Below are 71,162 nucleotides of genomic sequence, written 5' to 3'. Positions count from 1 at the left end.
TCTTTCTTTCTTTCTTTCTTTCTTTCTTTCTTTCTTTCTTTCTTTCTTTCTTTCTTTCTTTCTTTCTTTCTTTCGTGTTTGGTTTTTTTTTTTTTTATGAGTCAGAAATTGGGAGGGAGGATTAGAAGTTTCTCTGGGACCTGCTTTCAATTATTCTTCGTTTGGTTACATATCAATTCCTCCTCATCGTGCGACCAACCCATGGGCATTGCTTACTCCCGCGAGGCAAAAGTGATTATTTCACCCAAGGCCATCTGTACTTTGGGATCTCAGCTAATCCTTTGCTCTCAAAACATCCATTCTTGCTGCCATAGTCACTGCTTTGCCTTCAGCACATTCATGCTTATTTGGTTCCTTTCATTCCAGCTGTGTAACAATCATCTGCACAACTCCACGTTTTGATTCACTTTTTTGCGCTAATGACTCAGAACCTCCCTTGTTGCTCTAATTTCATGACGTATGAACCTCGTACGTCTGTGCTTTTAACCTTTGGGGCAGGATAATCCTCCTTTTCCCTTTCTTATCCATTCAACCTTTATTTTACTCCCATTGTTTTGTTTTCCTACTGTTCTTCGTGGTTTTCCTCTGATCATCTGTCATACTCTGTAGCTCCAGGTTCCTCATGAAGACCTCATATGCCTTTGCTACTTAGAGAAATACTTCGAATGTATAAACCCCGAGTCTCAGGCTGGCATAAGCCAGGAGTAACTTAAATAAAGAACCAATGGAGCACATAAATCTAAATGACGCAAACACTTTGATTCTTTTCAATTCCACTCTTTACTTTTCAGCTTTAAAATGTCTCGTTCTGAAGCCTCAAAAATAAAAAGCACACAAATGTTGCACTCCAAGGTCGGAGGAAGCTATTATGACCACCACGTCTGACCTCCTGAATCACACAAGCCAGAGTTTTACCCCATAACTCCTGTACCAAACTCATAAAAACCCATCCAATCTAGCTAGACTGTGGAGGAAGAATATCCGTTTTTTAACTGTTTAAATTATGTTCGACCCATCACAACATACACATAGGAAATATGTGTTTATAAACAGGGTGAATGAGCAGCTTTCTCTTATGCCTAGATCTCCAGCAAGCCTCTCCGTTCTTCTGCATTTATATTTTGACTAGCTCCATTGAAAATCTGTGATTATTTGCAAACTCTACACTAAGCTTTTGTAAATATGATTCAGCCTTCAGTTAAAAGGTCAATCTCTACTAGAGACCAGGCTTTATAAATCACTTAGGACAAGACTCAACACACTGGCTTAGTTTTTCCTCCTAGTTTAAATACACAAATTGTTATATCATGTTGTGCTGAGATGGAAGATGGTCACAAATGTCACGTCTCTCATGCATCTCTCACACTGTGTGTCACGGGCACAGTGACGGTCACAAACCGATGCTGTCTTAGCTGATCGTTTTGTTAAAAGAAAAGGAATCGTTCTTTATTGAAAGATAATTAAACCTTTTTCTTTCATGTCTGCTCCAAACAGATTGCAAAACTAGTTGGACCTAGTTTACAAAAAAGATAACCTTTTTGATGATCAAAGGGAGAGATTGGTTCCATTACTTGCATTAGTCAGAGTTCTCTGTGCTGTGGCCTTCAGAATAAAGGGAGAAATGTACTTTAGAAAGATCTGAGTAACACACTTTACTCAAAACATTTTTGTATTATATTGCTTCTTGACTGTTTCAGCTTACTCTGTATCTGTGCACTTTATTTTAAGCACTCCAGAAGTGGATGACAGGTCTGGGGGAAAAAGAATCTAGTCAGCATCTCGCAAATGCATCTTCAAATAATGCTTTAAAACTGGAAATTACATTTTGAAACGGTGTTTTGTGCATTTCCAAGGGTGAGGTATTCAAATGGCGATATGATGTAATATAATATTGTCTAATGATAAAAACATTTTCTCACATTCGTCAATATAATTTTTAAACGGAAATATTAAAATGCTCTAGGTCATCTGAAACAAGTAATGATGCGGGAGGATGCCTCATAATAAATTGGTAAAAGAATATTTCCATGATTTTTCCACACTTCAAAGAATAAACTCAGTTTATTTAGTTCAGCAGTATTTGATTCAGTCCGGCTGTTTCTCGCTCTTTCTGATATTTTATTTTAATATGATTTCCTGTTTTTTAAAAAAACGAAGCTTGTACATCCCTCTCTAACTTTCTCTTTCCTTTACCATGGTAAGGCTTTAACAGAGCAGCCATTCTGGATAACAGAACGACTTCCATGTGACAAGTTATTCAAGACTTCCCCAATTTGAAGAAAAATCATTACGTATGGAGTTTGGCATTTTTTTTTGGTCTTGGTTTAGCTAGTATTTTTAATTATGAGTTATGGGGTTTCCTATTTCATAAATATGTTATCTACTCTTCAAAGCTAAGGTTAGAAGTGATCAACGCAATGCAATCACCAGGTTCACCAATGCAAAGGAAGTATTTGTTCTCTGCCAAAATCTGCTTTTGTTTTATTTTGACTTTGGGGGGGTCAAGACTTGGCATTCAACAGCCTACAGCCATCTTTGCAAATTAGTTGCGTTTGTTATTGTACATGGAAAATTAAACCTGGACGTCCAACAGGTCAAGAGCCATAAGCTTGAATGGAGGAAAACAGCAGCACGATTATGGGAAACAACGTATCATACAAAACGTCCTCAAAGCTAAGGGTTATTTTAGAATATTGTAAGCTTATGCATCTTTCTAACAAGGTCCCAAATACGAGACGTGTGCGTGCACACTTGTGTGCCTGCTTGTGTGCGCATCTCTGTCCAACTGAGATCAGTACTTGAGTCTCAAAATAAGTACAAAAAGGAGAATTTTCCAGTTTGCATCCTCTGGCAAATGCAATTTCCCTCCCAACACACATTAAATTCATTTAGCCTAGTGCATTTTTAATAGACATTATTCATCTATTACCTTAATGAGCTTGTGGTGAAAGCATATTGCCTCCCAATTTTAACAAAAGGAGTCTAATATTGCTGCAGCTTTTTCCCCTTTTGCCTTTTAAGGCAGCAGCGTGGAGGAGGGAAGAAAAAAAGCTATAGAGACAGATAAGGTTTTTATTCTGTGTCACAACACTACATTAAGAATAAAACCTTCCACTTAAACACTTAAATGAAAACATCGAGAAACTAATTTACCATTTGTAACCACATGATTTAAGTAGGAGCAGCTTTAATTTTCTTCCCATTTTCCTCATACTCAATGTGAGCCCACATTAGATTTCACTGGCTCAAATCACAACACTTAAAGCCACTTTCATTTTCTTTTTGATTAAATAATTGAAATTCCTGTCACTGCCTGCACTTTACTAGCACACAAATTTTATGTGTAAAGATAAATACTCTTTCTTTCTCCTTTCCCTGGCTGTAGGCTTTTTTTTCCCTTTTTTTCTTTTTTTTCTTTTTTCTTTTTTTTCCCAGTTTAATCTTAAAAGCAGGCAAGGTTTAGTTTATTGATGGTTCCATAAAATGGATCAGTACTCCATTCACCTATTTCGTGGAATTATACCGCTCCCATTAAGTGATTGTTTGGAGAAATTATGGAAAGCCATCTTCTCTAATTTAGCTGTCATCGTTGTAAGGTTATTGCTATCCAATCCTAAAAGGACAGGCAGCCTAGTTACTCATGCGCTGTTCCCTCTCCCACACGCACTTCCATTAATGTCTGAAGCCTTGATTTTTATTTAAGTATTTGTTTCAATTAGGGTAACAAGTTTTATTAATGCTCCCTAATAAGTTACTCTGACAAAATTCAAGACACTTTCCATTGCAGCTCAGTGAATGGCACAGTCAATACGCAGAATCAATTGGCGCTGCCTGTAACGAGCAGAGGGTTTGAACGCGATTTCTTGCTGTCTTTGTCCCTCACGGCCTTGGGCCACAAGGGGGGACAGTCGTCACACCCCCAGGGGACAGGGAGGGCGGAGGTGGTCAAACGAGGGACTTAGATGAACCCTGGGATTCATTATCATTTCTGGCTTAGACTTTGAATCAAGAAAACCTGCACAAGCTGCTTTGGTCTAGGTCTTCTGAAGGATGGAGGGATCTAACTCTAATCAACAGGATTTAGATTTGCTTACCTTGGTGTTTCTGTGCTTTAGTTCCTTACATATGAAGCATATGTGTATATATATATATATATATGTATACACCTTGTGGGTGCTCTGTACTTTTCAGCATCAGCCTCCCAATTTATCTCAACACTTTCACGGCTACTAACTGCAGGAGATTTGGCATAAAATAATAAGTGTTGCCTGAAGACCACAGCAAAAGACCTGCAAAAGACAGTTAAGTGAATTTCGAGAGACCCCAGAGCCCCCGTTACATCCTTTACTTAAATGACACAGGCTCGAATACAACTTTCTGTGTCTCCCTTTGCAGGACCAAGGAAGCAAACAGAGGAGACAGAACCTGGCTGGATGCACGCTGGGCCCTGTGTTTTAATCCGCTTTCCTAATTTTCCCTGATCAGGAGGTGTTGCAGGGTCATGAAGGATGCAGGAGGGGAGTGAGGATGTTGCCATGATGGGACGTAGGAGGTATAGAGATAAATCGATAAGGAACTTCCATGAACGCCCAGCTTCCATAAGAAACACACGTTATGTTTCCCAGCAAGGCCCGTGTTGCCATTGCATTGCTGTCAGTTCTCTCCTAACCTGACACTTTGATTTTTCCTGGGCGATGCTTACAAAGGCCTTTACAGCGTCATGCCGGAGGAGTCGCTACCAGGAGGGGTCATGAGGTGCAGGAAGATTTCTTCCTCTTCTGCAGCAGCACAAATAAGAAGGGCAATGTGTGCTGCGTCTCGAGTGAGCTTTTCACTGGTGTGAAATAACCCACGGCACGTGGGTGTACCTGTGGCAGCCAGCCGAGCACCGCACAGGCCCTAAGAGCCACAAACCACCCAGAGGAAGGCTGTCTCTGCAGTAGTTATGAACGACGCCAGAAATTAGAGTGCGAGTCTAAATCAAGACAGATTCTAAGGCCGGCAAAGATTAGGGCAATAAATCTGCCCCAAAACCTGCCGTGCAAGCAGCTTTGCACTAAGTAGAACCGGCAGCCAGCTCGAGAGCACATCTAGTCCATCTCCCCACCCCAAGCACGTCCCGCACCCCCACCTGGGGAAGGACACCTCTGACAGCCCGGCTGCTGAGTTTTCCTCCAATTCCTGCTCCCGCCATCGCCATTATTTTTAGATGCTCTACACCAGCAATGCCAACCTACTCAAAGTTTCATTCCTCAGCGCACAGCAACATCCTCCTATTTTCTTAGATGAAAAAGCCAGGATATGCTTACAATATCTTACTGCCAACCTCATACCCCCACCCAAGCAATGATGGCTCTGTATTTCCTATAGAGTTATTTGAGAAAAAACCTGTGAGCTTCAAAGGGCGTCCAGGTCTTCTAACTCCATCTGCTGAGCTAGGGAAAGATACCGCCTTTTGCTGCCAGCCTGGCCAAGCCTGTCTCAGATACCACCAGGAAAAATTATAAAGCTGACTTTCGTTTTCATATAACACATCAGCCCATTCCACACAGTCCAGAAGCCTTCCCGACAGTGTTGAAAACGCATTTTCTGATGGGTGGGGAGGGAGGCAACAAACACAAGCTTCCAGAGGAAAATTTGCCACCAGCGTTGGCGAGCAAGTTAGGTCCAGAAGTTAGAGACCTTGCTGTGAATGAGGCAACGCAATAGGTCAGCCACGGCTTGTAATTCTGAAAGAAGGGCCAAGAAACAGAAGAAAAACATCTTTGTGGTCGTCCCTCCCTTTCCCTCTAACTATTCACCCTAGAGGACATTGTTAACATATAATAACTGGGCATGTCAGAATCAATTAGGCAACTCATAATAAAGCAGATGCTGCCATTGTGAAGACAATGCAGTGAAAGTATGGGTATAGGAAGACCCTCAGCGCAGTCCAGGCTAAGCAGATATGATGCTAATTGAATTCTTGCTGGCAATTTTTCACCCCTAAATGAACAAGAAAGAGAGGAATCTTAGAGTCTCATCTGTTTGGCTTGTGAACAGGAAAATGTTTTCAAGCCCAGTAAATGAGCAACCTAATCCACAGGGATGTTAGCAGGAGGGGTTTCTTAAAAAATATCAACGCCGCGAAACCCTGATATGTTGAATAGGAGTTGTGCTCTGTCCCCACAACACCAGCAGTGATCGGGGAGTCGGTTATTTTATTTAACCCTAAGAAAACCGAGCATTTCTGCTTGTCCAGAGGTTGGAGATCCCACACCAGGCAGCGAGCGGGCTTTTCACGCTGCCATCACCACACCAGCCCGCCGCTTGCACCAAGGCACTTCCAGAGCTTTAAGGAGGCTCTGACGGCACAAATATTTCAAACGTGAACAGAAGAAGGACCCCCGGCTCTCCCTGCCAGTGTTCGGCCTCCCCCCAGCCCCGAAAAGAGAAACCAGACCTTTCCCTGGAAGTTTAGATGCCAGTTTGCAAGTTAAGCATCACTAAACCAAAGGTGAGGACTCCCAGATTTTTATGGGGACTGAAACCCAAATTCCAGGGTTAAACCTGCTGGGTATTATTTTTTGGCTAAGAGCCTTGCTTTTTATTACTACTGGCACAAAAGAAGTCATTTCTCCACCTCACAATTATCAATGAGTAATTAAGTCTCTTCTAGTAACCCTATGCCGAGAAGGCCTTTTAAATGAATATATTTTCCATTTGATTTTGTTAGCTGCTAAATGAAGATCAGGAAAAATAGGCTAATTACAGCTATCCTAATTAAGCCCCTACAATAACCCATAATTACACCCATATTTATCACCTTTGTGCTGGACACTTTAACCTGTTGTGGTTTGTAATTAGCGTGTCTGTGTCGGGGGCTGTAACATCTTCGGCCCCTTGTCCTGCCAGAGTTTTGATTGAAAGTGTGGAAACAAATTCTGTTTGTGAAACTGTAAATGGGGTAATTCATGAGGCTTCCTTATTAGCGGCAAAGCTAGGTTAGAGACCTGGGCTGGGTTTTAGCACGCTAGGTGACTTTAAGTGTATTTTAGCAAAGAGAAATTGTGGTATTACTGCTCGAACACGGCCTTTTTGGAGAAGGGAGAGGAGGCAGAGTTTGAGCTCTGATGAATACCTATATTTTTGGCTGACCCACTCTCAGAGCCTTAGCAAGTCACTGCTATCATTTAGTGGGGGAGAAAGAAAAAAAACCACCAAACCTACTCGTGCCTCAGTTTCCCCCCCCGCCCACGTTTTGAGGAAGGGCGATGCGGTTGCACTTTCGCTGCTGGGCTGTTATACGTGGGGAGGACGGAAGATGTACAAGCTGCAAATGCTCACGGTGCCGAATGGAAAGATTTTTCCATCGGCTGAGAGCAGCTCCTTTAATGGACACGCGAACGGATTTAGAGGGAAGAAGCCTCTTCTCCCGGCTGCGCGTGGTTCTCACCTGGGTACAAGCTACAGGGTGCGGGTTTGGCACCCTGGGCTGGAGAAACAGCAGCTTTGCAGGCTCAGCTTAACAGGGGGAAAGCTGCGAGTTTAAAGCATCCCTCAGAAGCAGGACCGGCATTTCCTAAATTCAAACTACACTGACCCCAAGAGGGAAAAATCTCTTTCCCTCTGGTGCTGAAGGACTCCCAAGCCCGGACGAGCTGCTGGTTTTTCTGGGGGAAAACCCTGTTGCCAGCAGGTACCTGGAACCCCACAGCACAGCTCCGCAAGAAACCTGAGGGCTCAAAGGGTCCCGTGATGTAAAACTGCAAAGCAGGGGCGTTTGTGGCTAAAATGTTAGTATTTCACAGGCCCGGAATGTGGGGCAGTGGGATGACTTGCCTGTAAAACCATCCAGCTCACAGGCGCAAAAGTTTTGTGTCTTTTCTGGCTGGATAAACTCTCCCCTGATAGACTTCGGGAGCTAAAATACGATGAGGGGACACGTGTGTATCGCGTGCACTGCAGAACGGTTCTGCCCATCTCACCTCACCCAGCTGAAAAAAAAGCAGCGTTGGAGGTCTGTATGCACAGCGAGGTAGCAAATGTGTTCAAATAACAAATTGTTGTCTTCTAATGAAAGTGCACTCATCTCAATTAAATTGGAAGAGGGGTGTCAGTCTTTTGAGGACAAAGTTCCAGATAAGCCCCACGATCAAAGCCGCAAAGACTTCAGCAGAAACCAGTCGGTGCCACAACGTTTATTAGTTGCAAAGAAGTTCACTGTAAGACACAAAAAAGTAAAGAAAAATGAGGGGTGTGATCTTTGCACTAAACAGCACAGCCTTTATGGAAATACTCAGAGGAAGGAAAGAAGAAATTTGTTAAATCATGTCATTTTACTGTTCTGAAATAAAGGGCGCCCAGCACTTATGAGGCCATTCAGAGCTGATTTATCGCGTGAGACCACAGAGACAAAATCAAGCCATTACAATCTTTTAAAAGCTTTCTTGCAACAGACTAAAAATATCCATTGCTGACAGATGCAAGCTGTCAATAAGGAATTTAAGAACTCAGTATGAGGAGTGGAAAGAGTGCAAAGTCTTGATAAACATCTCAAATTGGGTCTTACTCAGTGGGAAACAAGTAGTTTATAGTGGTAATTGTAAAGGGCATTTTACATTGAATCAATTAAATGAAAATCTTTTAAACCCTTTTTAAAAAGAGACCTTTTTAAGTTAACAGGTGATTTTAATTGGAACCATGGGACTTGCATCACGGGAGGTGGGTTGAGTTTTTTTGTCGAGATTTTTTTTGGAAGCATTCAATATAGGGGAAAAATCGATACACTTCCATCAGCATTTGAGCTCCTAGTGTCTTGCAAGTTGAATAGTGAAACTAAGCAAGAATTACGGTTTTCTCTGGTTTTACGTGGCTTTTTCTAGCAATTAAATATGTCTGCATCATAACTCCTGAATTGTGAAAGGTACAGGAGAATTTATCAATACTGAGTTACCTTAGGATAATTCTTTTTGGTCAAAATCCTCTGCCATAATGCCATAGACTTTTAGAGGTGATTTCCCTTTAGAGAAGATGTTAAACATCCCAGATAACGGTATCAAAGGCAGTAATTGCATGCGAGCAGGATTTTACTTTTAAATTCCTTTTCTTACCTCTTCACAACCCTAAAGGATGCGCTGCAAAATTATCAGCAGCACGCAACGCCCGCGAGCCCACGGGACTAACGCCACGAGCAAAAACCTTCCCTCCAAAGCAAACGACACTTTCAGCAATTGCCTTTGTAGAACTGGTGGATTCATTCGCTTCCCATTGCTCTGCACTTCACCAAACCTGGCACTGTCTGCCCTGCAAAGCTGCAAGGTGGGGTCCAGATGCACCAGCTCCCTGCCTGGGGGGATGGCAGGGAGACCCAAGGGAGGCAATAACACGCGGTCCCCACGTAAAGACACGGAACCGGTTCCCTCGACGGGGCCGCGGAGGCAGATATGAAGTGGGTTAACCTGTGGATCCTTTCCTCCTCACAAAGAAACTTCAGTCTTTGAGTCTCTTCTCCTACAAGTCAGAGGGCAATGTCTAGTGTATCTGATCCCAACAGGGATGGCTGAGATGCAGGTAAGAGGGGGTTTGCAGACCCGCAGGGAGGAGAAAACCGGGGTGGCAGAAAAAGCTGCAAATGCAGCACACAACCTGCCTGTGGATTTTTCACAGCCAGCCCAGTGAAAGCTCATCCCTTCCACAAAAACGACTGAGCCTCTGACGGCGCTCCCTTCGGCTAGCTTTAAACAGCTACTGCCCGTGAATTTCAACGTGTCCGTTAGAGCACCAAGAGAGGAACCAGAGCTGGAGGCTGCTCGGCAGAGAAAGGCAATGCATTGCACCAGCAGAGAGCTCCTCCGGCAGCCAGGGAAGGGGTTCGAGGAGGGACAGCTCTGGGACCAAGCATCCCAGCATCTTCCCTGCTGTTCTACCCTCCCCTCCCTTCCCCAACTGCAGGACTGAGAAAAGAGGCGAGCAAGGCTGAAGACATCAGGCATTGCCACAAGTTTATTTACTTTACACAAGTGTTCAGATCATAGGAAACATGAATGCCCCCTCCCAAAGTATCAAACCAGCCCGTATCTCCTGCTTGCTTGGCCCCATGGAGCTGAAGCCTCTTTTCCAGAAGCCAGGAGCTGGCAGGCTTCAGAGGCAGCTTCAGCAGGCACTAAACCGCCCTGGCCGACTGTCAGGGGCGGCTTTGTAGCCCTCCTGCCCTTCCCTGACCCTGCAGTGACTTTCTTGCACTCACACACACAGTATTCCCAAACCGGTGGGGAACCGAGCGGCTCCAGAAAGCTGCCAAATGCCGGCGGGGCAGGTGGGGAAACTGAGGCACGGCTGGTGAATCATTGCACGGAAGGGGAAAGGCAGCAATCCAGCCTCCGCGTCTTCGGCGTCGCTCCCGCCCTTCCTCGGCGGAATTGATGTGCTTCTGCCGTGCACTAAGTGATTAGTCTGTGGCTTCGCTGAGTGTAAAGTTATGGAGCGGGAGATCCAATCACAGGCACAACTCCGGTTGTGCTACAGACGTATTTGAAAGGGTAAGTGTTCTGCATTTTTTTTCATGCCTGCAACAATCTAGACAAATAGGCTTTTAAATTAAGCAGTGATTTGGAATATAAGTGAGTGCATTTAAGCTGCTAAGAGATGGAAAGATCCTAATGGCTGAAATATTTGTCATATCACAAATAAACTGGCTGTATCGGGAGCTACTAATATAACTAATTTTTACCAAATCCTTCACTGCTCTGTGATAGAAAATGAGGTCAGCATGGGTTGAGGCAACATAAAATGAGCAGCTGCCAGAAGGCAGCACAGAATACTGATAAAGGACTCTGCAGAAACTGTATTGCCTGCCCACAGAAAAAAGGAATCAGTTTGTTCAAATTAAGATATAGCTTTTCCAGAGCATCCGGGGTTTTAATGAAAAGGTGCCAACAAATACAGGCTTTCAATGGATCCGGAATACAAATGCATACCAAGATACTTCCTCGAAGCCTCCCTGTCCCCCTAGACCGGGGCTCACCCCATTTTTCCGCATTTGAATCGTGAGGTCTGTGTGACTTTTGAAAGGCACAGGGGTGTCAGGGAGAGCAGGAGTGTGCCTGGGATTTCTACAGTTCCGCTGGCTCCTATGGGGCTTTCCAGGTACAGGAATCAAACCCTGACTCAATCTGCCACTCACAAGTAGGAAAAGTGAAATGAAGAGGAGTTCAGAGGACTTGGCCCAAAGCCCAGTGAGATAGCGCCAGGAACAGCTCTTGCACCTCTAGACGTTCAGGAACCAAGAGCAGCTCCCCCAAATCACCTTATTTCTGCCGTGCCCCTGTGCGATGCCGTCACAGCGGTACGAGATGCTCCAAGGTGCCGCTTTTTGCTGCCGTGCTGAGGATAACACACAAGCGCTCGGTGTCGGGGATGCAGCGACGGGCTGTGTTTTGCCTGCCGTGCTTCTAAGGCTGCCTCAGACATTTGGGACCCAGTGAGATGCAGCCATACTCTGGCTAGAAGAGAAAACCAACATGATTGTTTTCATTCTCATTAACAAAAAACATACCGAGGAAACGTTGGAAGGGGAATTTCCTCCCTCCTCTACTGGCGTGAAGAGCCTGTCTATGAATAAGGAGAGGATTTTGGTTGCAATAATTGTGCCTTTTCATCTCTAAACCCCAAACGAGTGAAAAAATGGCAAGTAAATCCACTAGTCAAATTGGAAACGGAGGCAAGAAACGTCTTCCATAAGGGAAGAGACTGAGTGTATTTTGCCCCCAGACAGGGCTGGCAATATAAAGCAGATTTTCTCCCTTCTCTGACTTCCCTATCAGCAAACTGGGAGTGACTCCACCGTGGCGAAAACAGGTCAGAGAGGGGACCAGGGTGTCCAGTTATTATTTGGCACGGTCTGCTAGCGCAGGTTCGCACGTAATCCCATCTCCATGGCCACGTGAGAGGCCGAGAGCGGCTCTGCCGGGGTCGATCCGCAGAGCTCTGGAGGGGGAACGGCGACCGCTCGGGAGCACCGGAAAGTTTAAGAAAAATAAGATCAACATGGATTAGCAATACTACTTAAAGCTCGCTGCATTTCCTAAATGGAATGGTAGAAGGGTTCATATTTGATAACCATTAAATGGTTTAATGAAATAATTATAACCCAGACTCCTGAGCCCGGCCACAATCAATACCTATGAGCTCCAAGCAACAGCATGATCCAAGTTCTGCCATTTTCACAGTGCTCCCCAGCAGGCAGAGTGTGTGACTATAAATGCGACTGACAGTAAAGTTGCATTAAAACATCCCCATCAAGGGCAATAATAGATTAAAGGCTACCGAGGCACTGCAGTTGGCTGGTCAATACGCTTTATTTTCTGCATCACCCCCAATTTTGCCACCCTCCCGCATACTGTTAGTGGGAGTCGATTTGCTGTCAATGACTAGCCCTGGCAAAAGATGCATTAATGCACGCTCACAAAAGCACTGCGCATGGCATTACCACTTCACTCACTTTCAAATTACAGCCTAATGCTGTCTCCAGGCAGCTTGTGACACGTTAACACTATGTGCGATTTGTTGGTATCGGGCTAAATATTTCATGCCTAAAGATTTCATCAGAGATTTGATGACAGAAATAAACTACCGCCTGGTGGGAAATCATTCCGAATAATAGAATTAGTCATCGTTGGAAAATTGACGGAAAAGGGAAGATGATGTGGGATAGTGGGAGAAGAAGAGAAAAAGCATGAGGTGAGAAGGAGGGCTGGGCAGAGTTCTTCATAAAGCCAGAGATGGGGCAGAGATTACGAATGGGGCAATTGCACCTTGCTCCCAAATACCAGGCTTAGGTGCTCTGTTCCTGCTTTTAAATGGCAAAGAATCCCACATGATTAATAGCAAAGCTATTAATCCTGGCTTTTAATAGCAAAGCTATTAATCCTGGCTTTTTCAGGCCCCAGCACCTCGGCATTGACTGCCTCCTCCAGCGAGCGCTCCCGGCTTTCAGCCCGAACAAAACAGCCACGGAGTCAATCGGGTGATGAAAAAACAGACACTTGACCAGAGAGAGGAGACAAGTACTGAGGCTCAGCAGTGAGAAAGCTCCTGGCTTAGCTGCGTTTTGCCTTTCCAGCGAGCCCTTCTCTGATGGCAATTTCGAATCACAGCTCGGATTCGTGCCCTTTCCTTACAACCAGCTCTTGCCACCCGCTACTGAATACCCAGCTCCCGCTTTTCCTGAGCTGTATTTGTTATTTTCTTTTGTGTGTGTGAGTTCCTAAGGATTATTTGGAAGAGTTAACAGCACCTTTGCAGTTGGGGAATTAGGCTCAGGGAGTTCCCACTTCTCCAAGGTAGGAAAATCAAGCACGGCTTGTTTAATTACCCTCAAGGCTACTACAAATGATAAACCTGGCTTTACTTGCAAAACACGAGTGTTTAACCCCAATAAACTGTCTTTCAATAACACTTTCTTCTTTAATAAACTGTGAAAGCTCCTTCAAATCTCCCTTTCTTTGCATTTTGCAGTATGTGTAGGGAATAAACCGAGCCGGACCCCAGAGCACACACAGGTTTCCCTCCCTCAATAGCAAAGTACTTCGTGTTTGATAATAAAGCTGCACAAGGAACCCAGAGCTTTTTTTCTTACCGGACGCCCCGTGCAACCCCTTGGGCTGTGGTTTTCCAAAAAGCTGAATTAAGTGCTTGGAAAGTCCGGCTGGTTGTGCCCCAGCCTCGGCTCCCACCGGTTGGTAAGAGCAAAGCTGGGTCACTGACTCCACGGCAATCTCCTGCAAGCCCAAACTTCAGTTGCATACTTCTGTCCTGGTTTTATAAAGAAATAAGTACACTCTGTCTCTCACATACACAAAACCACACATAAATCCGGTGATACCCCAAAGCAGGAGCTTTTACAGGGGCAAACCAGTAACATATTCCTTGCCTATCCTACGAAGCGGCCACACCACTCTTTATCTCTGAAAAAAAGACCCCAAAACACTTCGAAAAAAGGAAAAAATACTTAATTCACCTTGGTGTAGCCCCCCAGAAAGCAGCCGGCAGGGTCCAAGCAGATTTCTGAGCTTGCAAAACAAACCCTGAAGCCAAATGCTGCTTTGTGAACAGGCTGTTTGTGTTACCCGCGAAGGAGCCGAGGGTTCCCTCTCAGCAGAGCCAAATTCAGCCTCTTCTAGTGAAATATCAAGTAAAAATCCTCCCTTAAGCCTATGGACTGAGATATTTTTCATATTTTCCTCTAAGACAGGCAGCACCGGTCACCGATAGATCTTAATTTAGCTGGACTTTACTCCCTGGACTATTCTTTAGTCTCTAAAGTGTTTGAGGGCAGCTACAAGGAGAGGTTGTCCCAGATACCAACATTTCGGACCCCTCTGCACTTCGGTGTGAAATCACGCAAAAGAAATATTCCCTCGGCATTTCAACAGCGAGCAGAAAGGCTTGGAAAAGGTTCTCTGCCCACCAGAGCTGCTCCAGAGGGAAACTGCAAGGCTGCATTCAAAAGGAAGAGTCTTTCTTTTGCAATGCTACTTTTACCAGGTTAATACAACCTCACAAACAGCTTTGGAGAAGCAAATTGGAAGGGGCTCTGCAGGGAGATGTAACCCCGGTAACTCCTGAGGTCCCCGAAATAAACTATGAATTAATTTTACCCTTTTGTGTAAGGTAGCAAACAAAGTTCACGGGGCAGCTCCTGCATAGTCCTTAGAGCCTGGAGAAAACTGCCCAGATCTTACAGAAAAGAAATCGTGGAATCACAGGGCAAAAGAGCTGAGAGACCCAAGATCAATAGCTGCTTGGTCACAAAACTTGCTGGCCAGGAAAGCCGGGCACGGGAATGGGGAGCGGCTGCGCACCCCGACACTTTGGAAGCAGACAAGACCCCTCCAAAAAAACGCAAAAATAAAAAGTTCTAGATCTTACCTGCATTCGTTTCTCTATTCTTCACCCCGGGGAGCAGCGTTCCGGGCACACACAGAGGAACCTGAGAGGGGCACAGGGGTCTGTCCTCGGCCGCAGCCGCAGCAGGGCCGGCTGCGCGAGGATCCAGTTACCCGATCTGGGAAGAATTAAAAACCACTGGTAACAGAAAAAATTAAAAAATTAATTTAAGTGTTTTAACAAAGTAAAAAATGAAAAAAAAAAGAACGCAAGTTTTTAAATAAAATGGAAAGAGGTCGAATTCAAGAACTTCTCGAGTTAGCCACGCAACCACCTAAACCCAGTTTCCCTGTTTTGCACACAGCTCTGGAGGCTTCTTTGGTGTCATAAATGTAAAAACTCGCAAATTTGACACTGTTTTGTTTCATTTACTTCACTAAAACTCCGAACGCGCTCGTGCAAGCACCGGTGTGACCGTGACCCCCGCAGCATCCCCTTCAGCCTCACACCCCCATGGCCTGGCCCTTGGTCTGTACTGGGGCTTTTTCAGAATTTACACTGTGAAAATTCAGCCCTTAGCCTGAACACACTGGAAATTTCAAATCGCAGTTCTGAGAGCCCCAGCAATGCCCTCCTGTACAAACCGTGCTGCCTTAAGCCTCTGTATCCGAAATACCACTTACTAAAAGCCATTTTCATTTAGTGTCACCCACGGCAATAAAGGAATTACACATTAATTGGAGATGCTGCTAAGATTGAAAAAAAATACCATAAACTTTTTTTTTTTTTTATTATTATTTAATTCAAAACTGGGGAGGGAAACCCAAAGCAAAGTTCCCCCTGTGTCATTCCACGGTCTCAGGTGCCGTCGTGTGGCCATAACGAGTGGGGGCACTGAATGTAAAACTGGGGGGGGGACGAATTAAAACAACAACGAAAAGCCTGAGTGCCATTCCAGGGACTCTGTTCTCCTGTGTCATAGCCCAGAATTGCAGGCGGCCCCTCGGGATATCCCGAATCTCAGGTAAAATGCCTTTAAAACACTGGTGTATAATATAATCTGAGAACTTGGTGCTTTTCATTTACTGTCACCCACAGCAATAAAAGTATTGTACACTGTGAATGGGAGATGCGGCTAAGGACGAAAGTAAAAGCCATAAATATTTTGGTGGGGATTGAATGCAAAACTGGGGAGGGGGGGGCGAATAAAAAAAATATAAATAAATCAAACCAGACACACACGTTAAAGTTCACGTGTGTCATTCCACGGTCTCTGGTGCCATCGTGTGGCCAAAATCCGGAATTGCAGCCGCCCCCCTGGGGATGCCCCAAATCTCAGTTAAAATGCATTGAAACGCTGGTAATATAAACTGAGAGCTCGGTGCTCTTAATTTTCTGTCACCTACAGCAATAAAGCGCTGGACTAGATGATCTTTTGAGGTCCCTTCCAATCCCCAACATCCCGTGATTCTGTACAGTGTGAAAGGGAGACGCAGCTAAGGACGAGATTAAAAGCCATAAACATTTGGGGGGAACTGAATGAAAAACTGGGTGGGGGGACGGCGAAAAAAAAAAAAAAAAAAAAAAAAGCCTGCGTGCCATTTCACGGTCTCTGGTGCCCTCCTGTGTCCATAACATTGGGTGGGGGGCACTGAATGCAAAACTGGGGGGGGAAGATGAATTTAAAAAAAAAAAAAGCCTGAATGCCTTTGCAGGGACTTTGCTGCCCTCCTGTGGACAAAGCCCGAATTGCAGGCGCCCCGAATCTCACTTAAAATGCATTGAAACGCCCGGGTGTCGTATAAATATGACAGCTTGGTGCTTCACACACACGCGCACAATTATGTCAGAAAGTGTAATTACTGTTTTATTATTAGGAAGTTATAATATCTCCCTGGCAACACACAGGACAGTGCAACGAGCCGGCACAGACACCGTGGGGGCACAAGGGGCCATTCCTGCCCAACTAAATCACTGTCCCACACTCAGGTCACTCGCTGTGCGGGACTGGACTGGGAAACAGCGACACTTCCTCACAGGGGCTGCTCCGGGGCCGCGTTTGGGGGGTGTGAGCAGGACAGAGACGATAACGCGGGGACGTGCCAGTTATTGTTCCACGGTGCTTGCGCAGTGTCGAGATCAGCAGAGAGAAGCCTCAAATTAACCTTAAAACGGTTTCGCTGTTTTGCACACAACTCTGGAGGCTTCTTTGTTGTCACGAATGTGAGAACTCACAAGTTCGACACAGTTTTCTTTAATTTATTTCACTAAAACTGCCTATGGCCTTGTGCAAGTGCTGGTGTGACTGTGACCCCCACAGCAGCCCCTTCTCTCCCCCTTTCAGCCTCACGCCCCCATGGCCCGACCCTCCGGCTATACCGAGGCTTTTGTTGTAATTTACAATGTAAAATCTCATGCCTTAGCCTGAACACACTGGAAAATTCAAACCATAGCTCTGACAGCCCCTGCAATGCCCTCCTGTACAAACCGTGCTGCCTTAAGCCTCTGCTTCTCTAATACCAATTACCAAAAGCCATTTTCATTTGGTGTCACCCACGGCCATAGAGGAATTACACATTCTTAGTGGGAGATGCTGCTAAGGCTGAAAATAAACGCCAGAACCATTTTTAAGGGGATTTAATTCAAAACTGGGGAGAGAAAGCCAAAGCAAAATTCCCTCTGTGGCATTTCACAGTCTGTGCTGTCCTCCTGTGGACAAAATCCGCAACTGCAGGCAGATTGGGGGGATGCCCATCCTGGGGGGGGATGCCCACCCTGGGGGGCGACGCCCATCCTTGGGGATGCCCGAATCTCACTTAAAATGCATTGAAACGCTAGAGCGTCACATAATCTGAGAGCTCGGTGCTTTTCACTTACTGTCACCTACAGCAATAAAAGTATTGTACACTGTGATGGGAGATGCTGGTAAGGACGTAATTAAACGCCATAAACATTGGGGGGGAATTGAATGAAAAACTGGGCGGGGGGGGCAAATTTAAAAAAAAAACCAAAAGCCTACGTGACATTCCAGAATGTGCTGCCCTCCTGTGGCCGATGTCCGGAATTGCAGCCAGCTCCCTCGGGAAGCCCCAAATCTCACATTGGTCACTAAAACCTCGAGTTTCTCATTTTCTTCCTGTTATCTTCTCGAAGTCTAAACAACGCCAAAATTTTTAAGAATCAAGACATCAGTGGCACAGACCACCTCCCTTTTGCCACCCCACTCACCCCAAAAAAGACCCCAAATACCTGTACGTGAACTGGAGGGCTCTGCTGTGATGAATTGCAAAGTGTTTTTAAACACTCCCAGCTGCTCCCTGTTGGTGTTTCAGGGAACTGGCACTTCAGAGGGAGCAAAAGGAGTGACAGACTGTCAGAGGATGGGTTTTTCCCTTTGGTTAAGCACCGCTGTTAAAATAAAATTTAAAAACCTCTCACGTCTTCTCCAACATTGACAAAGAAGTTAATCTGTGAAGATAGAAAAGTGTTTTAACACATGAAGCACTTCGTTAAATCATCAGTACTGAACTGCTGATTATTCTGACTAATCCATCTCCAGACAACAAGCAATATAATAATTGTGATGAGTTTTATGGCCTAGAGTCACAACTCAATGAAAATTGCTACTCTGTTGTGGCAGGTTTCACTGAGAGTAGCACTGCTGGTATGTGTAACACTCCATGCATATACAAATATATAATAAAACACTACATATAAGCATAATATTGCTTACTATTGTAGAATATGGTACCCAAAGCCCACTACCCACCCAGCAATGACTTTTTTTTTAAATAAAGAGCCACTTTTGAACTTGCCTGCCCAAAAGCAGGGGATCCTTGAGCCAATAAATGCTCTAAGGCCTAAAGGATTTGTTTGTCCACTTTTTTCAAACACCTCATATTTTTTGCAATTTAAATATACTCTTTACCATTGATTGATGGTAACTAGCTCTGAAATTTTTTCTGGAGTGTGTAGCTCTATGATCTTGGACTGAAAGCAAAGCTTGGTCTATGTTAATGTGTCCCTAACAGCCTTGACCTTCAAAACAAGGTTTAACACAATTATCTTCTATTACTTTATGGGAAGCGGTTTCATAACCAGAAATGGCTTGTGAAGCTCCTATAACCTGGAGCCTGTGGTGAGATCATACTCAGCTAGGATGTAATCTTTACCAGATTTTCACTTTATTTTTCACACTGTTCAGTACATATAAAGAAGTGAACACAGAAACATTGTGATGCCCATTAAATAGTTTTTATTCCTTAGGACATGAATTGCATTTCCACTTTTTTACAGTACTGTAAAGTGCAATGGTATTCATCTCCCCTCCTGTGCACATGTTCAAGTATTTAAAATGCCCAGAAAATGTTTTGTTTTCTTTTATTTATCCTTACAGCAGCTCAGTTATGGAGTTTTAAACTGGCAGATTATACCCAGATGTGCCTACAGGTTTGGGTCCTTCAATCTAACCCCCATCTAGGGGTCCTCCAACACCAACTGCTAGTGGAATGCGCTGGCCCCAGCTTTAATCCACCTCCTCGATGGTTGGTCCAGAAGAAGCCCCCCCAGAGGGAGGAGCTCCACCACCAGGGAAGCCACCGGGCATCCCGCCGGGCATCCCACCAGGCATCCCTCCGGCACTCTGGTACAGCTTGGTGATGATGGGGTTGCACACCTTCTCCAGCTCCTTCTGCTGGTGCTCAAACTCCTCCTTCTCAGCCGTCTGAAAAATAAAAAAGACAACAGCTCAGTATTTGCCACTCTCAATAAGCAGACACAATCCAAAGTTTAAGAGTCTAGGCTTATTGTTAACATTATAGCAGATCAGTTATAGAGCTTTCCGCAGGCTTGAATTTAAGCCCCAAACTCCTGATTTCAGACTCCAACAAATCACTCCTAGAACATACACTGCTCCTGGAAGAACAAGGACCTCCTGTAAGAGAGGTTGCAAGCTAGCCTGCTTAAGTTAGGAGGAATCGAGAAGTTACATGCTTGCAAGCTGTGGTCGCTCAGACATCCAAGGAAGGTACTTGGACCAACACAAGTCTTTCAACTTCTGGTGGAAACTACGAATGGCTTTGGAAACACTTTCATCACAGCAACCAGTAGTCTTCCTCCATCCTCTTGAGCTTTCCTTGGAGCTCAGACACTAGAAGGAAACACTGACCAAAGGCAGGATATGACGTACCTGATTCTTGTCCAGCCAATTGATGATTTCATTGCATTTGTCCAGGATTTTCTGCTTGTCCTCATCAGAGATCTTGCCCTGGAGCTTCTCATCTTCTACAGTAGCTTTCATGTTGAATGCATAGGACTCCAGGGAGTTCTTAGAAGACACTTTATCACGCTGCTTCTCATCTTCTGCTTTGTATTTCTCTGCTTCCTGAACCATCCGCTCAATGTCTTCCTTGCTCAGCCGGCCTGCAGAAAACAGCAGCATTTCAGGTCACTGTTTTGTTTATAATCAGTCATTTTTAGTGGAGAATTATGACCTCCCATACAATAGTAGACAGAGTTTACAAGCCAAACCTCATCAGGTAATCAGTGTCCACCCCACCCTCAAAACCATGGGATCCTTACCCTTGTCATTTGTAATTGTGATCTTGTTCTCCTTGCCAGTGCTCTTATCCACAGCAGACACGTTCAGGATGCCGTTGGCATCGATATCAAAGGTTACTTCAATCTGAGGTACACCTCTGGGAGCAGGGGGAATACCTGTCAGCTCAAACTTGCCCAGCAAGTTGTTGTCCTTAGTCATAGCACGTTCTCCTTCATAGACCTAGGAAGAAGAACCAGCAGATTAAGTAATAAGTCTGACCACACATTATTAAATTATAATGGGTTGTTCTGAAGTGACATGGTCGCTCAGACATCCAAGGAAGGTACTTGGACCAACACAAGTCTTTCGACTTCTGGTGGAAACTACGAATGGCTTTGGAAACACTTTCATCACAGCAACCAGGCATTTACGAGCACACGATCTCTGGCCTAAGAGATTTATTTCAACTATCACTGGAAGCGTTGACAGGGTCGTATGATTATGTGAGTGCATTATCAGCTCACCCCAGTGCTGCCCACCCACCTGGATCAGCACACCAGGCTGGTTGTCCGAGTAAGTTGTGAATGTCTGGGTCTGCTTGGTGGGGATGGTGGTGTTCCGCTTGATCAGGACTGTCATGACACCCCCGGCAGTCTCAATACCAAGAGACAGGGGAGTCACATCCAACAGCAGCAGATCCTGCACGTTTTCAGACTTGTCTCCAGACAGAATAGCGGCCTGAACAGCTGGAGGAAGAGGGGAAAGAACACACACCACACATTAAAAACCCTGCAACAAATATATGGCATACTACAGTGAAACTGATAGCTCGCTCAGACATCCAAGGAAGGTTTTGGCCATCATCAGTAGACTTCTGGTGGAAACTACGAATGGCTTTGGAATCTGATTCATCATTGCAAGTCAAAGGAAAGCGCTTACAGCTTGGAAAAGCTTTAGTGGTTCAGGTGGAAGATGCAGGGCCTGCCTACACCAGTACTGCTGAAACTTCAGATAGTACTGGGTTTGCTACGAACACCACCCAACAGCCCCAACATGCAGAGATGTGAATCTTTTGTCCTTACCTGCACCGTAAGCCACAGCTTCATCAGGATTAATGCTCTTGTTCAGCTCTTTGCCATTGAAGAAATCTTGCAGCAGTTTCTGGATCTTTGGGATACGAGTAGACCCACCAACCAGCACGATGTCGTGGATCTGCGACTTGTCGAGCTTGGCATCCCGCAGGGCCTTCTCCACGGGGTCCAGGGTGCCGCGGAACAGGTCGGCGTTCAGCTCTTCAAAGCGAGCTCTGGTAATGGAGGTGTAGAAGTCGATCCCCTCATAGAGAGAATCAATTTCAATACTGGCCTGCGTGCTGGAGGACAGAGTACGCTTGGCACGCTCGCAGGCAGTGCGGAGGCGACGAACGGCTCTCTTGTTCTCAGTGATGTCTTTCTTGTGCTTGCGCTTGAATTCGGCGATGAAGTGGTTGACCATGCGGTTGTCAAAGTCTTCTCCACCCAAGTGAGTGTCACCTGCGGTGGATTTCACCTCAAAGATGCCATCTTCAATAGTCAGAATAGACACATCAAAGGTGCCACCTCCAAGGTCAAAAATAAGAACGTTCCTTTCAGCACCGACCTGGAAGAAAAGACCAGTTTTCATAATGCAATTCATTTTCTACTGCTAGTTCAGCAGGTTGACTAGTTGGACATCAGACACAGTAGTCACTCCATAGCATACCTTTTTGTCCAGACCATAGGCAATTGCAGCAGCTGTCGGCTCATTGATAATTCGCAGAACATTGAGCCCAGCAATGGTTCCAGCATCTTTTGTAGCCTGACGCTGAGAGTCATTGAAATAGGCTGGTACAGTCACTACAGCATTAGTAACAGTCTACGAAGAAAAAAAGAAAGCAAAATGGTGAGTTATGCATGTTATGTACTCACACACAGAGAATTATTCATTGTATTTTACTGAAATCCTGAACCTCACCTTCCCAAGGTATGCTTCCGCGATTTCCTTCATTTTGGTTAACACCATGGAAGAAATTTCTTCTGGGTAGAAGCTCTTTGTCTCGCCTTTGTACTCCACCTGGACCTTCGGTCTGCCAGCATCATTCACCACAGTGAAAGGCCAGTGCTTCATATCAGACTGGACAACAGAATCATCAAACCTACGCCCAATCAACCGTTTTGCATCTGGAAAACAACAGTTGGCCATATTACGTATGTTCACTAGTAACAAGGAACACGAAGTTGTTCCTAAAAAGCAATACTAATGTGGAATTATTACTGCCTCACCAAGACCTTGCTGCATGTAGTCATGCTTTTTTCTCTCAGATATGCACAAACTCATCAGAATAACCTTGCAGCCACCACAGCAATGCTACAGCCGCTGTACCATAAACCACAGTAAGACTAGGACTAAGTCCAAGACACTTAGTCAAGGCCACTTAACAATAAGCACCAAGAACCTACAGCAACACAAGGCTGTATCCATAGGGCACATACTTTCCCAGTACATAATAGAAGTTTAACTATTAGTAACACACTTGTATTATTCAGATTAAGAGTTTTAACTTCCCAGAGGAAACTTTAATTGTGCTATTGGTCACTTATTATAAGCAAAGAATGCTACCACCGTCATGCTAATTCTCTGCATGTGATGTACACAAATCTTGTAGCCCTACCGAAAACTGTATTGGTTGGATTCATGGCCACTTGGTTCTTGGCAGCATCGCCGATCAATCTTTCTGTGTCCGTGAAGGCGACGTAGCTGGGGGTGGTCCGGTTGCCCTGGTCATTGGCAATGATTTCCACCTTCCCGTGCTGGAACACGCCGACACAGGAATAGGTGGTGCCGAGATCAATTCCGACAGCTGGTCCCTTCGACATCTTGTCTGAGGGGGAAAAAAAAAAAAAGTGTGTAAAATAAGACGTAAGTTAAGATGCGTGGTCTGTAATCCCAGGGTTTACAACCAACTGCTCTTTACGTTTAGAGCCACCACGTGGTGTCCAACGGGACCGATAACGTGACACATCACGTGGCCCGCGGGCCCGCCTCCCGCCAAGCCCCGCCCCGCCCGCATCACGTGACAGGCGGACAAATGGCTGCCGGGACATGGAGTCCATGTGTCCTGGCACAGCCCCAGCCCCGCGGCCACACCGACCCCCGTTCCCCGCTGCTCCCCCGCCTTTAAGCTGGAAGCCCCAGCACTCCCAGGCTCCCCACGGACACGGCTCCACCTCCCCCCCACCACACACCCCCGGGCGCGCCCGGCAGGCGGTGACACGGCCGCTCGGCCTCCTCCCTCCCCCCACCCTTTCAGGACAAGGGAACGTGGGGAAAAAAAAAAAAAACCACCAAAAAACACCCTTAGCTCCGATTTAGGCGAAAAAGCGTCAGCAGCGCACGGAAACAGCGCAGCAAAAGGGAAAAGCCCACAAGGGCTCCCACCTCCCAACCCTGCCCGACTCCCCGCAATGCGGCAGCGACCCCTCTCCCCAGATCGCTGCCCCCGGATCGCCACCCCGGCCCCGGGCCCGTTACCTGGGCGGCGCGGACAGGCCGGGACGCACACACGGGAAACGGCTCCGCTGCGGCTCCTGCTCAATGAGACCGCTCGGCGCCCGCCCCGCAGCCTTTATATAGCCTCTCAGAACCTTCCAGAAGCGCCCGCCCCCTCCCGCCGCTCCAGCCAATCCGCTCGCGCGCTCCGCCGGCCTTCCAGCCAATGGCCGCCGGCCGGAAGCCGCACCCGCCGTGACGCGCGCAGGAAGGGGGCGTGCCCGCCGGCCGGCCGGTATTCTCGAACCTTCATGCGCTTTCCTCGCTCCCCCCACAGGCACCCACCGCTCCGCAACGGCCGGGGGGCGGAGCTTCGTGTGCGCGGGAGCCAATCAGAGCCCTCCAGCGGCCGCACGCCGGTGGCGACACAGACGATGGTAGGCTGAACGAGGGGGCGGGGACAGTCAAATGGCTCCAGGAGCCAATCGCAACGCGGCACCGGAGGCCCGTTTGCATATTTCGCGCGCTAGGGGGAAGGCGCCTTGGGGTGGGAATGACCAATCAGATCGCGGGGTTGGCTGTTGATTTGCATAGAGGGTGGTGGGCCGCGGGAATGGGGAAGCGGGCGGGGGGGACACACATGGCGGCGCCATGCGGGGCCGGGCCGGGCCCCAGGCCCGTGTGCGGGACCCGGGCCCGTGTGCGGGACCCGGCCGGCCCCTCGTCCCTGAGTTCACGGCAGAGCCGGCCGGAAAAGAGCGTTCCGGTTTCCCATGGGGAAGCTGGAGGTGCGGGGGGCCGGCCCTGGGGCAGATCACTGTGCCCCCGGAGGAATGGCTGAATTCTCATTTTTATGCTCATTGCCCAACGCTTCCCACAGCATTTGCTGCAGCGAATCTCTCTCAGCACAATAATCTCTCTCGGCAGCGTGCTGCTGCTCCAACCCTGCGTTCTGTTTAATGAGGCAGTGTTCTGTGAATGCAGCCCCCACAGCATCCCCAGTTTTTCCCATCCGTAATCAGCATTAATGCACCAAACCAAACCATGGGGCAGCGTGTCGCCCCTCCGCACGTCAGCGCTGCTCCCAGTGACTTACTTGGGTGCAAAGGGAGCAGAGGCTGCTCAGCTTCCTTGGGGATCAAGGTGCAGACGGACGAGCGCGAATGTTGGGCTGCAAACTGATCAGAGGTCACCAATCAGTCAGGCAGGAGGGCTGGGAATTGCACCAAGTGTTTATTTACATGGCAAAAAACACCGAGTGGAAAAGGCAGAGGGAGTCGTTAGGAGGAGGGTGACACAAAACCCCCGTCCTGACCAGGCTCCTGGGGCAGATGTGGTGAAGTCACTCGTGTCAACCAACACTTTGTGCCTCCAGTTCTTGCTCTATAGGCTGGAACCTGAGCCGGGACCTTTGGATGGTGGCAAAAGGCGCAGTTTGGAGTTGGAACCTGAGTGTACAAGGTTAGGAGGAGCAGCAGGAAAAGAAAAGCAGCTCCCTATCTTGGAGCATTACCTGTCACTCTCTTGTGTCTTTTAAGATAAGGTTGTCAATAGGAACCATCACCTCATTATCTGACAGGCTGCTGGAACGCTCAACTCTTTGCCTTTTTTTTTTTTTTTTTAAATCATGGGCAGAATTTCAGTAGGACCTAAGAATAGCACTACCTGCACCTTCAGATTAAATAGTGACATTTAGATGTGCAACCATACTCCGCACAGGCTGATAGCAAGTGAAGGCAGCCTCAACAGCAGTGAGTCAGAGCAGGGAGGAGGGCAGTTTGGCAAATGACTCATTGAATTGGCAATTAAAGGCTGTTAACATATAAAAGCAGCTCAATTACTGTGTACCAGAAAAATTAAGGCTCAGCAGGCTGGACTCTGGCAAGTATTCTGTGTAGTTTTTGTAAATGATGAATTCCAACTTTTTTTTTTTTTTTTAAGCTAATTTAGTACGTTAGCGATCAAGCACTGCTTTTGCTTTAAGCATTTAAAACAGTATTGGGAAGAGAGTGGAGATTTATCAAAGACACCTTTCCTATTCACAACAGCAGCATTTGTTATTTGTACACCATTTGCATCTGCATGCCCCGGTTAAAGTTTAAAAATCCAAAGCAGTCCCTTCCCTTTCCCACCGTGTCCCCCCCTTCAGTGTGCGAGCTGATCCAGGTTAAAAATAACCCAGGATTCCTGACACTGTACAAAAGTATGCAATTGCACAACCCCTCCCCAAATGTGTATCGCTTAAGCAGATTTTGGGTGGCATCAACCCAGGAGGGAGCCAGTAACAGCGTTTCCTCATGAATCACGGACAGACAGGACACACCTATGAGACCACTGTGTTGTCACTGTGTTTTGTTTTAAATACTGCGTAATCACGTTGCACTTTTTACTCCCAGATTTCAGTAAGGAAGATTGCTGATGTCGGGAGACCTCTGCGCAAAACACCGCCGGGGAAAGAAGGCTGAACTACTGCAAGAGAAATCAACCACAGTTATCTTTAGTTACCCTAAATTCCACCTACATCTCCCTGACTGGAGATTCCTGTTGGCTGGTTCCAAGTGTTTATCTGCGGAAAAGATCCGAACCGTCTGAGCACCGAGTTGTTCAAGGTTTCGTTGGCCTCTCGCGCGCAGTTCAGGAGATGAACTGAAAGATGCGGGAGTGGGAGGACGCTGTCACCGCGGGTTTGTGGCTGTGCTGTGTCTGCGCTCGCACTCTTTACCGCATTAGCTGGAAGCATCCCCATCCTCAGCCAAAATATCTCAGGTGAAATAGCTGCGTGGAAGTCAAAACACTATTTACTTCAATACACCCAAGGCTGCACATATTTCATACCGTGTCTCATAAAGAAGACTGAAAAAATACCCAGGAAAAAGACCAGCTTCCCCATGTTTTCCAGGCAAATATGCACATAGTCCTTGTTAGCTTAAAAATGGTATTTTTGATGCCGTACTTTTTTCCTTGGATTCAGCTTGACTGCGTGTAATGCATGGTACCACAGAAGATGGAGCATTAGTACAAGTTCAGTTGAGCTGCAGCACTTCAGCTGCAGCACATTTATTTATAAAACAACCAAACAAAAAAAAAATTATGAAATCATTGATTCAAAGGAATCAATAATAAATATTTGCTTTCCTCTGAGTTGTTCAGACACAGTACAACAATTATAGCAGGTAGAAGAGATGTAAGCGTAGTTTAGCTGCTGAGAAACAAAAGAAAGCTACCTAACATTGTATGCATTTAATCACGCTAGTAGTAACTGTTATATGACAGTAAATGCTTCAAATACACTATTTTACAGAATAATTTGGCTTATGTATCATTTGCTTCCCTTTTGCAACTCCCGATAGTATCATCCGGAGCTCAGAAAACGTCCCTTTGAAAATAGAATACCTTGCACATGATCTCTTTCTCGTATTTCCTCTGAGTAATGAACTTTTTCCCTTCGGGCTTCATGCTAGCAACTGAAGTGCAGAACTTTGTATTCACCCGTGAGATCACTGAAGTGTGGTCTGAAAAGCACCACGGCGTTTCAGACTTGGCGATGTTAAATCGCCACGGTGCCCGCTCACCATTGCATCTTTGTTCCGTGGCTTTTTCTGAGGTGGCTTGTGCGCGGGGCGGTCTGTGCGTGCCCGGGCAGCGGGCACACGTACCTCCTGCTTCCCGCGGGGCTGGGAACGATCACACACACGCCAGGCTTCAGCAGTTGCTTCCAAATAACTTCTTTTCCCCAAGATCCGTAACCCTTCCATCCTATGCAATCAGACAGATAGCTCATACGGCAAGGAGCGCCTTCTCTGCTCCAGGAGAGCTGGAGACCAGGAGAAGGCTGCAACGGCTGATCTGTCCTGCAGCAAAGAGGCTGCCAGGAGCAGGCTGGAGGATTCTCCTCGCCGGCAGCAAGTGGCCTCCAGGCTGCAGACAGAGCATCCTCCTCTCTGCTAATTGCAACTCTGGCTCTGGACTCAAAGCCAACCTACAGTACTTGGTATTCGGGCTGTAGCCAGCTCAACTGTCTGATTGTTACCCTTAATTTTGTGGTTATAAGCTTCTGGTTGCTCAGGCGTGTATTCTTTACCGGGAAAAGCACTCCTGCTTTTATATGCATAGAATAACTATCCTCAGATGCAACACAGGTAACATTAAGCACAATGAGCAACCACAGAAGCCTCAGCAGTCCTGCTCATGCTCTTCGGGACTTTCCCAGCTCTGGAGTACCTTGTAAGTGCTTCCGAGTGCCTAAGCCTTCAGGCTCCAGGAAAAGAGCAACTGCAGAGGAATCACAGCCACTTAGAGCTGCTGCTTCCAAGCAGTGACAGCCGCCACCAAACCCACCAAAACATTCCAGGAAATGTGCCTCTGGAGTATCCAGGGAAACTGTCTGGGTAAAATGCCACAGTATCCAACCCCAGGAGCTGTCACGAAAGCAGAAGCTTATAAAACACCTAATAACGAATGTCTCTTTGTTTAAATCTGTGACTCGGGACTGCCTTCTCCGCAGAACACAGCAGTACTTTGTCCTGCCGTGGGTGGCTAGGTAGAGAGAGCAAGTGAAATTTTGGTACGTGTGATGAAAACGGGTGACTACGACTAGGAAGAGAAGTTCTCAGATAGCAGAGGGCAAGTTTCAAAACTATTTCCCATAAGGAAGCAGCCCAAGCAGGGCTTGGCTTTGATCAAAATGTCTAAGACCTCAAGCAAAGAAGCTACAATTCTGGGTCTCAGACAGAAAAGGAGATTAATTACAGTCCCTGGAGTGAAAGAATTATAAATCTGTGGTTCTTCTGTGCTGATCCTTCTCCCGTAGACTCATTCCATAAATTGGAGAAAACCCTCCCTCTATCAAATGAAAAAAAGCACCTAATTTTTTTAAAATAGAAAATCATCAGTCCAGGAATACAGGAATCTAGAACCTACAAGCTCAGGGTTTGTGTGTAGAGCCAAGTCCTTCAGAGGAAAATATATCCGACAGAATTATGCAAGCATCTGCCTCCAGGGGAAGCTTGTCCCTATTTCCCATCATCTCCTTTTGTTCTTCAACTTTAAGCGTAGGACTTTATATTCCTTGGAAACATTTATTCTGGCTAATTTAATCACAGTAAATATTTGCATGATTCTTGCAATTTTTTTAAGGGTCACGCTAAGGTTTAAGCCTCAAGAATAGCACCCGACCCAGTGTTTGGTGTATGAATGGGACATTGCACACAAATATTTTCTAATGGAAGTAGCATTGTGCTTGTCGACCTGTCCCCGATGTATTTTCCTCACTACGTGCTCTGTCACTCTGTCCTTCAGTCTTACCTGGATGCCTGAAGGTCAGCTCAAGAACGCTGTTCGTTCAGTCTTGGGAAGAGCTCTCCGTAAGGTTTCTACAGCACGGCTCACCCCAAAACTGGTGAATTCACGACCTGGCGATAGCAAAGATATCTTCCAAATGCTTCGTCCAGGCTTTTTGGTAGATTAGTGGCCCTCACTTTTTGAGGTCCTGCTTTCATTCTGGATTCAGTGCCCAGTTCTCATCACACTAAGGCTCATTTGTCACAGATACAACTCCAGGGGAGTTACTGCGGCTTTGCAGTGCGGACCATAAAAGCAGAATCAGGCTCCTGGCCGTATCTCTCTGGGTGCATCGTTAAGTGTATTCTGGCAATTAAAGCACCTCTATTTCCTTGACATAAAGGGTCCTTTCTCTTTAGTGCAGAGGTTAGTTCAGATACATGCCTTAATACTGCATCTCTTGACCTTTTTGAGTGATCCTTGCATTTCCACTTCAGTTACAGCCTCCAAAAGTATTTCATTAGAAGACTGAATGCAGAAAACGTGAAGTGTTTGTCAGTTCCCCTTGAGGTTGAGCACCAGACTATCCTCAGCAGAGAGTCTGCCTCAGAATCTTCAGATAAGACACTATATCTTTGAGAAAGTTCTCTGGAACCAGCACAAGAGACTTTCCTCTCCCCACAAAACCTCTCTGGAATATTATGTGTCTTTATGTTTCTGTGGATCCCTTTTTTAAAACCGCGAGGTTTGGCTTCATTTCATTTTTACAGCACCTAGCTGTTGTAGTGTTCCACGTCTGAAAAAGATAATGTAAAAAGAAGGCTCCCTTTTCCCTCAAATGCATCTTTCTTCAAAAAAATAATTCTGTATCAGAACCTCAGTGCTGGAAGATGTAAGAAAGAGTTGAGTGGGAGGGCTTCTCGTGGTGTGAATAATCACAAGTGATTAAAATGAAGCTGACCAAGAAGCTAACTAACCTAACAATTCCTACGTGGCTGGTGGTATGTGAAGTGTTTCTGGACAGCAGGAGTCTCCAGGCGAGCAGTCACACAGTCTGGAACGCTCGGCTTTGGGCAGGCACCATGACCAGCGTCGCTCCCATTTTCATCAGGTTAGCGTAGTCGACTTTCTTTGGCTCAATTTCTTTTCTCTCCGTCTCCCTCTGGCCGTACTGGGGAGGAGTTAGATGAGGAGTAGCTTCTGTCGACAAAGTCCGTTGGCTGCGAGAGGCACTGTTGGCTGTTGACCTGGTTGAGGAGGAACCTGAGCGTGAGCTCCTGGAGCCAGAAGAGGAGGAACTGGGCTTGACGAGATGGGCCTTGGGCGCCTCTGCGTCTTCTCTGCAACCAAACAGATGACAGGGCTCAAACACCACGAGAACAGAAACACTTATTCATTTTACCAGACTGAACTGCTGCTGCAATAAGCAGCTGCTTATTGAAGCTGCAAATCACCGGGGCGTATTTGTCCAGCAGTTTGAGCAAGGTACAGGGTTTTCTGAATTCTGTGCTGCGCAACTTTGTGGGCTGAACTCTCTATTGGTCAAACGGATTTGGAATATATGCTGCACACGACTGGCTCTTTGTGTGCAGCTTTGAGGTCTGTGGAACGAATGCCAAGTGTCGGTGCAAACAGCTCAGATAGAACTGTCTGCTCTGTAATCTTTACTCATAATGACAAATCATTTAGACAGGACTAGCCCAAAACCGGTTCTTCTAGTTAAGGAAAAAATGTGAGTAGTGAAAGAAGTGCAAGAACTGGGCCCAGAGAGAGAAAGAGAGAAGAGGGAGAACAGGCAGGTGTGAAAAGCTGATACAAGAGGCTGAAGCTCAGACTAAAAATAAAAAGGCATGGTAGATCTGAAAGCAAAGGGAAGGGAAGAGAAGAAATCAGCAGAGGCTACCTCCTTGCTGGCAACCTGACCATCAGGCAACATAATCAGCTGCTGAAGGGATTATAGAGATGCCTAGAGGTACATAGATGTCATATGAGGGCAGGCGGTCCTTTACAAATAGAAGTAAGGATGGAACAAGGAAAGGGCTTTCTTCAAGGCAGCTAAGACTCATTCCTGGAAATATGTTTTTCCAGCACTTTCCTTCCTCGAGAGGTTTAGGCTGGACTGGCTGGAGCCCAGTCTCTGCTTAGGGAGGGAAGTGGCAGAGCTCACACGCATGGAACAGATGAGGTTCAGGCACACGCGTCAGCATTCTCGGTACACGCGCTCAGGGCGAGGCGGCTCAGCTCTGCACGCAGCAGCTCAGCGGGATTTTCACCCTGAGCTAAATCCAGAAGCACAGTTGTTCAAAGGACTCAAGAGAGACTGCGAAAACCTGCTTGCCTCGTGGCATTCCCGACAGAAATTGCGATTGGAAATAAAAAAAGAAAACACCCGAACCTCTCAGAAAAACAACGGACAAGTGGGTTGGATTTAGTACTGGAGAGGATTATGCAAATGCTTTAAAACGCTGAAGTTGCAAGTGTGAGAGGGAATATTTTGTTGAATTTTATGCTAATTTGTTCCGGGGGAAAAAAAAAAGAAGACATTTTAATCTAATTTTCTGGAAAGTCTTCACAAAGGTACTCACAGTCAAGAAATTTGTCACTGATATTTCAAGGAGTCTTGAGAAGCTTTTTAGAACAACCTTTTAAGACACTTACAGCTAGGTTACTTAAAACGGTAGCGATAAGATGCGTGAAACTGAAAGAAGGGAGGGCGAGAGGCGGGGGGGTTAAATAAAAGGCGTTACCTGATTTCATTTGGTGCCTCCTCTTCCTCGTATCTCTTCTTTTCTTTCCTCCTTATTGTCAGCCTCACCACCAGGAAAAGGAGGCAGAGTCCCACCACCGCGCCGCAAACCGCTCCAGCGATCACGCCGATATTTTGTGCATCTGTTGTCCGGACAATAGAACGTGTTAGATGGCAAACTCTCACCAGGGTCATACGGTCAGGTTCCTGTCCCCACTACAACTTACAGCGCTGGGTATAAATCAGGACAGAATGTGTTAATCTACGTATTTAGGCATGTCTCCTCACAGAACTTGAACCAGTTTATCTTCAAGCATTGTTTCTAAATCTGAGCTAAGAGTGAGAGAAGTATTGGGCTCTGGAAGGGTGGGATCACAAGTGCTATATCTATGCATTCAACTGTGGGCCAGAACTGAAATGAGGAGGAAAAATAGTCTCGTAAGAGCACAGAACCACGGAAAGTGCAGAGAGAGACAGGACAATCTAGGTGTGAAACAAAGCACCAAGCAGTTTCCTAGAGGCAGAAGAGTGCTTGAACTAGAATGTTTCCCCATGACGATTTTTCTTCCCTTTCAACAATCCATTTGCAGAATGAATTATTCAAATTGAGGAAAAAAGTGACCTGAGCGGGGTCGAGAGGTAGGAGGAAAGAAAGACCATGCGGTGTAGGTGCAAGGCATTTTTCATCCAAAATAAAAAAGTTAATGACAGAACACTTCCCAGTGTATATGGGCCCTAAATTGATACTTTATGACAACTTCTTTTGATAAGAATCGTTAGGTTGGCTTCATCTGAAAGTTGTTACCTTAAGGCTCATCCCTACGGAGGGTTTAGCAAACCAAAGTGAGGCTTTAAACCAATTTGGCATAAAAGCTGACTGGACGCTTTTACTTCAGGTGCCTGAGGCAAGCAGGTTTTCCTTGCTACATGACCATATTCCAGTTATTTCAGGCTTGGCTGGGCAGAAAAATTCCAAAGGCGTGGAATCTCCATGAAGAGACTTCGCCATTAGCAGCTTTTTATCACGGCAGATCCAGCTCCTTCTGATCTCCCCTGATAACAGCACACAAAAACCTCCTAAACGGTATTGTTTGGATTCGGTTGTCCTCAGTGCTGCTGCTAAATGCCACTTTTTTCCTTGCATGCATATGCTAAGACACAGATACCTAGACAGGCACACGCCCTTGATGGGGTTGATCAGGCAGGACACTGATTTCAATCTCTGGTGTTCAGGACAGAGTTTATTAAATCTGGATTAAAAGTAAACTATGTCAAGAGTTGCCTTTTATTCTGCGCATTCCTTCATGTCAAAGTCAGCCTTTCCAGCTGCCTTTAGATAGTTTACTATCCCGTGTGCGACAGATACATAATTTGGAACTAGAACGATGGAACAGCCACACAGAGATTTTGTAATTGAGAGTAACCTCATGTAATCGTTCCAGCCAGAATTAACTCTAAAAACTGGAGACTCTGGAACCTCTAAATCACCATTTTTTCCCCTAGTATTTCGTTAGTTGTTCTCAGCATCAAAATTTCTAACAGATCAAAACATCTGAGCCCAAATGACTTATTTACCACTCAAGGTTATACAGAGGACTTCTGCGCAAACCAGAAGTGCAATAAATAAGAACTAATTCACGTGATTCAAGTTCGAAAGAGCAAAGGCATGGCACAGAGTTATCAGTGGAGATGGGGCGGCTGTGAAGCGCTGCTGCTCGTACGGTGGTGCGATTGTTGGTCTATGTGCCAATACTTACGCTGCACTGTCACCTGAACAACACAGCTTTCTTGTCCAGCCTCGTTGGTGGCAATGCATCGGTATAACCCTGTGCTCATCTGCGTAAGATTCTTCAGCAGGACTTGCCCGGGGTTAGAAATGTCTGAAACAGGAAAAACAACACTGGGATTAATAAAAAAAGGCTATGAGACCTTAGTAGGGCACAGGACACAGAAGCACAGATTGAACTTGTGGATCTAATCAGTTCAAGATCAACGACGCCGCGCAAAATATCATTTATCGACCTTCAGCAACAGAACAAACAAACTCCTCGCGCGCTTCCCCGTTGAGGGTGGCGCACAGCACAACGTGCGGCCGCAGCACGGAGAGCCACCGTCGCTGCCAGCGAGCGCTCCCGTTTGAAAAGCAGGCACACGGCTGTGCGTGTGGGCGGTCGCCTGGCCGCGGGCGAGGAAATGACCTGACTTACTGACTCTCGATGTAGGCGGGAGATGTTCCGCTCTCTCGTCTTCCTCGTTTATGCGCTGCCAGCGGTAGGAGATGGGTGCGGTGCCGGAGGCGGAACGGCACTGCAGGGACAGCTCCTTTCCTTCCAACAGCTCCCCTTCCAGCCAGCACTTGGGCTTGGAAGGTTTTTCTAGAAGAAACAAAAGACGGGTCATGCACATGCAGCAGGCTGTGTTCTCAGTAGGAAACCCTTTCTTTGGCACAAGAACGTAGTTTAAGCAGCTTCCAAGAGCTGCCTTCTCTGGAATGCATTAAAGAATTAGACCGGTGATGGTTGTTGCGGGACTTTAACTGCAACTGCGTGCAACCTCATAGACTAAGAAGTGGAGCTGCCTGGCTCAGATGTAGAAATGACACATTATAATACCCTGGGACAGTTTGCCTCGTGGATACTCGCATCAGGGGAGCTGTATTACTGCGATCCTCTTCTAGGTACTATTTAAAGAGCATCTTTTTCCTCCCCCTACTTCTCCATTTCTTCCTTCTCCTCACAGCACCTGGCAGGCCACAGCACTTCTTCCATGGGATGATAGCGTACGTGCCAAAAGCCAACCATTAAACTGAAATCAGGGAAGCAAAATGCTAACCCCGGCAGTTTATTTGTCACCTCCATGGACTTGGATTTGTTTGGAGTCCTGGGACATGAACCCAGAGTCCTCAGCAGGAGATCTGGACAGGGTGCTTGCCAGCTAAGCTAGAATATCAGTCTAGTTTGTGTGATGAGATCATAGAGATAATTTGGAAAGAGCAGTCCATATGATTTTGCAAGTGGTTATACTTACCTCAGACTAGTTCTTTAGGCTCTTCCTGTGTCCTGTCCTTTGCCAAAAACCACAAAGGCAGATAGAGAGTCGGACAGCGAAACCTGATCATAAGATGTCTTAGTGTATTTATACCCCGCTGAAAAAAATCTCCCTCCAGGAAATGCATCTGGAATTTTTTTTTTTTTGGTTCGGAAAAACAATAAAATGACCTTACCTACAACCTTCAGGGTGATGCGAGCCCATTCGTACTGCCCAGCATTTTTAACCTTACAGATGTACTTCCCCGCGTCGCTGGACTGCAGGGATATGATTTGTAAGGACGCATCTCCAGCAAGGAAGTTGGATGTGAAGGAAACGCGCCCTTTCTGTTCCTCGTTCAGGTCGTCATAAACACGGCCTCCAGAGTAGGTGATCACCTGAGGAGCAAAGAAAGTCACTGAGCAGCCGCTTGCAATTTTACTTCCACACAGAACAATAAATCAAAGCATTTTCGGGAACAGCAGGTTCTCCACGGTGAAGTGACTTGCCAAGGGTCTCACGGGAAGCCTGTGGCAGGGTGGAAAACTGAATATCGATTTCAAGTCTGAGACTGACCCCTAAATGGTATTTATGCTAGATATTGATATTGGAGCATTTATACTAGTGTCAAAATAAGTTACTAAGTTACTACGGACCTGATTTTTATAAGTACTAAACTACAGTATTATTTCCTGAAACCGAGGTTTCAAAAACCAGGCCCACAAAATCCCAAGGTCATTTCTGAAAACCTGAAGGGCAGTTCTGAAGTTTATCTCATTATGACTCATTACATAACTGTGTTAGTTTAAAGAAAACTCAACTGTAACACCACCTGTTCCAATACAGCATGCGCGAATATCAAACGACTTCTACCTGTTATAAGTATCTCTAAATAAGTTGGTTTTGTTTTCTAAACACTGCTTATTTAATCGGAATAACTTGCAAGCAAGATCACGGAAGTCGCTAAATCAGTGACGTCTGATGATGATGTCGACACAGAAATAGGACAGTTTTCTCGGCAGATGCTAATCGGGGCTGAACCTACCGCTTTTTGTACCGTCTCTGAAATGTGCAGCAGCCACTCAATATCCAGGCTGCCTTGCTCCAGGAGGCCCAGGCGATGGTGACAGGGCAAAGTCACGTTTTCTTCGGCCACCCTCTTAAATTCAGTCTGAGCCTCGGACAGCCAAACCGAACAGGAAGCTGAAAGAGAGAAGCTGGCGGTCAAAGGCCGGGTTTAAATACGCGTCTCTTGTACTGACGGGCGTTGCTAGTTTAGGTTTTACTGGATTCTTCCTCGTTTGCTTCACAGCATCGGAGAAAATCCCACGGCTTAGCTTCCTAGACAGATTGCAGCTGATTAAAGGGGACATCTATACATACACAGGCAGTTAGTTTCACACTAATATTTAAGCACGAAGAACAGATGGCTTCACACTCCAGAGCTGTCAATGCTGAAGTCGCACCCACGTCCTCCGTGCACTCAAAATTTCAACTAACCTCCTTGGTTTTGCCTTCACCTTTAATTACCTTAATTCATAGGCGGTATTTCCACTCAAAAGACCTTCAGAGCCCATCGCTTTATTCCTATGTCAGCCTGACAAGGCATAAAGTCTCTTCCCTAACGCTGGATGATGTTCAGTGCGTGAACTTCGGCGCTGGAAATAAGAGACGAGCCTGGGAACAAGAGGGTTAACCTTATAAAGGGCACGGTACAGGTACGCTAGAGAAGTGCCTCTGAATAGCAACGTCCGAAAAAATCACAAGTGGTCAAAAACTTTGTCAGGATTTAAAATCAAAACACATTGCCCAGCTGAACCAGCAGAGGGAAGCAGAGCTTTTTAAATGTCAGCCAGTAACCGCCCCCCCCCAAAAAAGCCTGTTAACTCCCACTCAATTAAAACTGATCCAAAAGATAAAAGGTAGGACAAATTACAGGATTTAGGTCAGGGACTCCCAGGTCTGTTATGACACCAAAGAAAAAACTTCCCAACCAAGTTTCCATGGGGATTTCTGGGACACAAGTGCCATCTGCCTTTTGTGTTTGAATCTTCAGAGTGCAGTTGGGTTGTTCTTAAGCTTTGCTATGCAAGAAGAAAGCCTAAAAGCATATTTTTTTCCCCATGAAATGAAGCGAGATGAAATCTCTCGCTTCTTGGACCAATTATTGTGAAACTGATGAAAACTGTGAGAGCTGGCAGCACTAGGGAGTCACACGTGTGATTGAACGCACAATCCTGTGATAACATCGCAAGATTACTGGCAAGAGCCTGAGAAGATCTCGTTACACACGCTAAATTTGTTCCTATACTTGCATTTAAATAGCAGATCTTTAACCTTTACTTTAAGCGGAAAAAGCAAACAAAACAAAACACACCACAGGAGAAATTACATCCAACATGACACTTCCTCAGCTTTTCCTGTTTCTTCAGGACCAGCTCTGGTTTTAGAAAATTCATTCCGTCCCTGCTCATTCTCAGCTCTGCCTCCAAACTGATCACAAGATCATTCCCCAGCTCCTGAGCTTCTAATATTTAATCAATCCTTGCCAAGCGCTTCTATAAGAGGTATCAGCCACTGTGTGCATGCACATACATAAAATACCTAGAATTTCAAGACAGGTGGAGTCTTGCAAAGGATTAGGCTCTCCTCCTCTGCATGGATCTCTGCATAAATTGATGAGAGTGAAAGCTCCTTTTCAGCCACATTAGCTGCTTGCTTTAAAAGGAAAAGTAATCCAGTTTATCACTGGATTCACCAGTCTCAAAGCTCCATCTGCCAAATACAATTATACGTTCTGCCGAAGATGAGCGCCTGCTTTCTCCTCCAGCCCCACTGCTGCGGGCTGCCTTCATTAACACGCTCCCGCTCGCTAGATGACTGATCAATAAGTTTAATTTAAGCACCACAACAGCGAGCATTCATGTAACATTTGCAACACTTCCAAAGTCCTGTGCCAGCGGAGCACTGAGGTTTTGAGCGCACTTCACAGGCTATTCTACATTTTAAAGTGTAGTTTTACTTATAAGCCTTGATCAGGATTTATAAATCACCTTTTGAAGGAGTATAGCGAGCATAATTTTAATTCCTCTCTCTTGGACAAGCTGTTTTGAGGAAAGCTCACACCTTGGTCTGTTCTTGTTGCCCCCAGCAAACATGCTCTGAATTTAAGAAATAGCCCTGTGCCTATAAGCTCATCTTCTAAATGGGGATGAGGTCAGGGAGACATCCAGTGAGATAGAGATTGCGACTTTCTAAAGCATCCCTTGCTTTTTCAACATGATCATCATTTGGAGCAGATTCATCATTGAACTGATAACTAGATTGTCACACACACTGCATAACTTTCCATGGCATGTTTGTCTTACTCAAAAAAAAAAAAACCCAACACAACAAACAACCCACATCAGAAACACCAATTCGCCCCTTTAGTCCTTATTAGCTCTTTATCGATGCCCACAAACTCACAACAAAGTCAGTAAGTTTTGCAGGTATCTTAGACAAAACCCTTTTTTCCCTTTCCAACCATCTGTACCTGTAGAAAGCTAAAAGGAAGCTCAAAACAAAACTTCATACAAGAACCCAACATAGGGTGCCAGTTATAGAAATGACCCATGCAAAGCCCAAAAAGAGCTCCATGAGAACACACTTTGTGCCTTTCAATAGTTTGGGTAGGGTCTCACCGCAGCAAGCAGTGATGAAATGGGAGTTTACCTTTAGATATGTGCTGGAATTTCCAATATGTGCCTCAGAAAGAAAAAAGAACTAGATAATATATCCAAGCCCCCTCTAGATTAAGTGTTTCATTATTCAGTGAAGAATAAATGTCCTCTGAAAGTTCTCTTGTATTTGTGTAGATGACACCTAGCAAGAACAGGTCAAAAAAAAGAAAGACATTTCGCCCACAGTGCTTTTACCATTTATTTCTCACACCCCTCAGTTAAAGTTTTATTTAAATGCAGACTAAAGGAGAGCGCCTGCTTACAGACAACCCCACAGAGCAGCAAACACTCCCATATACCAGCCAGGACGCATATTGGCTGGTTTGCAAGAGCAGCTTGTTCCTGGTGAGCCCTTTTGCACAGCTGGGTGGGTGCACAGCTGGGTGGGTGCACAGCTGGGTGGGTGCACAGCTGGGTCCCCCTTCAAAGCGTGGCAGCCACACGAGGGCAGAGCCCGCTCAGAGTATCGCCCTCAGGGCTGGATCCAGCACACAATAGATTCAAACAATAGATGGTTTTCCCAGAAGCCCGATCCACAAGTCTCGCTCAGTAATGCCACATTCACGCAGGCTCCGCAGTTCCTGCCCCAAAAAACCCTCCTCCCCTTCCACATCCTGCATGCGGCTCTTTATGCTGCAATTTGGGAATAGCTTCTCTCAGCTTTACTCAGGCCTTACTCAGCCCCTGTCCCATGACTTTGGAGGGAGGTTGGTTTGTTTTTCCTGCAGAGCAGGAACCCTCAAGCTGATTGCGACCGCAGCATTTTGAAAGCATTGGCCATGGGCCTGAAATAAAAGCACTGGGTGCAGCGCCAGGCTCGCTGACGCACCGCAAGCAATGCAATGTTCTGTGTTCAGAGGGGAGGAGACCACTGCAATGTTTAAAATGTGCACTCTATTGTTCGGAAGACAATAACTCACCCAACACCCTGCAGACAAGGGAAGAAGATTGTTGTCTTCCATTTCTCACTCATGTTTTAAAATCCGAGAAATACAGAGCAACAAATATTTTCAACAACTCCCAAACTAGCACACCTAAGCAGACAGCAGTCCCCAGAACTCATTCTGAGATTTTTAAAGGACTACTGATTTTGAATGTATATTATAAGAGGGTTTGACCTTCAGAGCCATCTGCCCTTTGAAATGGGTGCAGAGGGAAGGAACCAGCTCCTGTGCAATGCAGAGCAAATCACAACTTTGTGCTATTTTATTACAGATCATGAACATCCAAAGTAGTGGTTTCATGTCTGAATCCTTAACCTGATCATACATGCTTTCCTATAGATGCTGTTATGAAGTTCAGTTTGTTTTCATGCCCATCCAATAACAAGCATATGTATATACAAAAATGCACATTAAATATATATAGCTGCAAGGCACATAAACATACAAGCAGAATCAAAGTGAAAATAACTGTTTTGCTGACATTTTTATTTGTGGGCAAATTCATGTGCTAAAAGCTAAAGAGCTTCCAGATTTAAATCTTTCATTAGGTTCAGAAGGAGGTTTGAATTAGGGAGCAATGCTAAATATAGATTATACTTTTTAATAAGTAATAAGTTGTGCTATATCACTTTACTGCTGGAATTTGGAGGAATAGCCTAGAAAAGGTTCAGAGAACTGAGATACAAAAAAAACCAAAGATGCTTTGTAAAATTGGCCCAAAGCAAGTTTACACCAACTTTAAGATATGAACATCCAAAAAAATATCAGTTGCTCCAGGAACATCTGTGAAATTTATCCTCCAGCTACGCTTCTTTATAATTTTTTTTGGCTTTTTAATCAAAGATGACATTTGCAACAGACTATTCCAAGGCACTCATCTCCAAGAAGGAGCAGAAATGCAACCTGTAATTCTCCTGCAACTCGAGACATCCCGTATTAGCACCAGACAGGGGGATGTGGCTCAGGTTGGCTGCTGTGGAAAAGTTTCAGTGCAACAGCAAAAGCAGGAACTCCAATATTGACACAGTTTATAGCACTGTCTGGACAATTTCCACTTCACCTGTGATAGGTGCTCTGTCTGCTTTTGTTCATTAGTATCAAAATGATTCCTGGATGAAAGTGTGACAAGAACGGTGAACGGCCACTGTTGTCAAGGCACATCACATCCTTTCTGAAACATTAACAGTCCCCTACATACAAGTTTTCTCATAACCAATAATTGTGATCTGGTTTTGAGTCCTTCTTGTGATGCTCTTATTTATTTTCCCACCTGTGTAACTCCACTATCTGAAAACAGGATCCTTTTGAGAAGGAAGTTTTGGTCCTGTAGTCCCCTGAGTAACACATTCTTCTGAAAATCCAGTTAGGCTGCTAGAAAAAAAAGATACCTCAATGCTATGCTATAGCTGATCTCAGCTAGACCTGCAGGCTGAACCGCTTGTACAAGTACTCCATTTTAGTCAAAATGATCCAAAGTAGCAAAAACTTCCTACTTAAGCAGTTGAAATTAGCCCAAAGAGAATGAACATCTGCAGACTTATTCAGGCTTGTAGTGTTCCTCTAGCTGAATAATCCTACACATTTGACTCACTCTTGTGCTAAAAACATTTTTCCCCACTCAAGAAGGTATTTGAAAACACAGTATGTCTAAATTAGATATATACAAGAATATGTTTGAGAGTTAAGAAATAAAAAGGCCAGGGCAGCCTGCCATATTGCAACTTTGAACAACTCCTTTATGCCAGGAATTTAAGACATTTCACATCTGTTCAGAGTTTAATCTTGCAGTAGTCTTGTAGGAAATGATTTACTAAACTTCTCCGTGGAAAAGCCAAAGCCCGTCCCCCACTCTGTCCAGTGGTAATGAGCAAAATCAGTATTTTGCAATAAGCAAATTTAGAATTTTACATGCTTAAACAGGAGGCTGACAAACACTTTCATGGCTAAAGAATTACATCTTGAGTAAAACTTTCAGAGACGCTCAAGTGTCTTGGAAGCTCAAATCATCTAAAGTGCTAAAGATACCGCAGACACTACTTGCAAAGTATTTAAGCTCAGCAGGCCTTAAAATTAAGCTCTCTATTGAGAAACCAAACGTTCTCTCCCACTATTACTGTTCAGTAATGATGACAGACACACACATTAGGCTTCTATCTCCCCTGTGACTCTTTTTCCCCAGTTTCTGCTGTGGATAAACCAAGACGGCGCATAGCTGTGTTGGTTTGTTCCAGAGCTGTAAGGAGCACCCACAAGGTCAAGACCCCCCGCTCCCCTCAGGCCGCACTAGCCCCACCACTCAGTTACCCTGACAGCATCTTACGCCAAAATAAATACAAGCCAGCGTCTCCTCACGGACAGCTATTTTGCATTCTTTGCACAAGGGAGGAAAAGCTGGGGGCGGCCGAAGTCTCCTAAGGATCATTAACTCCACCAAGGCTGTGCTCTGGGACGTCTGCTTTCTGTGTTCTTTGGCTGGCAGAGACAGAAAGGCCAAGGGTCGCCTTCTCCCGAGAGCTCGAGCGGCCCAAGTGACCAAGACCCAGCGCACACTGCCTGCAGCCCGCTCCCCCCCGCCGCCCTTTGACTGCAGGAATCCGGTTGTGAAGCAGAAGAATCTCAAATAAGAAAAATGTGAGCTAACAGTCAGCTCCCACAGGAACAGGCTGGCTGTGTTAAAATACAGAGGTCAGCCTATCCCCGTCCATATCCACACAGCATTGCAGAGGTTCCGTGTAATTGGAACCACATGTGCTGGGGGCTGAGGCTTGAGGAGGCTGTTAAAACAAAGCGAAGGGGTAGAGTCCTGCACACTGCCCCGTTTCCAAGTGGTGACGTGAAGCATTTGGAATTGAATACGCAGAGGAGCTAGGAAGGCCCAAGGAGAACAGAAAAAGCAATACCTCACAAAGCAAAGCCTCTCACTTTTAGAGGTTTGCATCAAGCAAGAGTGCAGAAGGGGGCCAGAACCTGTCTGGAGCCACATAGGCTGCTCCCAACAGAAACATCACTGGTTGCAGAAGCGTGGGCAGCTGGCCACCAACCTTCTTGAGCAGTCTTGGGTGAGCCAGGACAGTGATCTGTGGGATGGCTGTTACCAGCAGACATGACAGGGGTCTAAATTCCTCACACTACCCATGCACACGAATGAGATGGTCCACACAGTGCAGGTCGGGCTCTCACAAACGGCCCCAGCAGCAGGGGTGTAACATTCCCTGCTGAAAACCCAGGGTTTCTCCAGTAGAGACACTGATCCTGTGCTACCAGCAGCCACATGTAAGGATCTTACCAATACATTCCTAGAATTAAGAGGCAAAATGGTTCCTGAAGATGCCGACAGACATTTTAGCACCATACAATTGAGTCCAAAGCCTAGAGAGACTGTGGAATATTAGAAAACACTGAAGCTTTCCATTAGCTGAGGATCTTCCCAGGCAGCCAGCAGCTATGTACTGTGCCTGTCCTTTTTGTCATTGCATTTAAAAAAAAACCAACAACTGCAAGCAGGAGATTCTGGGTTTACATCCCTGGAGACCAGAAAACAAGGCATCAGAACTGCACCTTCCTTTTTAATGGTTCACAGTGCTGTACAGAGGAATGCGTGGAGTCACTTAGCCTTTAGTCCAGGCAATTTTAGAAGTAAAATGGTCCAGGTGTCTTCTGTTTACCATTACACAGCTCAGCTAAGCCTTTCAGTAATGCAGCTGGTGATTTCAGGCTGTGTGGACTAGATCTGCACAGAGAGCTTGTCAGTACAAATCACAGATTCCTTGGGGGCTGAAGCACCTATGACTGCCTGATATTCCCTTTCTCTGCAAGCATCTCGGGCTGCTCTGTGTACCTTACAAAGCTTTGCATTGGGGAATGCAAGAGAACAAGACGTTCCACCCCTCAACATCAGCAATTCCACTCATTTTGCCTGGTTTAAAATGAGGCTTGCAAGTAAAAGATGGTTTCAGTAATCATTTCTAGACTATCTTCTCTCTGAGAAGTATGTTTAGACCTCGGTCTTCCAGTGAGCCTATAGCTGCTGTCAGTTCACAGACATAGAAATGAAGGCACTCCGAAATGAAGTTATCTGCCCAAGGCAGACACCAAGCAGAATCCAGAACACAAAATAAGAGAGACAGCAAGAAAACTGTTTTCAAAATAGTATTTGTCCATCATAGTTTTCACCAATTTCAAAATCCAAGGAGTAGGTTGCATCAGCTGAGTTAACTCTGGAAAAAAAAAAATCAGGGAGGGAAGAAGAAACAAAATTGATAAAGATTGCCGATAAAGCCATTCTTGTATTGAACATTCCCTCACATTTTGCTGAGGAAAGGATAGGAAGCATTAACCAGAAAGCATTGAACTGATTGTGCTTTTCTGCTGCTTTTTGTCATAGAAATTCAACTTGCATTAAGCTTGCCAGAAAGGCACCGAGAAACCAGGAAGGTATTCACAAGTAAACTTCATGCCTTTCTGCATCTTTCTCTCACAGAGATTTTCAAAGTCCGATGCAGTTTCAAGGCACAGGCTTCAGTCCCTGTTCAGCACATCCACGTTACCTCAATGAGATGTTCAGCCGCATACTTATAATTGCGCATAACACGGTATGACATCTCACTTATCCACTACAAGCACTACTAATATGATACAAAATGGATGTCTAATGTATTAGCACTCTGTCACTTTTCATTTTTACTCAGCCTCCAATCTTCAGCTACAGCCTACCCTAGGGCAGAAACGAGCAGCAGCAGCTCCTCCCCATCACCCCCGTAAGTCTTGCTAAGGAGATACATTAAACTCTGCAGCACTCCTGGGCTGAACGCAAGGTGCAGTCTCCTGCGCTGAGCACAGGACCAGGAACAACAGCAGCTCAACTCCACAAGAGTTATGGTTGCAGATACCATCCACCCAGTAGCCTGCAGCCTTTATTTCTCACCAACGCTATAGTTGTTAGGATCAACTGCTTTGTGTTCACCGAACCCACAGGTTAGAAAATTGAAGAAACTTCATTTTCTTAATCCTCATCCTTGCACTGGCTTCAGTATGAACCAGAAGGAAGAAAAAAAAAAAAATCAGGTTGTTCATTATTTTGTCACTATTATTCAACTCCCTCTGCATCTTTCCTGGCGTTTGGCACAACAGCACACCAGCTGCAAGCAGCCTCTGAGAACAGATACATCTTTTTTTCCCTGCTGTTACCAGGAGTTATGGCATCTGGACATGCACACCGGGGTCTCAAACAAGTAGAGGCGGAGCTCCATAAATCCCACTTTCTGAATCAGTTACAAACTGAACGAGGGGGGATTACTGAGGAATGCAAACCCCAATTGTAAGCGCTGGAAGAGATGCCCACCAACTGCATTTGAGGGAGCTGGCATCACACACACTGTTCACTAGATCTCTACACACTATTAGTTTGCATTGTACTGAAAAAAGTGATTTTGCATTTGGTGAGGTCCTGTGTTTAAAATGATCCTGAGGTTCTTCCCACTAACATTTATGAAACCAAATACTGAATACCATACTCGTGAGAACTTGCGTTGACTTTAACAGAGACAAGCATAATTTGGAAAGCATTCTCCCTTCAGAGGGACAGCTTTCCAAAGTGGAGCACAACAGCTATTTTAACTGAGAGCAACACTACACAGCTGCCGCAAGTGATTCTGAAGTTAGGGACTGAAAAGCCAGACAGGAAAGAAGGGAGTGCTACCTAGCACAAAATAGAGAGTATGATCGATTCCTGCATTTTTTTTTTTTCAGTGAGCATTGGGTACGCAGCTGAACATAAGGTGTTCTTGTGCACTGACAATAAGCAGAGACAGTGAAGTCAGAGGAAGATGCCACTGCCCACAGGACTGCAGCACGTGAGCTGGACTGCTGGATCCATTCCACTTAACAGCCCACAATCCTAAAAAGGACATGACTATACAATAAAGTTAGATTAATCAGGTTGGTTAAGCGCAGCAACAATGCTACAACCTAAGCAGCAGCATGAAGAGAAAAATTACTCAATTTTAACTTCTGTTAAAGTCTTGAGACATTAAAAAAATGTGGGAAAATGTATCATTTATTGTTTTCTACTGTCTAATTAGTTGTAAACCTGTTCTGTTTCTTTTTTAATCTTACTGTAGATTTATCAAAACCCTAGTCTTACTGTAGAAGTTCAAAGCATGAATGAAGTTAGCACACAAGATGGTTGGGAAAGGCCAGGACTAAAGCAGAAAGCAGATCCGTTTCCCTTCCCTCAGAAACAGGAGCATGCTCAGAGTCCTGACTTGCCCAACCTCATTCCAGCTGGCTTTCAAACATGCAGGTGGAAAGACTAAAACAAAGCTGCAGTCTTTGAGCTAAATAAAACCTGCTAACTGTTGGAGGGACAACAGGGAGGGACAACTACTCCAGAATTAAACCTCTCAGAAGCTATCAGAGCTGAACTACACTGAGCTACTTCATTTCTAACAGTTGTATCAAGCAAACTGCCTCTGCAATAGGAATTAGACTGGGAGGAAAGCAGATTTCCTTCTCTGCTCACCATAGGGCTCCAACGCCAGCAGCTGAAATGCATGTTACATATATTTTTGCATGTTTGCAAATACCAAGGGCTCCGCAAAGCAACAAAATCCACCAAAGCCTAGGGCCATTGCTAGGGGAAACTCTGAATGAGAACACACAAGCATCACGCCTGCCAAATATTCTTGTGACCTTTGCTCAAACAAGCAATCCGGTTCTCCTCTGGCACATGTCCCTTTCCTCCAGCAAGGGATGCCCCAAGAAAGATTAGAGAGGCAGAGCCCTTTGTAAAAACAGGCATTGGGTGTCAGCCTCCCGAGAGCAAAAAAAGCCCAGTGCGAGAGCTGCAGTACCTCCCAGAGCTCCGCTCAGCAAGCACAATGTTTCCGAGATGCTGAACAGAAAGACGGGTTTGGAGAGGGGAGGAGGATAAAAACAGGATTCAGGCAACAGTTGAACAAATCCGCTAATTGGATGTGAAAAGGTCAGGCATCTTATCAAGAAACATACTGTAAAGGTCAGGTGAAGTATACAGAAGTAAGCCTAGGAGGAATGGGTAGCACACATGGCCAGCTCCACCACTGCGACTTGGAATTTCCACCCTCCTTTTCAGTTTAACCAAGAGGCCTGAACAACTTGCAAGCATCACTGAGCTTTTCCCGTGTTCTTATTCACACTGAGGTCTCTACCACAATTTGACCAACCGATTTCTTCAACCATCAAGAAGAGTTTCTATCAACAGCCCTGACTTACCATAAAGGAAGTGGGCATTCTATGGGAACAAGGATCTCAGGAAATTCATCTAAGCTTCCTGGTAGGAAAGTTCAAGCTAGAAAAGGACCTCAAGCCCAATGCAGAAATCAGGTTTCCTGGACAAGCAACAGCTTCTCTGCACCTCACTTTTGTCTTTTTCAATTTATGTAAGAAAACCTGCATGCTTCAGGGATGCATATGTAAAGCTTACAGACAGAACAAAAAATTATAGAGAAATCAAAGCCAGACTTCTCAGAGGTGCCTGACTGGATGAGAAGCAATAGACAAGTTCCAAAAGAGGGAATTCCAGCCAGGTATTAGGACAAAATTTCGCTATGACACCACTTAACCACTGGAATAGGGGCTCACAGATTGTGGAATCGGCATCCTTGGAACTACTCAGAACTGGACTGGCTGGAAAGGGGAAAAAAAAAAAAGACAGAGGACAAGTTCCCAAGTGCCATGGTTTTGGTTTGGCCACCGTGACACAAACTGCATATGCAACTGCTGGGCCAGGGTGGTGGGCTCTTGGTGATCCAGCCTGTTGTGATGTCTGGCAACCATCTGTCAGCCGCACTCCCAGCAAAGCCCAGCTCTCCCAGCATGTGTGGTCTGTGGGGATAACTGAGCACATGGTTTATTTGACTAATTCAACCTTTTTTTTACTGCTGACAGTTATCTGTGAGAAGGTCACAGCTGTCTCCAGTTTCACTCCAGTACCAGCTTTGAGATTTTTTTGTCTCTCCACACAATGAAAAAACCAAGCTGTTGTAACTGATCAGATACATCACCTGATACTGTTTCTTGATTGCCTAAACTTGCAAGTAAACACATATCTATTTAACATTGGGTTTTCCTCTATATTTACTTGAGGAACACTGAAATTTATTTCCAAGTACCAGAAAAATAACTAAATCATTAACAGACCACAGAAAGCAGTACGAAAAGGGCAACAGCAAATGTGCAAAGGTAAAACCTTAAATATTTGCATAGTACTTTACATTATCCTGCAATGCTCTGATTTGGGGAAATAAAACACGTATGGGGAGCTCAAACACTCCTGTTTGCATCCTTTGTCTCCATACCCGACTGGTGATGCTGGAAATGCACATAAACCCAGGTTTGCTGGGAACATGCCCTCTCTGCAAAAGCCACACCATGTGCTTGCCTGTAAGATTAAATAAACTTCTTATATTATTGCTGTTCAGTGTTCCAATGGGTTAATTTTTACTCCAATAATTTCCCATGTTCTCGAGCCACAAAAAGCCAGCAAAATATTTGGCTAGTACCTGCAGTGCTCACGGATTTTTGCTGGTTCCGCTTCCCTAGAAAAATGTGTTTTCTTCAATAGGAGCTGACACGGCTTCTCCCCCCAGCTCTAGGAAGGCATTTTCAGTCAGAAGGAAGACCAGGTAAGAACACTGTCTGTCTAAACAGCTCCTAAGTATCGTTTTCAGTTTGCAAAGGAAAAAGGAGATATTTAAAGCTCCATCTGCTCATGGATAGCTAGGAACACAAGACTAAGGTCACAAGGAATCAGTGGCAGATCTACATTTAACAAGGTCCATCCAAATCAAACTAAACACTGGAAAGAACTCTCGACTGGCTTCTTGCAGAAGGCAGGAGTTATCAGTGCCCCTGACCACCAGGCCAGGCTTTAATTCCAGCTAAATTAGCTTATGGCACTTTTTGCTTCTTAAAAAAGTTAAGTTACATTAATCTTATGCAAGTTACCACTCAGTGCCAAAGAGAGGCCATGGAAAAAAAGCAATATAACCAGTGTGCTGAATTTCACTCTATACAGACCACAGTGGGAAAGGAAGAAAAAACCATAAAAATAAAAGAATCAGCTCATGTCAGCTCATTACTTCTGGTTTCCAAATAGGACAGAAAGTGAAGCCAGCACAGAGCTCGAGCTGCAAGGAGGTAGCTGGCTTCTTGCCCAATACATCGGTTCATTTTTCTGAGGCCCCTTCAAGCTTCACATGGCTAAAAAAGGAAGTTAGAAAACGTTATACTGGAAACAAGCAGCGCTGCATCTCGCCCTCTCGCTCTCTGCCTGGAGGGAACAGCCCCAGGCAAGCTTGGGCTGCCCAAAGGAAGACGAGCAGGCTGCTATCCTCTCCACCTGATTCTTGCCTGGAAAAGGAAGCACGGGAGTAGCGACCAGCCCTTGGCCATTCCCAGCACTCATTGTGTTCCTGGCTGCTGCTGAAGCACTTGGCTGTAAAATACAGGTGTCAGGTCATAGCGCATCCCCTCCAGCTTCTTGAGAAGCTTCGAGTCCTGAAGAAAAAGTCCGTTTCCTTTTCATATAGCACTGGTGGCACAGGAGCAGAACCGGCAACGGACAGTGTTTCCTTCCGAACCTGACAACTGTTGCAAATAAATATTTTCCATTACTAAAAATGGCAACAAAATTTTTAAAAAAAAATCCCTATTCACCCTGCAAGAGAGACATTGTGTTGCAACGCTGCTTCAGCCTGGAACTGCCACAGCCCAGGGAACAAACTGCTCCAGACACCCCAGCGGTCCCTTTCCATCCCTTTCCATCGTCAACTTTACATTGCCATGAAGAAGCCAGTGGCACCAGCACCATGCTGATTTTGAGAATCTGACACTAGTTCGCTGGATGAAGAACAGAACAGCCCTTTTACCCCAAGCTACTGAGCAGTGGATTCCAAGAAAACCCCTTCTCCCGTGGGAAGCACCATCCCCTCCCTGCACAAGGCTTTGGGAGCAGCGGGAGGGAAAGCAGTTACACAACTGCCGCAGGAACCGGGGGAGAACGAACGTCAACTTGCTAAAACATGAACCCGGGAGCCTTGCGGATTCGGTCTCTAGCATCCATCAAACATGATTAATTTTAATGTCACAGCATTTTAATGTCAATTACTTTTAATGTCACTGCTTCTTCGCTAGCGCAACCGCATTTTAGAGCCGATAAGAGATTCCCCCAAAGAACTTTTAAGATCAAATAAATAAGCAATCAAAAATAAATGCGACAAACACCAGCAGCAGCCTGGTGCCTCCCTGCTATTGTAAGGCTCTTGATGTGGTGAATCTGGCTATTTTAAAGGCTGAGGCAGTTGAAAAAGGGCAGAGGCTTTCATGGTTAGGGTTAAATTACTACCTAGGAAAAAAAAAAATCTTCTACTCCTGTTTTTCTGAGTACATCATTTGGCTAATTGAAGATGTCTGTTAGACATGCGGCCTGATATTATTTACATTAGGCTAAGCCCTCAGACAAGGATATACTTTGTTTAGATGCTGCACAGAGCAGAGAATAACAAAGATAGTCATGATTCTGGGTATCTTAATTTGCGTATAAAAGAGACAACCGGCAACTTGAGACTGACAAGCAAACCCATAGGACTTGAGACTTAAAATCTTTAGGTTATCAAGTGGCTGGGGAAAAACTGGACAGCTGAATATTTTTTGCAAAGCGACAGGGATGTTAACTCCTCACATTATTTCTAACCCATTCAAGTGTTTCGAATTTAAAAGCCTGTACTTGGATTCAAATTCCTCTGGGTTTATATACTCTTTGGCAGAGGCAGCAGATAGATGGGAAAAGAAACAGCACAGAACATACACAAAGAGAGGGACAATGAAAGAACGTATTCCATACATATAGACATAGTACCTGCTTGTGGCCTAAAGCACCCTCATCTTGATAGAACATTCAAATTGCTGCTGCATATCCAGAAAGCCTTTTTTTTTTTTTTAAAGACTTGATTCAGGCTGGAAAAAATTTGTGGGTATAAACGATAGGAAAAATTCGTATGTGAACTTCTGTTTGTTAACCTTTTTTAAAATAGCTGGAGAGGTTGACAAAGCCTCAAACTCCATGGGGTTTCTCAAAACAAAAGCAGCCTTGTACATGTATTCAGAATAAATTACAAGACTGAGGATAAATCAGGCCTCCACTCCAATAGGAAACTTAGCTAAGAAAAAAATAAACAGACAAACTAGCAACAAAAACAAATTGTAGAGCCAGACACCTGCATGGTCTACTTTAGAGTCTAATAACTCACTGGGTGCTTTAGTGGCACATTAAAGTCCTTGATAGTTCATTGAGTCTCAGCTTCTATTCTGCATTTGTCAAGGTTCAACTAGCTGCCAGCTCTTAAAGACCCTTGTATTCTAGATTACAGAGCCCTCTGACAACAGTTACCCAAGGACATCAGGATCCAAGGCTCAGCCAGAAACAAGGGTGGGATTTCCTTAAATTGATGAGTTAATCCTTTCCCTCTTTTCAGACAGTCACAGCATCCTGCCTCTTGACCTGGGCCAAGTGTCTATCACATCATCCTTGTGCCTGTGTTTGCCCAGACGCACGGTGCTCAAAAAAAGAAAAAAATCATTAACTATAAAAGGTAAGCAGGTAAAACATGAGAGGTGCCAAGAGATGCCAGACAGTACATTCTGACAGAGCTTTGTGTACATCTGACAGTAAGCATAGCCCAGAGTCATCTCCCAGTCTCAAACAGTTCACATTCCTTCCTTCAGCTAAGCCCAGCTTGGCTGCATTGTTTAACAAGCTGAAAAACCACCTCCTGCCAGGGCTTCACTGCAGGGACCTTCACCCTGGCCCAGACTAAGTCTCCAGGCACAAGCTCCTAAACAAAGCACCACACGGCAATTATCTGTGCATTTCTTCTGTCCTGAACTGCCCGGAGAGCGAGCACGGCTGCAAGGCTGCCGGGGATCTGGAAGGCCAGCTCTTCACAAAACCACCCAAGGCTACATCAAACTCCACAAAGCTGAAGCTTAAATTACTCAACAGGCTCCCCAGCCTATTTTTGTTTCAACCCCTCTACCAATCCGAGAAGTGATCCAACCTGTCTTCTCCATTACATCCAACCCATCAGATTCACTGAAGTTCAGCAGTTCAGACCTATGCACTCAGCCAGCATCCACACCTTATATTTATACTGAGATATGAGCCACAAAAGAGGTTTTCCAAGAAAATCTCAGTGAGCAGCCCTTTAAACAGACTTCCATCTTCCTCTTCTGCAAAGATCTACTCCGACAGGGCAGAGACTACCGTTTCCAAAACTGGCACCATTAGTGAGAAGACAACAATAACCACCTAGGCTGGCAGTGGCAGACAACCCATTTTGCTCAAGAATGAACATTAAGAAACAGAGCACCTGGCAACTAGGAAATAGATTCAAGGTGTTTGATTTCCATCCAGGAAGACATTTGATGTTTAGAAGCCTCACAAGCTAAATTAAATTAGATTTATTACTTCAGGTATACAAGTACATACTTTTCCCCAACTGCCTGATACTCAGCAAGAAGTTTCCCACATAACTATGTGATTCCACATACTGTCAGTTGTGGTTTTTTTCCCCCACCTCCATCTGACACTGGACTATATTGGAGTGAAATAACTTAGATAAACTGTCAGTCTCATTTGGTGCAGTAACTCATGGCTCTTAATTTCCATGTTTGCTCTCAGGCAGGAAGAATCTGACTCACTGGCTGAATCCGTGTAAGTGAAATACTTGTTAGGGTTATGTGGAGTTTTCCAAGGCATCTGACAGAGTCTGATGCAATTGTGACAGCTCACAGAACTGAATCAAGGGCATGAATAACCGCAGCAAACCTATGGGCCACAGTAGGGAGCATGGCTGGCTAATTGAGTGTATTAACCATTTGCTGACTACAAATATCAGGAAAAATCTGGCCAGGGAAGAATCCCTTTTTTACCCTCTTCCTGTATTCCTTCCTTCAGATCAGCTCCTAATAGTAACTGGAAAAAAGATAACAGGCTAAGTGGGTATCCTAACTCTCATTGTACCTCTTAATCGTATAACACATGCTTATTAAGTGCAGACATTGTGTCTAGGACAGAGTTTTAATGAGTAAGTCTTGCACTGACAATTAACATGCCTATTTGAACTTTGGTTGCCGTATCTGGAGTGACAGGAGATGTACACCCCTCACCTCCCTATTTCAAGCCGCTAGTTGACCCTCCCAGCCTTTGCCTCCTACGTGGTTTTTTTCAGCCCAGCAAGCTCAGCAAATGGAAAAGTTGCAACAGCTTCATAACACTGAATATAGTTTGTTATGTTTGCCTAGTAGAAAAGAAATCAAATGGCTCCATCCTGTAGATAACAGCAGTTCATCAGCCCCAGACCACACAAGTCTCCACATCTGGCCCTCATTAACATCTTGAAACAAAAGCAAAGTGTCTGCCACGCAATGGGTCTTACTTAACGCTTACGCAGAATAAGCCAAATACAATGTGCCCATTTGCAGGGTCCCACTTGATCCTCAGGGGTCATTTGGGATGATTATAGGTACCAGGATGATTGGAGCAGGCATAACAGGGTATCCCGAGTAAGATTTACAGTCTGGTTTGCAGAGAGGCCAATTCCCTCGATCAGCCAGCTGCTTCTGGCATCCTTCAGGAGAGAAGCTGCTGCTTGGGGGATGGTGCAAGGGGAGGGCACTGTCACGGGTTTGCTCAGAAATGTTTTATTCAGGCTGTTTATCCTCAAAAGAACATTTTCCTCTTAGATTAAATTATCCGGATTCTGTTTATTCTAAACACAGGAGACAGGACTCAAGCATTTCCTCTTTTTAGGAAGTATGGCTCAGTGTATTTCTTACAAAATTTATAAAGAATTGAAGTAAGGACCGGTATGGCTCCTGAAGATTACAAACTCTCCCTCCCCTAAATGCTGCAAGAGCCAGCTCTGTCAGAACAGAGTCACATCACAGTGGCATGAAATACAAATGCAAACAGACAACAGCTATAAGCTCTTTGGAAAGGGAAGGCCGATAAACATGGTCAAACTATTTACCAATACTGCGCGTCTCTTCCTCCAATGACCATCACCACATTATACAATGAGACATTTCCCTTTTTACAGATGGAGAAACCAAGGCTCCAAAGGACTTAGAAAACCACATACTGGGATGATGACTGAGGTAAGGCAAGTTACTTAACAACAGGTCTGAACCTTCCAAGTGGTACTTTTTCATTCTGATGGACTACAAGGGTCACCATTGGAACTGGAAGCAAAAACAGATTCCTGCCTTCCCATCGCTTCTCCTTAACAACAATTCTGACCCTCTTTCTGTAAAAATACTACCAAGTCTCATATCTCATTTTCCAAGCATTAGTCATGCTGTACTTGTACAAGAAGTCTGTCTCCACCTGAAGCACAAGGGAAGGATCTTGCTCAGTCTTCCAGGAAACCTGAGAGCCATATAATGAACAGAGCTCCTCTGCCCATAAGGCCAACCTGTCTCAACATTCATATCACAGCTCAGGACTGATGCAAGTCTAATGTTCCAGTATCTTTAATCTCTCACAGCTGCACAAAACATTTTTCCTGGCACCTACTCCAAATGTTCATATATTATGTACTACTTCTGGATCGGAGGGCAATGTAGAGACTATATGAACAGTGACTGCTATTTAAAATGTCTGCAGAAATAACATTTATCTGCTACATCAAGTCTCCTCTGTCCGCACAGTATGAACATAACCGACAGTGGGTGTTTATAAAGCATGTCTAATCATTACCTGCTCAATTACTGTTGTTGCAATGCACAGCTAGCATTAAGTGCTGTTCATTGTAGGGCTCCACCAGCTCCCTGTACTAGAGGAATTCTTTATGTTTTGTTTCTAATTCTGCATCATAATCAGGCCCTAATTTAATGCATATTGGCTCAGGGTATTTTTAACTTTTTTACATCGTCAGTCTGCTTGTCACATCCTTGCTGAAGGGGATTCCTCACTTTAAGTCCTTCTCTTGGTAGGGCAGGATGGCCTCTTTCGGTTGAGGATTATAGGCTCTGACAGTGCTGACACAGAAAAATAAAACCCCAGAATGATTTAAAGCAATGAGCAGGGCTGTTCCCTCAAGATCAGGAATATACAGCTCCTGTTGTCCTTCCCTCCCATAACTCAGACCCAGCCTGAACCTGGCTCCTTCTAGACCTGATCCAGACAGCAAGTCACAGACCCTTCCACAGTTTCCACCCCATCATGCACTCTTCACTTGCTGGTAAGATTGCCAGTTTTCAGCAACAAGGAGAGCACACACAGTCCCCCCTCCACATTTACAGCCCATTGTCACAACGGATTCTTAATTAGTTCCATCTGGTGCAATAAGGCCCAGTTTCTTCCATTAACATTCTGGTTTTGGATTTCCTCCTCTCTCCTGGTGCTTTCACAGACGAGGATGTGCAGCAGGGGAAGATGCTTGGCTGGCAACTCAAAGGAAAAACACACTGCAGCCTCCACTGCATTCAATGACATTTACTAATGGGTATGTATTCATTGCTATCCCACAATGGAAGCAACATGCCCAGGGCATTACTAAGTCAGAAAAAGATGCAAGCTCAAGTAATCAGAGGGCAAAGTATTGTGCAATGCAGGATCATTAGCTCCAGAGCAGAGGAGCTCAGAGTTCTGAACTTCCCTTGTACCAGGCCACGTTGTGTCTGCATTAACAGCTGCAGAATTGTCTCTTCTGTTCACTCCGGGGGTAGCCTTGGGCTAACTGGAAGGAGCTCTGACAAAGCCAGGTGAGCCAGAATCCATTTGCCACACTGATGGGACAACTCCTGAACTGCAACACAGGGATTCCAGCTTATCTTATTCTGCAGAACAGCAGCCGAGGCACCAAGCAGCTGAAACCAGCATTTTCAAACAGGCCCAACTTCACTGGCAGCCCAGTGCAGTATGGCTAAGGAAACGAAAGGCTTTGCTAAGCACGACTGCAAGCTGTAACACCATTTTAAGACTCTTTTTACACTTCAAGTCTGAACTAAGGCTACCAGAGACATTGGAAAATTTGGTAGTGCTTCAGCTTCCACTGGCAATCATTTCTTGCTTTGTTTTTTGAAGAACACAATAGCTCATAGGCTCACCACGGGGTAAAACACACTGCACCTAATTCTTCCCTTCGTGTACTTCAAAGCCAGCCAAGTTCCCTCAGCAGACTCTTTGTTTCCCATTTTGAGCACACTAAGCTGTTTGCTTTCCATGAGCAGCACTTGTACATGGTCATGTCTTACAGGACCCACAGAGCATTTAGCAGACGTTCATTGAAGCTGCACGTCGCTGCACTGAAATGAGGCCTAGTGCCAGATAATGCCTGGGGAAAATGAAGCTATTTCCTTAATATTACTCAATGAGGCAGGATCTGCAGCAGGATTCCCAGCACCCTGCCAGACACTGGCCTCAAGTCTCACTTCAGCATATTTGCTCTGCAATTACCCTGCCACAGAGTTCCAAATCTGGCTCTGTACCTTTTTCTGCAGAGGTTTGATAAATGACCCTTTGTTCAGAAAATAAAAAGCCCTGATGTTGGAGAACGTGGCTCCTTTTTCCTCTTGTCCCTGGAATTGTGATTGGAAATAATTGAAAGTGTCACTGGAAGTAATCAGAAGTGACAGTCCCTGGGCTATAAGGCTTTTGCTTCAAGTCTAACGATCCCCCCGCAAAACAAAACCTAAATTTAAACAATGAAGTCATAAAGTGATTTGCCTTCAAGGTTGAAAACCCTGCAATTTTTTTTTTTTTTTTAAACAGAAAAGCGCTCGAGTCTGTTCTAGTTCAATATCCAAGGCTTGCTGTGTTATATGAAAGACTTCCCCCGCACACCCAAAACCACCCCACTGTTTCCTGGCACTCTGCAGCCCTACCCTACAAATCAAGGTTCACATCTATATTAATAAAATTTTAATGGCCACAGAAATGCTTAAGTCTTTAAAAAGCAAAAAAATAGCCTAAGCAGTCTGAGCTATAAGACTCAGCCAGCATGCATCTCAAATATTCCAAATACTGGAAAACCACCTAATTCTGATATTTTTGCTGAGGCACAAGGAGGGGAAAGGAATGAAGGCACTCTTCTTCACACTCCAGTTCTGGAGAGGCCTCTTCACAGCCTAGTTTGTACTCAAGGCCATCCATGCACACAGGGACAGCCAGTCTCTGCTCCACAAAACTTGCAGTCTAAGTAGCCAAAGAGTAGAAACCACAAGGCAGTGGAAAAAGAGCTACAGAGGGATGAACATGACTTGCCAAGATCTAGATCAGAGCAGGGATCTGCATCCAAATTACCAGCCCATGCACTGACCACTCCCTAATGCTTTGCTGAGCTGTTGCTTTTTGTTTTACCTTCACATAATCCAGCAAAGCACAGCATTTCCCTCTACAAAGCAGCCTCTGAAAGGCATTTTCACTGACAGACTACAATATTGCTAGAGTTATTAAGCCACTGCTTCTAGTTAAAAGGAGCAGTTTGATCTTGAGTTAATGCTGGTGCACAGGCTTTAAAATGGACAAGTATTCTCCTTTCTCGAAAGCCAGACAAAAGGACGGGGACTCCCACCTACCTTTAGTTGGCTCCCAGGCTTTGCTCTGCCAAACAGCTCAGCACAATGAACACCTTAGCCCCCAACAGAAGCTCTAGGGTCTCAGCCCGATAAATTATCACCAATGGATTCAGGAGTTTGTCAGTGATCTGCCCATCACTGCTTCTACCCATGCTTGAGTATGTATTAAAAGGAAAATGGCTTTTGGTCAGAGCTGCAAGGGTTCTAGATGCGTGACATAAGTGCTATCTCGCCTTTAGGCAGCGTGCACCCACCCATGGCTCCGCTTCTTCGTCCATTCGATGGGCTTTATACACTCGTGCACCCACTTCTGCACCCAATAGAGCCCTGCCAGACTGAGCCAAAGCTTTTTGTGTGACACTTAGCAGAGAGCATGCTACAAGAGCAGCAGTGCTGTGTGATGGTAGACCAAACGCAGTCTAGTCATTGACATCAGTTGCCTCTAACTGTGCACGCTCCATTTCAAAAGACCATTTCCAGGAGAGCAGCCGCTCTTCTGCCAATGCATATTATAAGCACAAGAAAAATTTCACTGACCTTTTCCTACCAAAGGCAATTAAACTGCAGGCACTAAGCTGAACTTCAACCTTTCTACCTCATCAGTTGGGAAGTCACATGCACTAAGGCTTCATACTCATTTTCCAACCACAAAAATGGATGGCAGCTACACAGGAGAAGAGACAGGCTGAAAATATACTGTAATGTATATTGATTCTTGTGGGACAGCAATTCCAACATCATTAATCTGGGTCTGGCCCATTAAGAGAAATGCTGCATTACAACATTTGACTTTTTAAACTGCCGAATGCTTTCCTAGAGAAGATGAAGGAGCTAATGAGGACAGAACTTGTTTCATGATCTATACCATTCACCATCTTCAATGCATCTTACAATTGCTTAGTACCCTTAGCAGCTTGTTGCAAAGACAAGACAGAGCTGCAAAGTCACACGAAGAAACCAAGGTACCAGAAAAGCAGCCTGAGAAAAGCCTGGCAACAGTGCTGAGGTCAGGCAGTACCCATCCTCCTCACATTGCCCAGGTGCTTTTTCTAATAGTCAGACAGTGAGCTTCTGGGAAAAAGAACCCACTTTATTCTGGGTTGCTAAGCCACTGCTAGAGCTCCCAGTCACCACTGCGTACACCTTCTGTATTCCGCCCAGCAAAAAGCATGTTTTAGACAACATTTGAACCCCCAGCTGGCAAAGGTGAGATGTTCTTCTACTTGGCAATGCCAAAGGAACAGATTGAAGGGAGAATAGCATCTAAGATAAAAAAAGATAGAAATGCACCCTCCTCACTTCTGTTGACTTAACTTTCCATCACTTCACACTTTTTCCATTGTTGTGCTTCCTGCACAGCCGTTTCTGCATCCTCCACTATCCTGTCATTTGAGTATCTATTCACAGACCTCAGTGACCTGACTTCACCCTTGGCTTTTTGCTGGGCTGCCTCTGTAAACTAACCATTTCTAAAAACAGATGAAGAAACAGCTTTGAGGGGAAAAAAAAAAAAGACAACCCATTCATCTTTTAGACAGGGCACGGCCAAGCTCCCACTGCACTCCAAGCAGCCTCTCTTGTAACACATTAGCGCATGCAAGAAATGCACAATGTTGTGTGCACACGAGCCAAGCTTGCTCTGCAAGTGTAGAAAACACATGAGATACACAAGCAACGACTACTGCCTTGGCTAACAGGGGACTGATGTAGCTAGAAAACTAAGGTATAGTTTGCCCAGGGCTGCCAGGTTATTTCTGAAAAGAGGCACAGATGCAGCTTGCAGCACCCCACTTCATTGGTACTAGACACACGCTTGCACACAAAAAATTTTTCCAACACACATAAGGCTTTGTCAGAGCAACCATTTCCATTTCTTCTCAGGCAGTTCCTGAAAACTCAAATCCCAGTCTGCAAACCTGCTGAGTTCCCTATAAAGCCCTGTATTTGCCTCAAGGAAAACAGGGGTGTTTGTTGCCATCTTGAGGGTAAACATCAGGATATCTCCAAGCCAGTTGTGCAATGACATTTCTGGGAAGCTCTTTACAAAATGTCTCAAGTGGGCCAGAGTACCCCACAGAAAAAGGCCACTAATTCCACATGGAGACGCAAGATCGAGGGTGGGCACAAAGGCAAAACACCAGTTGTTTTCCATGGGAAATTTGGAAAAGTTGCCTTCCCTTCTCTTTGGCTCTATTTTCCATAAAATTAATTCCTCTCCAGAATTTCAGCTCTTTGGCATGCTGCTTCTCACTCTGGAAAGTTACCTTTCTCCTTTTTATTTTCCTCACGGTAAAATGGAAAAAACAGGGTAAAAATAATCCCCCAAATAAATTTTAAATGTTAAAACTCCAAACTATTTAATATAAAACAAAGCACTACTAGAGAGAAATGGGCCGTTTCTCATCAAGTGTCTTGACAAAATGTTTGACACAAACCATCCCCAGCTTTAGAAGAGTGTGTTTCGCAAGGAGTGTTAACCCTGATACCCTGCCAGATAGCAACTCACTCATGTTTGGCTCCTTTGAATTCCCCCCGGAGTGGCAAATGGACACACTGCTTTCTTTGCTCCTTTTCCTTACATATTCCTACAGTGTTCTGTTAAAGAGCTCTTTGCTCTGTCCTAGAACTAAATTCACATGACTGCGACAGGCTGAATCTTGCCTAGAGTTGATGCTCTGACTGCTTTTGGGGTTCTCAGGACAGAGATGACTTGTCAATTATATGAAGCTGTCCTTGGGAGAACAGTCTTTTGAGCTAAACACTAAGAAGTTACCTTAATTTCTTCCGAATCCAATGACAAAGAAGGTGAATTCCACCCAGTAAAATGGCACACAAAGCCCCTTTTCACAGCTACAGATCCTTTTCATACTCCACTCCTGAGCCAAGCCTTGGTTTTCGTTAAGTGCTGTAAAAACAGGGAGCAAAGCCTTTGTCTCGCCAAGCTTCTAGCTATATCATGAAACAAACAGGCAGAGGCGACAGAGCCATAAGAAAGCTAAGAAATAGCAAGTGTATTATGTACACTGTTAGTTATCACTGCGAAATTTGGGAAATACCTGGATAAACCAACAATAAGCAGCTTAGTTCTCAGGTTGCTTAATGAAGTCCCTCTTGCCTTTTACTAGTGCCAGGTAGAAGCATTCCCTTAAAATGTAGATCTTGCCAGTAACCTCACTGCAAGCAGGAGTGCTTTTTTTTTAAAAAAAAACCCACCAAAACCACACTGTAGTGGTTCTTGGCTCTGCTGGAGTGTACCATTGCAAGGGTTCGAGAAGAAGGATCTCAAGGAGATGTGATAGGGCACATCGCAGCTTGCCTGTGCTCTTAAGCAGGAGAGTCAGTGCACTAGAGCACAGCCCCAGGCTCACCTACCACCGCTCAACGCTGCAGAGCCGCTTCCATATCATCTTAGATTTTCAAGCTAGAAGTCCAGTGACTACCTAAGCAAATGCATGCTGTCAGACCCAATCGCTCATGCCAACAGGCACTGGAAGGATCTATGCCATAACCTTTTTCCTAGTGCAGTGAGACAGTCTTGGTGTTCAACACAGCACATGCGTACCCCTGGGACAGCATTCAAAGAGTCGCTGACCGCAGAGCTCAGCCCCATCTCTACTAAAGGTACTTTTTGCTGTGACAGCTGCACCCACTCCAGCAACATCACCCCTGTATAACATACTAACACACTGGACACATCTTTGTCAGGCAGACCCAGTGTACGTTGCGGTAAGCAACCCCTAACACCAACGTAAAAGGTTCAACTCCAATAGCAGGACACCAGAAAGCTGGATGATTTTGCTTAGCACATGTACTGCTCAGAATCTTGAAATTATCGGTTTCTGAAGGGCAGGGGGATTGGACTAGATGATCTTTTGAGGTCCCTTCCAATCCCTAACATTCTGTGATACACTAGCCAACAAGTGAAGAAAACTCATAGTACCAGTATCAAAGCCACACACAAGCATTGCTCATGGAAACACATTTGATTACAAGGAAGGTAGTTTTTCACTTGAGCAGAACACTCACTAAAAATATTCACAATTGACTTGGAGGGGGTGAAAGAAGGGAAAGGAGACTTCCAGCACCTGAGAAAGTTAAACCAATTCAGTAAAATACTTAAATGAAAACATTTGCTAGTTTCTTTACTTGCTGAGAAATGCAACATTCTGTTATGAAGTTCTTACACTCAAGCAAAAAATGACAGATATTTCCCTTGGAAATTTCCACTTTGATTTTCAAGAGTGGAGTGCATTACACAAGGAATTTGAAACAATTTCAACCAGCTGTAGACTGAGATGAGAATCAGATGTCACACACACTTCCATGGAGGCACACACACCAGCAGGCCACCTTCCACTCCTCACTCCCTCCTGCTTCATTTACCTGGCTTTTACTGGGGAAATAAGCTCAGTCATGCTCTTGCCCACACTTAGGCAAGGCTTTCATCTTACTTTAAGAGTCTCCTTAAAACTCGTCTCCTGGCTGTGGTTGAGCACCTGCCTGCTGATAAGTAGCAAACGAATTCCTGGTTTGGCTTTGCTTGCACACCCAGCTTTTGCTTTACTTAAACCTCTTGGTCACAACCCTCAAGTTCTCTCACTTTTACTCTTCTGATTCTCTCCCTAATCCCACCAGAGGACAGTGAGCAAGTAGCTGTTTGGTGCTTAGTTGTCAGCTGGGGTTAAACCACAACAGTTCTCCACATTCTCATTCTAAACTCCAAACACATCACTCTACTGGCCACTAGGAAGAAAACCAACTCTATCCCAGCCAAAACCAGGACACGCTATGTCCACCAGACTGAGACAAATGGCCATCGCAGATGTGCAGGGGGGACAAACTGCTGCCTGCGCTCCCCTGCGGATTCTGCAGCGCATCTAAGCCCATCACACTCCTGCAAACAAAACCTTTGCTAACAGCAATCCCCAGAGCAAAAACCTTCTCTATAATTTATTCCACAACTGTACAAATGCTGCCTGTCTTTCAGATACCTAGAAATCTGGCTAAGCCATGTTCCACACCTGTGGGACTTCGGCAGGGCTGTACCCTGCAACATTTCTTTATAGCTGTCCAAAAACTGATTCTGCCTGTGGTCAGCCAGATGGGTCCCCCACCCTGCGAGGCTCAACTCATCCCAGGGAATCAAGAACCAACCTGCTTTTTCACACCAGTACCCAGGTTCCTAGGGTACAAGGCGACCCTGGAATCACAGCCTTTGCCCAACCACAGATTTCCAAGCTATGTGCCTGTCAGCACGATCTGGTGAGCAGAAAGGAGACAGCAGCTCACTCATCACATCACAGTGCCTCTGGAGATGCAGAAACCCAGGCTGCTTCCGAGTCAGTCTTTGCAGGCAAACCCCCTCAAATACCTCGGGGCTGCAAACTCTTTCCTCCAGCAGCTACAGCTTTAACAAGCAGCTCACCCCAGCCCTCCCGCCTTTGCTCTCCTGTAGTGTCTTTAATTTCTCCTTTCCCATTCTCCGCTCCTCTTTTCCATCAGTCTCTACATCCTTTCCTTGCACTCTTTCAGCAGCCCTCTTTCTTGCCTTCCCCCTTTATCGCCCTTCTCCCATCCTTTCCCCCCAACTCCTCCCCTCTTGCACTTCAACACATCTGTTTCTAATCTTAGGCATCACTCAAAACAATAACCCCTTTTTCTTTTAAAATCTGAATGTTAAATGCCCAAGCAAATCAAAACAGAGTTACACAAATTTGACACCGTGCCTGAAACAAAAGACATTTTGTTCACCTTGTTTTACTAAAGAGGTTCAAACCCCTCATTATTTCATTGCCTAAAAGCACTGCCCTCTTCAAACAAGAAACATTTGAAAAAGAGTCTGTTTAACCACCACTTCTAAAAATTAATCTAGATATTAGAAGATCTGACTACCAACCTGCTAATAAAGCAACAAGAAAAGCATCAGAACCCAAACACCACTGAAATCTGAGTTTTCCATAAAAGTTTAGTTCACAAATCCCTTTCTCTAGCTCATCAGAAACGAATTTCAGTTACACAGAGGGAGCACATGGAAGTTTGATGAAAAGCACGAAACAAAACCAAAAAGCCAACTTACCTAAAAAGAGAACTGAAAGTGCAGACATTCCGTCTCCAAGCAAGAGGGACTTTTCCTGCCTTTTTCTTCTTTTCTCCCAGGAACAGCAGGCAGACCTGCACAGGATTCAAAAGAACGCCTCTGGAATGCACCGAGTGTAATCGCATCCATGTGCCAGAAAAATAACCAACTTCACTCTTTCGTCCCTTCTGCTATTCATCGCCTTGTCCGTGTTCCATCCAGATTCAGCGAGAGCTTTTACAGCTCTGTGGCCGGTAATTCAGGCCCTCGAGTTTCTGGAAAAGAGACAGGGGCAGCGCAGCAAGGAGTTCACGTCTACAGCAGCGTAGAACAGTTTTGCCTGTCTGAAAAGGAGAGAAGCGGGGAAAACACTGTGCTCAATGTTCACCACATGGCTGCCTCTCCGAGGAGCCCCTCCCTACCATCAGCTGGGATTAATAGTGAAGACCAGTCATGTGGGTGAGGTAGAGCTAATTTCAAGCAATAACATATATATTTACCTTTGAAGGGGAAACAAGAGGATTTCTCTAGTGTCAAAACAGTTAAGTTACAAGGCAGTAAAAATCCAGCACAGAAAAAAAAAAAATCATATTCATCACTCAAGGGCTAGAGAGACACACTCTGAAAAAAACACACATGCTCTTCAGAATAATAAACACACTCACATGTATTCATTATCTTTACTGTCTTTTGTAGCTAGTAAATTGCAGAATTAATATTTTTAGTCTTCCTGGAATACTTTCTCTATTTGCTTCACGGTTTCCTTTTCAATTTCCTAGGAGAGAAAAAATTCCAAAAAGCTGATTTAATTTTGCATTTTATCTGTGCTTCACTGATAAGACAAAAAGCCAAATCAAGCAGAAATTTGTTGTCTACATTTAGTGACTGCTATGGGATGCAACTTATAACTCAGTCCCCAAAGGCCATTTTAAAACAGCCCAAGAGACCTTTACGGCACATCTTCAGCTTCACCCCAGTGCAGTTAGCAAGTACACAGGTTTTAAAAACTAGCTCAGCTACCCCATTTCTGCCATCACAGCGGTGAAGACAAACCGCTCAGTTTCTGCAAGAAGGATCAAATGTGGCAGGGAGTTCAGAGACAACTTTAACCACCTACCGAGCTGAACTAGCTGGAAAATAACTTCTTATTCTTTAGTAAAACATGCACATAACTTGCTGCTCACAGCAAGGCAACAGTGATACATACACACAACTGTCTGACCTATTGCACTTGACAAATGCACAGGTCACACTTACACTTTTACATCCATGTGTCCTAGGATACATCTGCTTTTCGGAAAAGTAAAGCACGTTAAGCTAGGCTGCTTGCATGTTAACTTCAGAGTAACACCGGCTACCTGGAACTCCAGAGGCCATTCAAGAAGCTGAACACACATCTGGTTATTGCTACACATATCCAGGTAGTAAGACACCAACTAGTTGGTTTAAATTGGCTAAGGTGCATCTACACAAGTAGCAACAGCATATTTTTCTAAAAAAAGGGCATACTCAGAAATAAAAGCCCATCATACACAGCTGACTGCAAATCAAATTTACCCATCTTGTGCAACTTGGGGCCAAAGGAAAGCTTTGGAAGGCACAACAAAAATCCTTTCCCTTAGGAACACTTATGAAAGTATGTCCAAGATCTAAGAGAAAGAGCATCTGCAAGGCTGCCAGCCTGTGGCTTGAGACCTCAGACTTGAGTTTCAAGCTCTCTTATTAGCTTCCTGTATAACCCCATCTACATGTAGTTTCTATATACCTTCCTTGTAAAAACCAGGATAGCACTGCTCTCTCTCTTCGGAGATGAAAACAAATACAGCAATCTTTATCAAGCCCCCAAGGAGGGGCAACATGCTTGGAAGCTCTGTAGGAATTCAGTACCTTAGCTCTTCATTACAGTACAGGCTTTTCAAGCATTTACTGGAAGACAAAAACCACTATCGCCCTGGACAAAAAAAGACCCTAGGCTCATGTAGATCCCATCAGAGAGAAATAACATGGATAAAAATTAGCCTTCTTGCATTGTTTCATTAAAGTTTCATCTGCCCCTCCCAGCCTCAGATGGAAACACGAGCAGCATTTGGCTCCTCCTCTCTAAAACAGCTGTTCTCTCTATAACAATGAGAAAAAAGTTTTAAACAGCATATTCAACTAATATAGCCCGATGGTACAAAAGCAATAATTATTAGGTAAACGTAACAGTTCCTACACAGCAGCTGTATCTATCCCATCTACCCATAAGAGACAATTCCTTCAAAACTTTTCCCCACACACTTGACCAAACAGGCTGCCAGTTTTCAAACAGTTGAATAGATCTGAGAGAACATTTATTCTCAGTGCAGGACAGAAATCAATGGAGAAATGTGCATTTAATCCCTCCCCCTGCCCTCCAGAAGCCAAGCAGCACTGAGCTTGTCTCTCTGCGTTATAAGCCTGACAGACGAGATCCTGAGCTATGCTGTAAATACCCAGAACACTGCTTTGCTTTAACAGAATCAATGCATCAGAAACAGAGAGAGATCAAAGTGTTGCCACCCTGCACTGGCTGCCCTGCTCCGCCAAAACCCACACAGCTGGGATGCTCGAAGGATGGGGAGAATGAAAGAGAAGGCTACACATGCAGAATCTCCTCTGTATCCTCTTGGACAAGCCATCCCACAGCCTGTTCTCACATCGCTTTCAGCCCCTTCGGGAAGCTCCTCAAGAGCAAGTCACACTTCAGGGTTCAGAGGGGATTCTCCCTCTGGTGTTCAGACCTGTTACAGCAAGGGCATCTCATTTGTGGAACAGTCCTAGTGAGAGCCGAGTAAGGGTGGTGGAAGTACATACAATGATCTCCGTGCCACTTACACCAGCACAAGACCTTTGCTGGCTGTGTTTTGGGCAATAGGTCCTACCTGCAGCACATGATTCTTCCAGAAGGTACAAATTCTTCTAGCAGAGTGGTAAATGCTTCCACCCATCACTACGCAAGGCTGACACAGCGTGGGAGATGTGCATCACACACTTCTCTGCAGGCAGAAAAGCAAAAGAGAGAAACTGATGTTTGATATAATAAAGATTAAGGAAAAAGACTCCACAAAGCCTCTACGGACTGGAGTTCGGGTTTCAGGGTTCCTGTGCTGCTGCTGGCAGGCTCTAACTCCGAAGTCTGGGGTAGGTTCACATTGAAACAGCTGTATACAAACACCTGCATAAGTCTTTATGAGCCATAGACCAGGTTTCTCCCTAGCACTGCCTCGCTTCCAGCCCCTTCCACATTTGCACAAGTAACCTGTAATACCTTACTACGTAACAGTAACACAGGCCATCACTACTCAGCTACTCTTGTGTTCATTCTTCATTGTCTGTTCTTTAAGACCCCCAACACAAACTTATCTCACAGGGCTTAAATTCTTTAAAGACTTAATTGACAGAGCTAATAGAAGCACCGAGCTTATCCACCAGTAGAGCAAGATAAGCACTTGGAATCTCTTGAGCAAAACCACATTCTGTTTAGCTTGCAGCTTTGCAACTAAAACAGCACAAAAAAACTGACAAAGGAAAAACAAACCACACAAACAAACCAGTCCCCAAACAAGAAAACTCAAAACACAGAACAAAAAATATTAGGATAGAAAATAAAACCCTTCACAGAATTTTCTTTTCATAATAAGCCACTGGTAGAAAGACTGCTTTGTACTACATCAGGACTCAGCTATTGACTTAAAACCCAGTTGTTCTTTAAGAAGCCCTCATGTCTCACATAGGCTTCAATAATTGATCATAAAAGCACTATTAGCCTTTTAATAGAAGTAAAAATTCTCACTTCAACCAGCCTTAGCACTTACACTGTCAGTAAACATATGTGAGAAAAACCAAACCAACTAACAACCTCCTTACAGCTTTAGTTAGTTTGAAGCTCCTGAATCTGGACATCTTGTTACTTTAACACTTTTTTCTATGTTTGTTTCATAAGAAGATGCCCTTACTACTCTTAGATAACCTCATTTTTGTATGTAACTTTATGACTATGCTCTGCATTTGTACTTTAAGAAACAAAAACTAGAGTTCCTCATACACACACCCAGCATTTTTATATTACTTTTGTATTGTTGCTACACTAGGTAAAACCAAGCATAATAAACTGCCTATATTATGTGATGAATTTTATAACATAAGGTAAGACAAGTAAAAACCTACAAGGCTTCATCATCATTAATACCAACAGCTTTAAATATTTTTATAATACAAAACTTTTGTTTGCAAGCAAAGCCTCAACAGATAGTTGCTTTCCAAAAAAAGCCGACAAACATTCCTCCAACTAAAACGTTACCAACTAGCCTAACAAAACAGCGCAAACAAACAACAACTCCTCTTTTCAGAGTTCAGACCCATTCTAACACAAGAAAAACAAACCCCCAACCAACAAGGCCGGGTTTCATTCTGTTTCCTCTGAAAACCCTGCCAATGAAACACCGCGCTTTAATTTCCCAGCTGTGAGACGGGAAAATTGGCAAGTAAGAGTTACCTGTGCATCCCAGGTGTGAAGCATGTGAGGTTAAACGGGGCAGAACACAGGTGTGGAGCCTATGGGATTAAACAGGGAGGTGCTATCACAAATTAAAAAGCAGGAGAGAAGGGTAGTTCTCTTTCTAGGGAGAGGAATTATAGCAGAAAAAATTGTAAGTTTAACGCTTGAAGTTTTTTGAAATTTTTATTTTGGTGTGTGTGTAGTCGGTGATGATAAAAAATATTAAAGGAAGAGCTGAATAAACTAGGTCTAAAGAGCTCTGTGTCTGAAAGTAGTGATAAAGAAGAGAAGATGTTTGCTGTTTTTACTGTAAGGTGAGACCACTGGGTTTTCAATATCTTAGTTTAAGGTTTTTTTAAAGCAAGTGTAAGTTTTATGTGTTGGAGAGTATTTTGAGCATGTGAAGTTAATTTTGTTGTAAGTAAAATACAGGGTAATATATGGAGAAAGATGCTGGAGGAGGATTGAGAAAGATTGCTTCGGTGGTGTTCTAAGTCTTAATTTACAGAACCTTGGGTAAATGTGGTGGGTTTAGGGGTTTTTTTGGTGTTTTTTTTTTTTTTGTAAGTCTTTATGACTTCTAAGCATTTATAGTTTAGGTCTGATAGTGCTTTTTGAATCGATGTAGTTTTCTGTTGGAGAAGCTTTTGCACTGTTTCAGCTTGTAGTGAGGGAAGAGAGATACTTAATTCTTACTGAGTTTTTCTCTTAAAATGGTTTCTTTTTTTCTTGGCATATAGTTGTTTCTTTGAAATAGAAATAGCTTAGTAACTTGGCATGTCTTAATTACTAAATATCCTCAGACCTTCTTGTTAACCCTGTTACTGACCTGTTATGTGATATTCAGCATGTTACCCCTTTGCAGTTTTTTCTCTTCCCTCTTTATTTCAGTAATCCTTTTACATGGTTTAGTAGTTGCTAGCAAAACAACTTGTAATATGGAACCTGTGTCTTATCTGGAGCCTTTAAACATCACTGTGAAACAAAATCTAGTAAGTTTGTTTAGTAAGGCTGTTTGCTAGGTGTTTTCTCAGTACAAAACTTTACACAAATCGGAAATTTGTTCAGATGCTTAGAAGTAAAAGAAAGCAATAATGTTGTTTACTACAACTGAACAGATGTTAATAGTAGACAACAGAATTTTTTAATTGACTTGAAAATGTAGTCCTATATTATTGATTAGTACACTTCTAAAACTCCTTGCAGCTTTTTTTTTTATACTGGAATGTCTGTCTGAGTCCAACAAAAGTAAGGAGATACTATTGTGAACACTGTCTTGACTCTGTGGAAACTTCTTTCTTCAAAGGACTCAATAAAGGTTAGTAGGGATGAAGTCTGACCTGTAGAAAAACTAAATAGAATTTTTGTTTACCCTAAGAACAAATGTTTAAGCCTTTTAAAATGAAACTGTCGAAGGTAAAAGGTGAACTTCACGTTTGAGTTTTCTTAGTTTTAAACACGTATTTTGATACTTTCAGTACAAGTATCAGTGCTGGTTTTGAACAAGTTTGTGATGATATGCTCCAGAATAGCAAGCCATAATGTCCTTTTCAATTTCTTTCAGGTAACTTCTGTCTTTTTAAATTTTCTTCTACTCATAAACAAGTTGACTGAAGATTACATTCCTGACCACTTCCATCCTGGGATGCAGTTCATATGACACAGTGTTGCTGGCTGCCTGTGGAAAACTATGTCCTTTGGTTTGCCTAAGAGAGTAGAATGCATTTTGGCTAGCAAAGAGGATTTTCCTCTCAACATTAGAAGATACTACTTAGAAGTGCTGACTTATAAGAGAAGCATCTTAAAAAAATATCGGGGGAAGGAAGAAATGCTTTGAGTTTTCCTATAAATATGTTTGTGAAAGCTTACCGGTGAGTTTGAAGCTGCTGTATATAGCAGGCAGAGCAACCCAGGAATACCCACGCTGAGATGGAAACTGCAAGTGCCAAGCCAGAGTTTGGTTCTCTGGTACTTCTCATTTATTCAGCCTTAGAGAAGGGGAGAGGAGGAACCAGGAAGTTATTTCCATGTGGAAAAGGTCACTTCGTACACTTTCTATATCCCTACTGCCTTCACTTCTGCTCTCTTACAGCAGTCACTGGTTTGGTAGCAGCAGTGTTTGACAACTGAGTAAGATCTTCTATGACCTTAAGGAAAAGATAAGATTTGTATTGAACCAGAGAGGGCAAAGAAACAGCTTGTATCTTCCAAATTTCTCTCTCCCTCTCATCTATTAACCTTGTCATTAGGGACCATGGCATGTATAAAACCAATCTGTTGACTACTACCCAACTGAACTTCACAAATGACTGTATCAATTATAAAACGCTGGCTTTTCAGTATGGACTCTTATTGGCTTTGTGCACTGTGTGTCCTTATGCCTCAAAAAAATGCTGAAGCTTGTGAACTTGCCTGGGCACACTTACATGTGCAAACATGCTGTTGTACACTCATGCATATATAAGCTACATAATCTCTGAGCTTTTCTGTTGCAGTTTGCTTGAGGCGAATGTTCTGTGAGGATATGTTTAACTAATGCCATCTAAGATAATCATTTAATGTATATTACTAATTTAATGTGAGCTGTAAGGAGTGAAGGTTCCAAGACCTGTTCTTTCGGCTCCTATTAAAATGCCAGCGTGGTCACCGAGGCTGTGACACTGACTCTGTACAGCTAAAAGACACTTGGAAAGGTTCACTGTTCAGTTGTTAAACCTTCTCTGACAGTCCCGGTTGCAGCAATCAAAGCCATTTAAACCCAAAGGACTCCTTTGAGGAGCGATAGAAAATCTTGAACACCGGCAAGGGACACAGGCCATGGGAACCTATGATGCCAACATGGGCAATGTTCCTAAAAGTTCCTTTTATAGCTCTGCCTTTGTTATCGAGCTGGGTGAAATCCACCCCATTCCTCAGAAGAGCTCAAGCAGTGAAATAGCAAAGGCAGTGAATGCTGCGGGCTAACGCAGGGAATCCCTTGGCTCTTTCCTCGTGGTCTCATGTTCTCTGATGATCCGAGTGATGGGCAAATCACGTGGGCAGCCGGGGAGAATCAGGACTGCGGTTAATACAGGTAATTCGATAACTGCTCAGGCCTTTAAGTGCTTTCTGTACAAGCCAGCTGTCCCACAGGAGGCAGTACCTCAGCAGACGCTGTCTCTGGACCCCTGCCTCAGCTTGCTGAAGTGAAGTTGGGCTCCGCTCTCCTTCCACTTAACATCTGTCTTGCCACATGTTTATCTTTTCGTCTCTCCTGAGGCATTATACCCCGGTTCCTGTTGGAATTTTTTGTATAGATGCTAAGATCGGTGTGTT

At 44.7% G+C, this 71,162-nt stretch overlaps 2 protein-coding genes and 3 non-coding genes across 5 annotated transcripts; all 5 read right to left on the bottom strand.

Annotated features, from left to right (window-relative positions):
- Nucleotides 1-19,100: 19,100 nt before the first annotated feature.
- On the bottom strand, nt 19,101-24,032 carry HSPA8 (heat shock protein family A (Hsp70) member 8). The gene is made up of 9 exons (XM_065651903.1): nt 23,957-24,032; nt 23,097-23,306; nt 22,400-22,605; nt 22,148-22,300; nt 21,490-22,045; nt 20,951-21,153; nt 20,449-20,647; nt 20,057-20,289; nt 19,101-19,591 (listed from the first exon to the last, which is right to left on the bottom strand). The coding sequence occupies exons 2-9, from the start codon at nt 23,299-23,301 to the stop codon at nt 19,394-19,396; spliced, it is 1,953 nt and encodes a 650-aa protein (XP_065507975.1). The 5' UTR covers nt 23,302-23,306; nt 23,957-24,032; the 3' UTR covers nt 19,101-19,393.
- On the bottom strand, nt 19,874-19,970 carry LOC135998908 (small nucleolar RNA SNORD14). Its single transcript, XR_010607657.1, has one exon. It is a non-coding gene; the product is annotated as a small nucleolar RNA SNORD14 (small nucleolar RNA).
- Nucleotides 20,730-20,826, bottom strand: LOC135998909 (small nucleolar RNA SNORD14). The gene has a single exon (XR_010607658.1). It is a non-coding gene; the product is annotated as a small nucleolar RNA SNORD14 (small nucleolar RNA).
- On the bottom strand, nt 21,237-21,327 carry LOC135998910 (small nucleolar RNA SNORD14). The gene has a single exon (XR_010607659.1). It is a non-coding gene; the product is annotated as a small nucleolar RNA SNORD14 (small nucleolar RNA).
- Nucleotides 24,033-26,722: 2,690 nt separating the features above from the next.
- On the bottom strand, nt 26,723-63,450 carry CLMP (CXADR like membrane protein). The gene is made up of 7 exons (XM_065652134.1): nt 63,329-63,450; nt 36,013-36,170; nt 35,164-35,365; nt 34,148-34,315; nt 33,698-33,820; nt 31,942-32,083; nt 26,723-30,534 (listed from the first exon to the last, which is right to left on the bottom strand). Exons 1-7 carry the CDS (start codon nt 63,354-63,356, stop codon nt 30,240-30,242), a joined length of 1,116 nt encoding a protein of 371 aa, XP_065508206.1. The 5' UTR covers nt 63,357-63,450; the 3' UTR covers nt 26,723-30,239.
- Between the last annotated feature and the right edge of the window lie 7,712 nt (nt 63,451-71,162).

The sequence above is a fragment of the Caloenas nicobarica genome, chromosome 26, assembly GCF_036013445.1.
Source record: "Caloenas nicobarica isolate bCalNic1 chromosome 26, bCalNic1.hap1, whole genome shotgun sequence".
NCBI classification, from domain to species: domain Eukaryota; kingdom Metazoa; phylum Chordata; class Aves; order Columbiformes; family Columbidae; genus Caloenas; species Caloenas nicobarica.
This window is presented reverse-complemented; position numbering and strand designations above follow the sequence as displayed.

Coding starts and splice junctions, on each gene's coding strand:
- CLMP (XM_065652134.1), bottom strand. CDS start 63,356: ATGTCTGCACTTTCAGTTCTCTTTTTAG. Junction 36,171..63,328: donor ACTTTCAGTTCTCTTTTTAG/GTAAGTTGGCTT, acceptor TCTCTCTTTCAG/CTTCCTGTTCGGTTTGGCTG. Junction 33,821..34,147: donor CCCGCCTACATCGAGAGTCA/GTAAGTCAGGTC, acceptor TTCCTGTTTCAG/ACATTTCTAACCCCGGGCAA.
- HSPA8 (XM_065651903.1), bottom strand. CDS start 23,301: ATGTCGAAGGGACCAGCTGTCGGAATTGATCTCGGCACCACCTATTCC. Junction 22,301..22,399: donor CGGAAGCATACCTTGGGAAG/GTGAGGTTCAGG, acceptor TTTTCTTCGTAG/ACTGTTACTAATGCTGTAGT. Junction 22,046..22,147: donor CCTATGGTCTGGACAAAAAG/GTATGCTATGGA, acceptor CTTTTCTTCCAG/GTCGGTGCTGAAAGGAACGT.